Here is a 72,089-nt window from a genome sequence, read left to right on the forward strand (position 1 = left end):
GGCAGCACCCTCAAATCTTCAGAAGTATGAGATGAACCCCAAAAACTTGGAAAGGTGGATCTCTCTCACACGTACCAACACAGACTATCCCCCAATTTAACTGATCCCCAAAGGTTTTTGATTAAATAGCGGAATAGAAAATATGATCCAAAAAAAGTGTATGTATATCACACGTACACAACCACACTAGGCCCCAATTACTATTGTTTGTACCCCTAAAAGGCTAGATGAGGAGTAGGGGGGGTATGGAACAGGCAGCACCCTCAAACCTTCAGAAGTATGAGATGAACCCCAACAACTTGGAAAGGTGGATCTCTCTCACACGTACCAACACAGACTATCCCCCAATTTAACTGATCCCCAAAGGTTTTTGATTAAATAGCGGAATAGAAAATATGATCCAAAAAAAGTGTATGTATATCACACGTACACAACCACACTAGGCCCCAATTACTATTGTTTGTACCCCTAAAAGGCTAGATGAGGAGTAGGGGGGGTATGGAACAGGCAGCACCCTCAAACCTTCAGAAGTATGAGATGAACCCCAACAACTTGGAAAGGTGGATCTCTCTCACACGTACCAACACAGACTATCCCCCAATTTAACTGATCCCCAAAGGTTTTTGATTAAATAGCGGAATAGAAAATATGATCCAAAAAAAGTGTATGTATATCACACGTACACAACCACACTAGGCCCCAATTACTATTGTTTGTACCCCTAAAAGGCTAGATGAGGAGTAGGGGGGGTATGGAACAGGCAGCACCCTCAAACCTTCAGAAGTATGAGATGAACCCCAACAACTTGGAAAGGTGGATCTCTCTCACACGTACCAACACAGACTATCCCCCAATTTAACTGATCCCCAAAGGTTTTTGATTAAATAGCGGAATAGAAAATATGATCCAAAAAAAGTGTATGTATATCACACGTACACAACCACACTAGGCCCCAATTACTATTGTTTGTACCCCTAAAAGGCTAGATGAGGAGTAGGGGGGGTATGGAACAGGCAGCACCCTCAAACCTTCAGAAGTATGAGATGAACCCCAACAACTTGGAAAGGTGGATCTCTCTCACACGTACCAACACAGACTATCCCCCAATTTAACTGATCCCCAAAGGTTTTTGATTAAATAGCGGAATAGAAAATATGATCCAAAAAAAGTGTATGTATATCACACGTACACAACCACACTAGGCCCCAATTACTATTGTTTGTACCCCTAAAAGGCTAGGAGTAGGGGGAGTATGGAACAGGCAGCACCCTCAAACCTTCAGAAGTATGAGATGAACCCCAACAACTTGGAAAGGTGGATCTCTCTCACACGTACCAACACAGACTATCCCCCAATTTAACTGATCCCCAAAGGTTTTTGATTAAATAGCGGAATAGAAAATATGATCCAAAAAAAGTGTATGTATATCACACGTACACAACCACACTAGGCCCCAATTACTATTGTTTTACCCCTAAAAGGCTAGATGAGGAGTAGGGGGAGTATGGAACAGGCAGCACCCTCAAACCTTCAGAAGTATGAGATGAACCCCAACAACTTGGAAAGGTGGATCTCTCTCACACGTACCAACACAGACTATCCCCCAATTTAACTGATCCCCAAAGGTTTTTGATTAAATAGCGGAATAGAAAATATGATCCAAAAAAAGTGTATGTATATCACACGTACACAACCACACTAGGCCCCAATTACTATTGTTTGTACCCCTAAAAGGCTAGATGAGGAGTAGGGGGGGTATGGAACAGGCAGCACCCTCAAACCTTCAGAAGTATGAGATGAACCCCAACAACTTGGAAAGGTGGATCTCTCTCACACGTACCAACACAGACTATCCCCCAATTTAACTGATCCCCAAAGGTTTTTGATTAAATAGCGGAATAGAAAATATGATCCAAAAAAAGTGTATGTATATCACACGTACACAACCACACTAGGCCCCAATTACTATTGTTTGTACCCCTAAAAGGCTAGATGAGGAGTAGGGGGGGTATGGAACAGGCAGCACCCTCAAACCTTCAGAAGTATGAGATGAACCCCAACAACTTGGAAAGGTGGATCTCTCTCACACGTACCAACACAGACTATCCCCCAATTTAACTGATCCCCAAAGGTTTTTGATTAAATAGCGGAATAGAAAATATGATCCAAAAAAAGTGTATGTATATCACACGTACACAACCACACTAGGCCCCAATTACTATTGTTTGTACCCCTAAAAGGCTAGATGAGGAGTAGGGGGAGTATGGAACAGGCAGCACCCTCAAATCTTCAGAAGTATGAGATTGTGTTCACTGTACCCCACAAAGATTGAGTTCACTGCACCCCACAATGATTGTGTTCACTGCACCCCACAAAGATTGTGTTCACTGCACCTCACAAAGATTGTGTTCACTGTACCCCCCAAAGATTGTGTTCACTGCACCCCACAAAGATTCTGTTCACTGTACCCCACAAAGATTGTGTTCACTGCACCCTAAAAGGATGTTGTTCACTGCACCCCACAAAGATTGTGTTCACTGCACCCTAAAAGGATGTTGTTCACTGCACCCCAAAAAGATTGTGTTCACTGTACCCCCCCAAAGATTGTGTTCACTGCACCCCACAAAGATTGTGTTCACTGCACCCCAAAAAGATTGTGTTCACTGTACCCCCCAAAGATTGTGTTCACTGCACCCCAAAAAGATTGTGTTCACTGTACCCCCCAAAGATTGTGTTCACTGCACCCCACAAAGATTCTGTTCACTGTACCCCACAAAGATTGTGTTCACTGCACCCCAAAAAGATTGTGTTCACTGTACCCCCCCAAAGATTGTGTTCACTGCACCCCACAAAGATTCTGTTCACTGCACCCCACAAAGGATTTTGTTCACTGCACCCCAAAAAGATTGTGTTCACTGCACCCCAAAAAGGATTTTGATCACTGCACCCCAAAAAGGATGTTGTTCACTGCACCCCAAAAATGATTTTGTTCACTCCACCCCAAAAAGATTGTGTTCACTGCACCCCACAAAGATTGTGTTCACTGCACCCCAAAAAGATTGTGTTCACTGTACCCCCCAAAGATTGTGTTCACTGCACCCCACAAAGATTCTGTTCACTGTACCCCACAAAGATTGTGTTCACTGCACCCCAAAAAGATTGTGTTCACTGCACCCCAAAAAGGATGTTGTTCACTGCACCCCAAAAAGGATGTTGTTCACTCCACCCCAAAAAGATTGTGTTCACTGCACCCCACAAAGATTGTGTTCACTGCACCCCAAAAAGATTGTGTTCACTGCACCCCAAAAATGATTTTGTTCACTGCACCCCAAAAAGGATTTTGTTCACTGCACCCCAAAAAGGATGTTGTTCACTCCACCCCAAAAAGATTGTGTTCACTGCACCCCAAAAAGATTGTGTTCACTGCACCCCACAAAGGATTTTGTTCACTGCACCCCAAAAAGATTGTGTTCACTGCACCCCAAAAAGGATGTTGTTCACTGCACCCCAAAAAGGATTTTGTTCACTGCACCCCAAAAAGATTGTGTTCACTGCACCCCACAAAGGATTTTGTTCACTGCACCCCACAAAGATTGTGTTCACTGCACACCAAAAAGGATTGTGTTCACTGCACCCCAAAAAGATTTTGTTCACTGCACCCCAAAAAGATTGTGTTCACTGCAGCCCAAAAAGATTGTGTTCACTGCAGCCCAAAAAGATTGTGTTCACTGCAGCCCAAAAAGATTGTGTTCACTGCAGCCCAAAAAGATTGTGTTCACTGCAGCTCACACACAGAAAAATGGATGTGGATCACTGACACCTGCCTATCTCCAATCCCACACCACACAGCAATATCGATTGTAGTTTGTAGAACACAGTTTCCCTAAAATTCAGCAGACTCTGTCCCTAACAGGATTGAGAAGAGATCGTAGATCAGGATTGAGTGCAGATTCACCCCACCCCCCACACAGCAATATCGATTGTAGTTTGTAGAAGACACTGACCCTATAATTCAGCAGACTCTATCCCTAAAATGCCTACAACTCGCCCTGCCTAAACACTCCGACCTGTCCCTCAATTCTATCCGGACACAAATGGTTTTTTCCTGCCTATCTTTCCCTAATCAGCAGCCAGCACATTGATGTGTGCTCTGTCCCTTAGCTAAGCAGCAGAATGACGCTGCTGCGGCGGCTGCCTCGAACTTATAAAGACTTGGTCACATGCTTCAGACGGCCAATCACAGCTACTAAGACATTTGCAGGCATGGCTGGGATGGCTTAAGGCACACCAGTTAAACGATTGTTGATTGGCTATTGAAAGCCCGCCATGAAAAGAGCGCCAAAGCATGCAAAACCCGGAAATAAAACGACCGAACACGGATTTTTACCCGAACATACAGTAAAGTGTCCGTGTTCGGGTAAAAAAAATCCAATTATTCGGTACGAACACGAATAATACAGTCCGTGTTCGCTCAACACTATTCATTGACTAAGCCAAGGATTTTAAAGTGATACGTTTAAACGTTAACGTTTAAGTGATATGTTGCTATGGGTAACCCAGGGGAATCCAATCTCAGCAGCTCCCTAGGGGGAAGTGCTACATATATAAACAGTATCTCACAAAAGTGAATACACCCCTTACATTTTTGTAAATATTTTATTGTATCTTTTCATGTGACAACACTGAAGAAATGACACTTAGCTACAATGTAAAGTAGTGAGTGTACAGCTTGTATAACAGTGTAAATTTACTGTCCCCTCAAAATAACTCAGCACACAGCCATTAATGTCTAAACCGCTTGCAACAAAAGTGAGTACAGCCCTAAGTGAAAATGTCCAAATTGGGCTCAATTAGCCATTTTTCCTTCCCGGTGTCATGTGGCTTGTTAGTGTTACAAGGTCTCAGGTGTGAATGGGGAGCAGCTGTGGTAAATTTGGTGTTATAATTCTCACTCTCTCATACTGGTCAATGGAAGTTCAACATGGCACCTCGTGGCAAAGAACTCTCTGAGGATCTGAAAAAAAAGAATTGTTGCTCTACATAAAGATTGCCTAGGCTATAGGAAGATTGCCAAGACCCTGAAACTGAGCTTCAGCACGGTGGCCAAGACCATACAATGGTAGATCAAGGAAGTTGAGTGCACGTGCTCAGCGTCATATCCAGAGGTTGTCTTTGGGAAATAGATGTATGAGTGCTGCCAGCATTTCTGCAGAGGTTGAAGGGGTCAGCCTATCAGTGCTCAGACCGTAAGCCGCATACTGCATCAATTTGGTCTGCATGGCTGTCATCCCAGAAGGAAGCCTCTTCTAAAGATGACGCACAAGAAAGCCCACAAACAGTTTGCTGAAGACAAGAAGACAAAAGACATGGATTTCTGGAACCATGTCTTGTGGTCTGATAAGACCAAGATAAACTTATTTGGTTCAGATGGTGTCAAGCGTGTGTGGCTGCAACCAAGTGAGGAGTACAAAGACAAGTGTGTCTTGCCTACAGTCAGGCATGGTGGTGGGAGTGTCATGGTCTGGGGCTGCATGAGTGCTGCCGGCACTTGGGAGCTGCAGTTCATTGGGGGGAAACAAGAATGCCAACATGTACAGTGACATATTGAAGAAGAGCATGATCCCCTCCCTTCAGAGACTGGGCCTCAGGGCAGTATTCCAACACGATAACGACCCCAAACAAACCTCCAAGATGATCACTACCTTGCTAAAGAAGCTGAGGGTAAAGGTGATGGACTGACCAAGGATGTCTCCAGACCTAAACCCTATTGAGCATTTGTGGGGCATCCTCAAACGGAAGGTGGAGGAGCGCAAGGTCTCTAACATCCACCAGCTCCATGGTGTCATCATGGAGGAGTGGAAGAGGGCTCCAGTGACAACCTGTGAAGCTCTGGTAAACTCCATGCCCAAGAGGGTTAAGGCAGTGCTGGAAAATAATGGTGGCCACACAAAATATTGACACTTTGGGCCCAATTTGGACATTTTGACTTAGGGGTGTACTTACTTTTGTTGCCAGCGGTTTAGACATTAATGGCTGTGTGTTGAGTTATTTTGAGGGGACAGAAAATTTACACTGTTACACAAGCTGTACACTCACTACTTTACATTTTAGAAAAGTGTCATTTCTTCAATGTTGTCACATGAAAATATATAATAAAATATTTACAAAAATGTGAGGGGTGTACTCACTTTTGTGAGATACTATCTATCTATCTATCTATCTATCTATCTATCTATCTATCTATCTATCTATCTATCTATCTATCTATCTATCTATCTATCTATCTATCTATCTATCTATCTATCTATCTATCTATCTATCTATCTATCTATCTATCTATCTATCTATCTATCTATCTATCTATCTATCTATCTATCTATCTATCTATCTATCTATCTATCTATCTATCTATCTATCTATCTATCTATCGATATGGATTTATATATAGATCTATATATATATTTAATGGTGTCTTGCTTTACATTTTTTCCTTCCAGGTACTTAACATTGACCCTTGTAATTTACTATATCAGCCAAATGGAGGAATTTCATTGAATAGTGGAGTCTCTGAAAGTATATCTAGAGCCAAAACTTTTTTTCTTTGTTTTTCCTATGCTTTTGGTAGTGTAAGTAAGGCTTATACACCTGTCAGGGCAGAAGCATAAGATACACATATAATAGATAGTGATGCGCAAACCGGTCCTGGTTCAATTTGCTGAAGGTGCAGCGAACCCTGTTTGAAATTTGGTGAACCAGAACCAGAACAAATTCTATTGAAATCTATTTGGGAGGGGGGTTAATCCATTCTGACCATTTTATGATCTTATGGGCACTGCCAGCTTGGAGGGTGACCAAATACTTAAATTGATATCCTTAAAGCACAGTTAGATTTCCACAGACAGCATCGGGAAAATAATTCTCTGGCAGTACAAATCTGGTTGTGGAAGATATTTGTTTTCTTTTGCAGTGAATTTGGCTTACATTACACAACAGCACTCCAATCTGCTTTTTTAGCATTTTTTATAACGCCCAGTGTGCACGAGGCCTAAATATAAAAACAAATTGGAGTGAGTTTTGCATTAGATATTTATCAGGCATGAATCTGCTCAGTCGTGGTTGTGTCTTGAACCTGTCAGATAGGTTAATGCACTTCTAGCTCTGGGCCAAAGAACTTAAGTTATAGAGTGCTGGAAAAAACCTCCTAATGAACTACAGTAAAGTGTCAAATTTCCAAGTGAACAGAAGCACAGAAATCCTACTTATTTCTTGGGTTGAAAGATCTGATTAACAGAGTTGAATAAACATTTTAAAGTCAAACAAATTGAGCATGGAAAGCCCCTATACAACAAAAGTCATATTAATTGAGCATGGATCAAAAAATAAGGGTATACTGCCCTTAGGTGAACATCTGAACATTTTTACTGTGTAACTCTTGTGTTTTATTTATACTTATAGCCAGATGCTTGGCTAAGATTAAGAGTGAGAGAAATACTATGATGCAGCTGCTCTTTATACTCTTAATAAACTGTTCATGCTTGACCTAGAAGCATTGCCTGCCTCCAGCCAGTAGGGGGAGCAGACATGCCTAAAGAATTTAAGAGACCTCCATGCAGCCCGCGATGGAATGTGGGCATTGAAGTTCAAGAAGGGAGCCAACCTTTGGACTCTTATGGACCATTGGACTACAGTTCCCAGAGGGAGACCGTGATAGGTGGAAAAAAGAGCTGTATTTCTGAGGCTGCAGATTAAATAGCTTCCCTTTGCCTTGAGGTAGACCGGAAAGTACACATCCCTGTCCAATGTTTACTGCCAACAGTTGCATGTCGGCAGCCTGAGTGAGATCTGCAGTGATGAGTTTGGGTTGCTGACAGCCAATGTCACCTAGGTGCAGAGCAGAGAGTGGACTAATTACTGTGTGTGACTGAATGGTGAGCTGCAATATCGCTGGGTTAAAAATTTCTGGGACTCGCCCTTGGCCACAATTGAAGCGAGACTGTAGGACACTAAAAAAATTCCTGAATACTGGACCACACAAAATCTAAAAAGATAATAATAATGCACTGTCTCAAAAAAAAAAAACAATTGTGAATATAAAAATGGCATAATATTAGTTGTTACCCTCCAGTATCGAATGTCCACTGCTGTGTACAATTACAAACTATATAGCGCAAATCATGTGCAAAGATTACATAATAAACATTTCATATACAGTGCACAAAAATTTCACAAATTCATAAATGTAATGAATGATCCAATAGTTTATCCATAAAAAATAAAAGTCCAAATACAGTCCATCCAAGTGCAGAAAAAGTGCTCTGTGCTGAAAAATTGTTTAAATAAAGTGATTTTGAGTAACCACTGTGCTCCTTAGGGCAAACAAGCTGCTTACCAGACCACAAGATCTCACAAAGGGGGTCGTGAGTGCTTAGAAATATTCCACTCTGGAGAACCGCAACTTGCTCTTGCACAGTCACTAGATAACTCGGTATGTTCCACCAGCAGACTCCTGCATATCCATACATTAAATACAAGAAAGCGAGCTTATAGTACTGCTTTTAGGAGTTTATTCAATAAAAAGTATTGCACTCACAGAGTAAATCATGTAAACAGACAAAAATTTTCCAATGAGCATGGCCGCGATGGCTTTTAATCCCAGATTTTGTCTTCTAAGGGGAAATGTGTCAGTTAAAGCTAACGGTGTGACATCAGCATGCACGGACCTTCTCACAGCTATCGAGGCTGTGCTCATTGAAATCTCTTTGCCTGTGTACACGATTGATGCCTGTAGGCTTGACTTGGACTATTCTCATATGCACCAAAGGTACAACTGGGCCCCAACGCTAGCCAGCTGAAAAGTTACGACCAAAGACTGTACCTTTAAAGCTGCTACACAGAGACCTTTACCTATCGCTTATGCTAAGAGGTACCTCTCATGATACATTGTACCATATCCTAGCCATTCTCCTAGAATGCACTCTAGTCTAGTTATAGTATTATTATTCATATTGCAGTTAATTCTTATATGCATTGTTTATTGCTGACTTTGCTTATATATGTGTTGATTACAGTCTAGTAGTATAGAACTATATGCTAAGTTACTTTGGCATAGTAAATATACTGTCTAGCAGACTATGACTGAACCTGCCTACTGTAGGTTCAGACACCTCCTTCTTGTGCTCAAACCACCATTCATTCTAACTCATACTAATACTACATTGAGTTATTTTACCACTAAACGGTCTTGTGTCTATTTCCTTGTACTAATTCACAGCCAAGTTAAAGGTATCTATACTAATGTTCTTATAAGTGCTTGCAGTGACTTTAATTCCATCAGGTGTGTCAGAGGGGCTGAGGATGTTCTTGGAGTTGAGGTGCAGAACAGAGAACCCAAATTACCAAGCGGATCCTTCATGGTTAGTGCTACATGCTGTACCTCTGAATTCTATCTTATTAAGGGTATTTTAAATCTCTAAAGAGAGCTACAAACTGGCTAGATTTAGTGCCTAAAATAGAGGATACTCGTGCATTTAGAGTAGAAATCTTTATTGTTGAAATACCTTGATGCAAGATATGGCATAAATGAATGCTGAGTAAGCTGAATACTGACCCAGTTTCATAGTTTAGATGATCATTTAGCTTTTGCAGCTAAAGGATATGTGTACTTTCTTACTAAATATACACTTAACCACTCTACCTTCCTAACCTAAACTGATACCAGCTGCTTATTTACCTAATAGGACAGTCTCAGCCTACTTTGATGTTCACATCTTTATGGCTGAAATCATCTTCACTACTAGCCATGTCTGTGCATTGAGCCCTTATTGGCTTGTATAGGGGCCATGTCTCAGTGTCTCTAGTTAAAATAGATGTTTCGGGACATATCAGTGGCTCTGGCTCTTATTGCTAGAACTAATTATGAGGGTCTACAAAAGTGCCTATTGGTAAGAGCAGGAAAAAAGAAACAGTTTCAGGTAGAAAAAAATGATTCCTGAGATTAAATATTGAGTAAGTAGAAATAATGGCATTCACCCCTATGAGACATGTGTGCAAAGTGATAGATTCTTCACATAATGCATACGGTAAACCAAAATAAAAAAAACAGTAAGTGGAAAAGGAAGTGACTACATTTTGTTGACACTTATGGAGTTTAATCTGCAAATTATTTGCCTTCACTGGTTCCCCCTTTCCTCCCTCAACAAGGTAAAAACTTTTAAATAAAACCCTTCTGTTTTCAGTGCATATCCTGTTTTGGATCCAGTGGTGTGCTTCTTTATGCAACGTGGGCAGATCATATCTGCTGGGAGAGATGGGCAGGGAGCTGTACGTAGGTTCCTAAACCCATCACAACATTTTTCTTCAGAGTCCGAGTGGGGCTGGCACTTGAGAGGAGTTACAAAGACATCAAAAGACTTAGTGGGTGAATGTCAGTCTGGAGAAGTGGACATTTATGGGCACTGAAATTAAAGGAATAAAAGGTGTTAGCTGGGGGCAGTAAGGCTGAGGAGGAAAGCACTAGATGATGCTTGACATCCCAAAAAAGAAGTGGGCCCTATCTAATTCTATCTAATCCTATCTAATACGCTATAGACTTTCATGTTCACTGGCAGAAGCTCACAGTGTGCAGTGAAATCAAAGTAAGTTATTTTAGGAGCCTGTACAACTGTGCAAAACTAAAAGTAGGGCTAATTTTAGTCTGTTTCTCCAAACATAGCACAGTAAAACCTTTATAGAACAAAAGGTATTCATGTGTTTCATTCCATCACATATCACCATTAGGGATGATCGAACTTTTGAAAAGTTCGACCAGAACACCCGAACTTCACGAAAGTTCGGCCCGGATTTCAGAACCCCATTGAAATCAATGGGACCCGAACTTCTGTAATCAAAAAACACCATTTTTAAGCCCTAAAACCCAATAAATGCCCCTAAAAAGTGCCTAGGGTTCTGGGTCATGCCCCATTAACTATTAATCACACAAAAAAAGTTCTTAAAAATTGTCATTTTTGATAAAAAAGCCAATTATTGAAAAATTAAAAAAAAAAAAAAAAAGAGATTTTTTTGATTTTTACTTTGGATTTAGTATCTGGGGGGTCTAAAAGGTGTGCATGTGAAGTTTCAGCTCTGTAGCATGTCCAGAACCATGAAAAAAAAAAAGATAATTTTTCAGTAGAACAGGGATGTGGTTCGGGAGCCTCCTTTAACTTTAACACCTATATGATCTTTTTTTCTGGTTCTGGACATGCTACAGAGCTGAAACTTCACAGGTACACCTTTTAGACCCCCCAGACACAAAATCACACAAAGTTCTTAAAAATTGTCATTTTTGATAAAAAAGCCAATTATTGAAAAATTAAAAAAAAAAAAAGAGATTTTTTGATTTTTACTTTGGATTTAGTATCTGGGGGGTCTAAAAAGTGTACATGTGAAGTTTCAGGTCTGTAGCATGTCCAGAACCAGAAAAAAAAAAGATCGTTTGTATTAGAAAACTTTAAGCACAGGAATATGGCTTCTCTGCTGTAACACCTTGCCGGTTTAATAGCAGGCATTTTTTTGGGTTCTTTTGAGGCAGGCAAAACATCTGAACATGTGTATAGGGGGGATATATAGACATATATGTCTGAATATATACCCCTAGACATATATAGGTGTGATAGTAGCAGAAATAAATGCTTGCGCTAATGAAATCATTTACAGTAATATATTTCTGCTACTATCACACCTATATATGTCTAGGGGTATATATTCAGACATATATGCCTATATATACACCCTATACACATGTTCAGATGTTTTGCCTGCCTCAAAAGAACCCCAAAAAATGCCAAAAAAACGCTAGCGTCAAAAAAAAAAATGCCCAGGTGTGTTTTTGCTGGCATTTTTTGGGGATTTTGGAGGCAGGCAAAACATCAGAACTTGTGCACAGTACCACTATACACAAGTTCAGATGTTTTTCCTGACTGCAAAGAACCCAAAAAAATGCCTGCTATTAAACCGGCAAGGTGTTACAGCAGAGAAGCCATATTCCTGTGCTTAAAGTTTTCTAATACAAACGATCTTTTTTTTTTTATGGTTCTGGACATGCTACAGAGCTGAAACTTCACATGTACACTTTTTAGACCCCCCAGATACTAAATCCAAAGTAAAAATCAAAAAATCTCTTTTTTTTTTTTTTTTTTTAATTTTCCAATAATTGGCTTTTTTATCAAAAATGACAATTTTTAAGAACTTTTGTGTGATTTTGTGTCTGGGGGGTCTAAAAGGTGTACCTGTGAAGTTTCAGCTCTGTAGCATGTCCAGAACCCCAAAAAAAGATCATATAAGTGTAAAAGAGGGGTCCCACCATCCCTGCTCTACTGAAAAATTATCTTTTTTTCTGGTTCTGGACATGCTACAGAGCTGAAACTTCACAGGTACACTTTTTAGACCCCCCAGACACTAAATCCAAAAAAAGTCATGCCTGCCTCCAAAAATGCCCGATAAATGCAAGAAAAAGCGCCGTAGAGAAGCCGTATTCCTGTTCTAATAAAAATTATAAGAAAATGCTAATTTTTGGGGGGTTCTGGACATGCTACAGAGCTGAAACTTCACATGTACACTTTTTAGACCCCCCCAGATACTAAATCCAAAGTAAAAATCAAAAAATCTCTTTTTTTTTTTTTTTAAATTTTTCAATAATTGGCTTTTCCTGACAGACTCCATGGCAGCATACGTATCGGGTTTGGCCCCGCCTCCAAACCTACCCATAGGACCTCACTCCCATAAATCTTTGCTCCTGTTCAGCACACGTGTTCTTTTTTTGTCCTCCAAAGGATTACCTGATATCCTACCTGAAGATGGATTCCGGGTGATGGATGGCTCTACCAGTCGGGTATGGAGCTCTCCAATAAGCCCCAGCTGCTGCGGGGTATGGAGTAGGGGCGAAGATGTAGCAGCCTTGGCCAAAAAGCCCAGCTGCTGCGGGTGGCCGGTACCCTTGAAGAGATAAGTCCGGTGTGCATCCATCCCTGGTGGTCTGCGGTTCGTGAGTACACTCCATGGCAGCTATTTTATATGTTTATATTGCCTTGCTTATATATGTGTCTCTTACCTGGTCTTTCCTGCCTTCCCTGGTGGCTAGTGGTCCGGGGCCGGTCAGCGGTTCACTTCCTGACCGGCCGCCGGTGCGGTACGCTACTGCGCATGTGCGGCGCCTCGAGAACGAGGCTTGGCTCTCGCGCGTGCGCAGTAGGAGCTCGGCGCATGCGCAGTGAGTTGGCGTCGGTGGCGATCGCTGATGACGTCACCAGGCGCCATATTTAAACCCCAGAACTGTCAGCAGTGTTGTGTTTATACACACTGCTGATACTGGGTGTTCTATACTCCGCATCTGATCGGTTTTTGGACGCCTGCTGTTCGCTGCCGCTCTGCCTGCTAACCTCTGGTTCTTGGTGAGTACTGGCCCCAGTTTGGGAGCGCCCCCCCCCCTCCTCTTTTGCTGGTTTTCTGACATTGCTGTCCGGCTCATTCTTGTAGGTCAGCATCAGAATGGAAGCTACTTTGCCCTCCGGTGGTCAGCCCGCCCCTAACAGGTATTTGGGGCTTCTTGGTGGGGCTGTGGGTTATAGGGGGTGGGGGTAGGAACTCAAGTGTTCCTAGCTTCCTGTCTGTTTTTTCTGTTTTTTTCTCTTGTTCACAGCCCTCCTCGTTCAGAGACTAGGCACTCTTCTCAAAGAAGTGAAAGGCGCTCGAGCTCTCGCCACCGGCACTCTACAGGAAAGTCCCGTTCGGGCTCACATCATCAAAAATCATCTACTTCAGCCAGCCACGCACGGAGACCTGACAAAGCAGGTTGCAGAGGCTGTGGCGCTAGTGTCCCGGAGAGGAAGCTTTTCTGTGATAGATGTTTCTCCCAGGCTGCGGGAGAAAGGGATACTTCCGATCAGCGCATTGAGGCTTTGGTCAAGAGAGTGGTTAAGGACTCTTTGGCAGAGTTGGGTGTCAGTCGTTCTCAAGACACTGCAACGGCTTCCCCAAGCCCCTCCCCTGTAGCACTACAGGTACAGGAAGATTTCGAGTCGGCCCACACAAGCCATCAGTCGATGCTCTTGTCAGGTAGCGACTCTGAAGATGAGGATCCCTGCTTGGGTTTTGAATATACCTTGGTGCCTTCCCTGGTTAAAGCGGTCAGAGAGACCTTAAATTGGGAAGAGTCAGCTGTTCCCCCTCCCAAGCAGAAGAAGTACTTTAAACAGCTCAATAAGGAGCGTGTTAATTTTCCCTTCCTGGGAGAGTTGGGTGAAATCATCTTGGAGGAGTGGAAAAAGGTGGAACGAAAGAATTCCTTAGTATCCAAGATGGCTAAACTTTACCCCTTCAAAGAGGATGATGTGAAACATCTTGAGTCTCCTCCCCTAGTTGACGCAGCAGTCATGAGACTGGTCAAGCACGTGACCCTTCCCTTAGAGGATACGGTCTCATTTAAAGACCCGTTGGACCGAAGGATGGACTCTGATTTGAAGAGAATCTACCTTACAGCAGGTATGGCCTGTAAGCCAGTCCTGGCTTTAGCTGCTCTATCCAAAGCCATGGAGTCTTGGGCTGATGTGGTAGACGAATCGGTCAGATCGGTTTCGGAGGAGGTGGCCAGAAGCGCTCCAATCCAGGAGCTTAGGCTGGGCGCGTCGTTCCTTGGGGAGGCTTCCATAGACTTGATCCGTCTATTGGCAAGAGTTATGCTGTCCTCGGTCACAGCTAAGAGAGCTCTTTGGCTCCGCCCTTGGGTGGCGGATCCGGCATCAAAGCAAGTTTGGTGCCGTATTCCCTTTGAGGGGTCCTCCCTTTTCGGGAATAAACTTGACGAGGCCATAACCCGGGCTACAGGCGGTAAGTCTGGGTTTCTTCCCCAGGATCGGCGCCAGTTCAACGTCAAGAAAGGACAGCCTACCAGAAAATTTGTGCCTGACCGGGCCAGGGAAGCTCGTTCTTATAGACCTGGTCGGGAGTTCAACCGGAACTGGAGATCCAGACAGTCTTCCAGGAAGACGACAAAGAACGTCTCCTCGGGGGACCGTGAGCCCACTAAGTCCTTTTGAAGGTGGGCCCGCTCAGACATGTCGGGTGGGTGCGCGTCTACGCTCCTTCCGACATGTCTGGGCGGCTTCGATTCAGGACCCCTGGGCCGTCAGGACGGTGTCTTCAGGCCACAAGTGGGTCTTCAAGGAGAGGCCAGGCTCAAGGTTCCTGCCTACTGCCATACCATGCCTAGAAGAAAGGCGTCAGATTTTGTTTTCTTACGTCGAAGCTCTCATTGCTCAAGGGGCTGTCATCTCCGTTCCAGAGTCCGAGCGAGGCCAAGGAATATATTCTCCGCTCTTTCTGGTCCAAAAGAAGAACGGATCATGGAGACCAGTAATAGATTTGACCTTCTTGAACAAATTCATAAAAAAAGAAAGGTTCAAAATGGAGACCCTGTTGTCCATACAGCAGTCAGTCCAGCCGGCAGATTGGATGGTGTCCATCGACTTGAAAGACGCCTACTTTCATGTCCCTGTGGACGAAGATTTTCAAAGGTTTCTCCGGTTCGAAGTGGGAGGATTACATCTTCAGTTTATCTGTCTCCCATTTGGGCTCTCAACATCTCCACGGACCTTTTCAAAAATCTTATTGGCCGTGGTAGCCCTACTGAGATTGAAAGGTATCCGTCTTCACCACTATTTGGACGATCTACTCCTGTTGTCCCAAGACAGAGACCAACTATTAGTTCATCTGGAGCAGGTCGTGTCCACTCTCCAGAAGTTTGGTTGGTTACTCAACAAGGAGAAGAGTCACCTGATTCCAACTCAGTCCCTGATCTACTTGGGCGCTCTGTTCGACACAGAGAAGGCGACTATCTCTCTTCCAGAGGAAAAGATAGGGACTCTTCGAGACAGGATTCGCTTTGCCCTCTCATCCTCTCATCTTCAGGCACGTCAATGCCTGAAGGTGATCGGGACTATGGTCGCAGTAGTCCCCATGGTGAAGTGGGCCCTGTGGAGGATGAGACCCTTTCAGAAGGGATTCCTTCAGCAATGGGATACGTGGCATCTGGATCAACGCATCTTCTTAACCCCTTCAATGAGAGCGAGTCTCCCCTGGTGGTTATGCAGAGACCACCTGCTGAACTGCCACTCTCTGAAGCCAGCTCCGTGGGTAGTGGTTACCTCGGACGCCAGCAACATAGGCTGGGGTGCCCACTGTCTGTCGGAGGTGGCACAGGGCAGGTGGGAGTTTTCCACTCGAGGAATAGTATCCAACATACTAGAACTCCGAGCAGCATTCCAAGCTCTTCGAGCATTTGCTCACCTGACAAAAGACCAACCTGTCATGCTGCGCCTGGACAACACCTCAGCAGTGGCATACATCAGGAAACAAGGGGGAACACGCAGCTGGTCCCTATTGAGGGAAGTGGAGCCGATTATGTCCTGGGCACAGAAAAATCTCTCGAATCTTTCAGCGGTTTATGTTCCAGGAGTCCAGAATGTCAAAGCAGACTTCTTGTCCAGAGTGGATCTGGACAACAACGAGTGGTCCCTTCACAAGGAAACGTTCAACTGGATCCTAACATTGGGGCTTTCTCCAGAGGTAGACCTCTTCGCCTCCCCCTGCAATCACAAACTGCCGAAGTACTACTCAAGATTCAGAGATCCACAAGCATCAGGGATAGATGCACTCTCGGATCAGTGGAGATTCCACAGGGCATACGCCTTCCCACCAATTCCGATTGTGTTGCAGTTTCTTCGGAGACTCAGGTCGGAGCCAGTGGAGGTAGTGGCGGTGATTCCCTTCTGGCCGAACAGGCCATGGTTTCCCCTTCTGACGCTACTCAGTGTCCGAGACCCAATCCCGCTACCCTTCAGACCGGATCTGTTGTCCCAGGGGTCTGTACTCCATCCGTGCCCAGACCGTTTACATCTCAGGGTCTGGATGTTGAGAGGAGGAGGTTACAGGCTTTAGGCTGTCCAGAAACGGCAATCTCGACATTACTTAGTGCTAGAAGAAGCTCAACGAACAGGGTGTATCAGAGAATCTGGGAAAAATTTTCTGCACAACTGAATACAAGGCCTGATCCTCAATCTTCAATTAAGATCCAGGATGTATTGAGCTTTCTCCAATCAGGACTGGATTTGCCTCTATCAGTGAGTTCGCTCAGAGTCCAGGTCTCGGCTATTTCCGCTTTTACAGGGATCTCCTGGGCCACTCATGCCCTAATTCGTCAGTTCTTCCAAGGGGCAGTGAGAATCAGACCTCAGAGAAAACCCAGGTTTCCCAAGTGGGATCTGCCACTAGTTCTGGATTTCCTGGCGAGTCAGATTCAAGACATGTCTGATTCTTTGACCATAAGAGAGCTTACACTGATAACAGTGTTTCTGGTAGCTATAACCTCAGCAAAAAGAGTGTCGGAAATTGGGTCCTTTGGGACACAAGAGCCTTTCTTAACCTTTTTTCCTGACAGAGTGGTGCTCATCCCCATGCTGGATGCGAGACCAAAAAGGACCTCTGTCTTCCATGAAAACATAGAAACAGTATTACCAACCTTTAGACAGGAAGAGGAAGAATCTTCGGTTCATCCGCTGGATGTTGGAGAGTGTATTAAGAAATATTTAGATGCCACTTCCTCTTTCAGAAAATCAGAACATCTTTTTGTTACCTTCTATGGAAAAAACAAAGGTTCAAGAGCCTCGACGAGATCCATTTCCTCTTGGATCATCCAGACCATCCAGTGGGCTTATAGGGCTAAGGGCTTGACCCCTCCAGCAGTAGTTACAGCTCATTCGACGCGGAGCATCTCTACCTCCTGGGCAGTATCCAGACATGTGGCTCCTGAAGTCATTTGCAGAGCAGCGTCGTGGTCCTCTATTAACACTTTCTTATCCCATTACTGTGTTGAGCCAGCGGCTCTTTCTTCTGTGAATTTTGGTTTGCAAGTCCTGTCTGTTTGACAAAATGCATTAAAACTTTTCTGTTCAGCACCTGCCCACCCTGTGTGTACGGCGAGTTATTTCCCGATACGTATGCTGCCATGGAGTCTGTCAGGAAAACGGAAAATTTATATCAAATACTTACCGTAATTTTCCTTTCCTGATGGACTCCATAGCAGCAGGAGTTCCCTCCCGGATTTCTGTGGAGGATAGTTACAGAACACGTGTGCTGAACAGGAGCAAAGATTTATGGGAGTGAGGTCCTATGGGTAGGTTTGGAGGCGGGGCCAAACCCGATACGTATGCTGCCATGGAGTCCATCAGGAAAGGAAAATTACGGTAAGTATTTGATATAAATTTTCCGTTTTTTATCAAAAATGACAATTTTTAAGAACTTTTTTTTGTGTGATTTTGTGTCTGGGGGGTCTAAAAGGTGTACCTGTGAAGTTTCAGCTCTGTAGCATGTCCAGAACCATAAAAAAAAAGATCGTTTGTATTAGAAAACTTTAAGCACAGGAATATGGCTTCTCTGCTGTAACACCTTGCCGGTTTAATAGCAGGCATTTTTTTGGGTTCTTTGCAGTCAGGAAAAACATCTGAACTTGTGTATAGTGGTACTGTGCACAAGTTCTGATGTTTTGCCTGCCTCCAAAACCCCCCAAAAAATGCCAGCAAAAACACACCTGGGCATTTTTTTTTTGACGCTAGCGTTTTTTTTGGCATTTTTTGGGGTTCTTTTGAGGCAGGCAAAACATCTGAACTTGTGTATAGTGGTACTGTGCACAAGTTCTGATGTTTTGCCTGCCTCCAAAACCCCCCAAAAAATGCCAGCAAAAACACACCTGGGCATTTTTTTTTTTTTGACACTAGCGTTTTTTTGGCATTTTTTGGGGTTCTTTTGAGGCAGGCAAAACATCTGAACATGTGTATAGGGGGTATATATAGGCATATATGTCTGAATATATACCCCTAGACATATATAGGTGTGATAGTAGCAGAAATATATTACTGTAAATGATTTCATTAGCGCAAGCATTTATTTCTGCTACTATCACACCTATATATGTCTAGGGGTATATATTCAGACATATATGTCTATATATACCCCCTATACACATATTCAGATGTCATGTCTGACATCAAACATGTCCTCAAAAAAGCACTGGCAGTGGCAGCCCCTGCAGCATTAAAAAATGCTTGCTGGTGAGAAGCCACATACCTGTCCCGAAGCAGAGAAATGATCATTTCTCTATAGCGGTCACCCTGCTATGGAAGGGTTTTGTCACCCTGCCATAGCAGTCACTGTCAGTTAACCCTACACTACACTACGGTCCCCTGACACTTAACACTTTCCCTACAGAAACTAAATTTTTGAAGCTAACTTAAGTGTAAAGGAGCACTCTAACTACACTAGATATCCCTTTCCTCACACTAAAAATAGCTAAATGACACTTTTAAAGTAAAATTAACAGAACTGCTTCCACTCTCTTCCATGTCCAGTATAACAATGCTGGGAATATGGCGGGGGCGATCTTATATACTGGGGGGCGTATTCACTAATGATTGGTCTAGGGACCCCCTAGTCACTCCAATCACATTCCTAGCATTCTCCTGCCCCCTCAATTGGCTTTTGCTAATGGTTCTGGTCCAATCACGGGCTTTTAAAGCCCATTTCCTGAAGCATTGCATTTTGGGCGGTTCTGGTTGCCGAATTCCGAACTTTTTGGGCAAAAAGTTCTAAATTCGGCCGAACCTCGAACACCCAATGTTCGGGCCGAACCGATGGTGGACCCGAACCGTTCGATCATCCCTAATCACCATCACAATAAGAGTATTATTCCTCAATTCAAAACAGTAGGTGGAGCTTTGGAAATCATACCTTTATGCCTCAACTGCCAGAAGAACACCCAGAACTGGTGGTGTATATTGCCTAGTATAAAAGGGCCATCTACTCTAAAATGCATTCAGCTTTTCAGACGTTTTAGGCCCCATCAGTGCAGTATATGAAAACTATGATTTCTGTGGTGAAGGGGTTTGGATCCATTAAGACAGCATAACCATACAGGTTACACTGAGAAGGGACGAAACAAATAAAAAAAGCCTTCCAAGTGAATGGGTATGTAGCACAGTAAACCCTTCTTTAGAACAGAAGGTATTCATGTGTCTCACATTCGAAATTGCTTTCTTCCCTAATTCTTCCCCATTGCAAAGAATTGCTTTCTTCCCCAAATGCTAGATGCATATAAGGAAGGGGATGTGTCAAGGTAGTCAATCCTTTGGTTTGTAGTCTGGTGCCTACTTTAATTTGTTCTGTTATTAAGTTTATTCCTGTGTGTTCTGTAATGTTGTTTTCTGGCTGGCACTGCAAGGCACTGTAAGGGGTTATTTCTTCCCCTGAGTCTGTCTGTATGTCTTCTTTTTTGGGAAGGGTTGCAAGAGGATCTGTTTACATGATGTAAACAACTGCTCAGAGAGCTACCCTTCAGCTCTCTGGGGTTCCACCAGCATTCACTTACTCTTAAGGACTTTGCATAAAACAGGTATGGAAAGCACCAGGACAGGGGACAAAGAAAGAGTACAGCCAATTCTTATTTAGATAAATCTCATGCACAGCCAGAAGAGGCTATGTATTTTGAAAATGTCCTGTATGCAATGCAGGTGCCTCGATATGTCACACAAGGAAATGATTTAGTAAACTTTGTTTTGTTACAATAACAGTTATATATAAAATGGTGTTGCACTATAACTAAAAGAAAAATATAAGTTCAGTCACCAAAAGGACATCTTCCAAGGGATAGACTTCCTAGCCCTTGGAAGACATCATTTGGTGACGAAACACGCCAGGTGGATCCTTGTGCTGACGTTGCCACGTACCCGGAACTGGAGATCCCTGGCGGCATGGTGATTTGTTTGTATATGTGCTTCTGATTTTAACTATTATAGAGTGTGCACACTTTTTAATAAATATGTTTTTGTTATTTAGTGCACTATGGAGAGGCACTTTTGTGTTATCTTTACATGATTACCTCTTTGTGGAGTTGTGGCTGGTTGAATTCAGCAGTTGAACTGGAGATAAAAGAACGTTGGGAGCTTGACGGCCTTGGATTGTCTCCATATGCATTACATGACTTCTCTTGAGAAAGAGAGTGATGTAGTTCTGGTAAGCAGTTACCTTATCATGGTTTAGGTAACGGTAGCTGCTGGTGACACAGTTTTGGTGTTGAATTTTATTCAAAGGAGCACCATATCACAGATACACAGATTTAAATGGGACCTTTGTGTGGACTTTATGATGTATACAATTTTTTTCATATTTAAATTATTTATTGTGGTACAATTCACTGTATATTTTTTTTCTTAGTTATAGCGCCCCAGTATTTTATATATACGTTTGATGGGAGTTATACTTTCTCAAATGTTTTTGCAGCTTTAGTATTTCACTTTGTTATATTTTGCAAAAGTGCACGGTTATTTTTTTTTATTACAAGAAGAGTTGCCCGATCTGAATCAAATATATTGCTAAGTGGTGTATTCATTGTGTATCTAGAAGAACAGGTAGAGAGAGCAAACCATGTTTAACCCTCCAGATTAAAGAGAATATTATCTAAGAAGTAACAAATATATTCAAGTTAACCCTTGTGTCTAAAAATGAACATTTTGATCAACGTTTATCTTAAAGGTGTAACAGGAAGGAATAGCAGCCAGCTGGCAGTGGAAGAGGTGACAGTGGCAGGTGATATGGGACTTGATAGTGAGTAATCTTTAATGTCATGGTGTGCAAGGCTTTTCAGACAGAAGTATAGAGGCTTTCCTGTGTGCGCAAAGGCATATCATGTCAAAACAAGTGTTCAGTGACGATATGAGACAGGCTGGTGGAATTTAAGGACATACTCGGTATTACTTATTCAAAATGCTACGGAGTCTACTGTTGGGGCAGGTAGGAACAGACCTAGCCACCAACTAGAGAAGGGACGCAGTCCTTCTGTCAGTATGTGGGGCTATGGATGTAAAGGGGCCTCCAGCTTGAAAGTGTTAATGTCTACACAAAGTAGGCAACATAGTTGTACAATCTTTAATGGTTTGCAGTGTCCTCAGGTTCCCCTAGGAAGCGACATTCTAACAAGCTAATGAAGTGAAAAATGACATGTTTATGTGGTTTCCAAACTATACTACTTTGTGCACTGGTCCAAATTATTTGGGGGAAGGTGAATTATGGTGTGGGGTTGTTTTTCAGGGGTTGGGCTTGGCCCCTTAGTTCCAGTGAAGGTAACTCTTAAGGCATCAGCATACCAAGACATTTTGGACAATTTCATGCTCTCAACTTTGTGGGAACAGTTTGGGTTTGGCGCCTTCCTGTTCCAAAATTACTGCGCACCTGTGCACAAAGCAAGGTACATAATTACATGGATGAGCACGTTTGGGGTGGAGGAACTTGACTGTCCTGCACTGGCCTGCATAGAGTCCGGACTTCAACATGATAAGAACATCTTTGGGACGAAATAGAGCGCAGAATGCGAGCCAGGCCTTCTCAGTGCCTGACCTCACAAATGTCCCATAGACACACTCCTAAACCTTTTGGACAGCCTTCCTAGAAGAGTTGAAGCTGTTATAGCTGCAAAGGGTGGGCCAACTCAATATTGAACCCTATGGACTAAGACTGGGATGCCATTAAAGTTCCTGCACTGCGTGTAAAGGCAGGCATCCCAATACTTTTGGTAATATAGTATATATAGATAACTGTTACCTCATTACAGCATGTTTGCAATTTTTTTTAATACACTGGTTGATTGTTCTTAAGAAAAAAAATTGTAGCTGTGGGCTTCTGAATTACAGAATGTGATCCAGCGGGCTGAAAAATGTATTTGTTTAATGCCACGGATTTGAATCGCTAATGAATTTTAGAAATCCGTGGCCTAAACTCCACTTTAGTAGCACTCATTGAGCTTTGAAGCCCAGGAGCTGAGTGGCCTTGTGTGGGGTCCATGTGGCAGAACATTTCTTTGTGACCCCTTGAATGATAATTATATTTATAGTGCTGGAAGGTGACCATACATGCTTGACCTTCTTCTCTTAATTTATCTGTTATTAACCAATTTGTAGTGCCATTGAAAATGTTGCCCCTGTTCTTTTTATATTATTGAAACATGTAGCATAATAATAATGTTCCATTTGTGAGGGAGCTCAATGTAGACCAGTGCCAGGAGAACTACATATGATGCTGTCACCTATTATAGACTTTTTGCACACTTTAAAATGCATGCTTCAAGGAGGTATAAATCATCAGCAAACTTTGCCATTAGTATACTTCGTATTACTAGCATAGTTAAATGGTAACACATTAGAGTCAAGTGGCTCCTTCAAGTGGTTCTGAAGCCTAAAGTTTTTTACCTTAAAGTGGAACTGCAGAGATCCACCGGACGTTCTCAACACCCCCCACCTGCAACCTTCTGGGACATGTCACAGGTCCCAGAAGGTTACCTTGGACAGGTAAGTGTCCTTTTAGTATTTAAAGCTGCTGACTTTTTTTTTTCAAAAAGGTTGAAGAACCGCTTTAATGCATTCTCTGCATTAAGGTAAAAAAAACCTTTCAGGTGCAGCTCCTCCTGCAGCCCCCCTAAATACTTACCTGAGCCCGATCTCAGTCTAGCACTGTGCATGAGATCTGTCTCTCCCTCCTCACTGGACTCTGTGAGAGCAGCATGATCAATCGACTCCTGCTGCTGTCAATGCAAAACCATTGTACAGTGCAGATAAGTTTTTTTTTTTATATGTTATTTATATGTTATTATATGTTATTATAAGTTTTATATGTTTGGTATTAAAAAGAAAAAAATTAACCTTTAATATCACTTTACCTTTATGTTGCTGAGTACAGTTTGGGGCAAACTGCTATTGGTCAGCTTTAAAGTGATTGTAAATTCTTGTTTTAAAAAAAAAAAAAATACCAAACATATACTTACCTGCCCTGTGCAGATGGTTTTGCACAGGACAGCCTGGATCCCCCTCTTTTCGGGCCCCTCTTCGCTGTTCCAGGCCCCTCTGTCCTGTCCAGTGCCCCCACAGCAAGCAGCTTGCTATTGGGGCACCCGAGCCGAGTCACAGCTCCTTGTGTCCATTCAGACACGGGGCTGCTATTCGCCCCCCCCCCTCTCTCCTGATTGGCTAACTGACTTTGATTGACAGCTGTGGGAGCCAATGACGCCACTGCTGTGTCTCCGCTAATCAGGAGGAAGAGTACCGGACGGCAGAGTCCTCGTGGACTTCGCTGGACAGAGATGGGACTCAAGTAAGTGTTAGGGGTTGCTGGGGAGGCGGCTGCACACAGAAGACTTTTTATCTTAAAAACTTCTGCCTTTACAACCCCTTTTATGTTTTTTAGTAGATATTTGGACATAGAAAGGAAAACTAATTTTCTTTCATGAATAGTTACCCAAGAGATCATTTTCTCACCCAACTTACACATGTTGTTTGGTTGAGTGAAAAGCCCTCAGCTGCCTTTGTTAATTTAAAGCTGAAATCCAACTTTCTTTTCACTAGAAGTGAATGGAATGATCAGTCCCAGCATAGATGATACCTCTGTACCATGTTTCTCTGATGTCTGCATATCCTCTGATATTTTGCATTTAGTTAAGGCTTTGTGTCATGTGACAGTTTGTATAGTCTGGATGTAGACTGAGTGCCTTCCAGCCACTTCCTGCAGCATCTCTAGCCTAGAACACACCCCTCTGTAGTCTTTCAGATTCTACAAATGATGTAACTTCCTTCACAGCTCTGATGGTGGGTGAAATTGAATGCATCCAAATTAGCATTCAATCCCACTCAGTCACACCTACAGGAAGAGTCCAAACCTCCCAAGTCTCTCCTCACAGATCACACCCTCTCAGAGCCTGAACCCTCCCTGAAACTACAGAGGCTCAAAGCATGATGGGACATGTGGTATCAGGACTGGTAAAGGAAGGAAACAGGAAGTTAGACAACAATGAAATTCAGCCAGGAGAAGAAGTGACATCACAGACACAGAAACTTGCCTTTTACAGCTAACGTAGGTAAGATACAGATAAAATGACAGTGGGGTTGTGATTCATTTACATGCACAATGCATCTGTTGTTTTGGGGAGGAAAAGCTGGAGTTCTACTTTAACTGTGCTGTGTTCCCAACATGGCTCTCAAATGTCCCTGTTTTATACATTTACTGAAGAATGTTCATATTGCAAAGTAAACTTTCTTTACACCTTTAGTAAATCCACCCCACTGTCTGCATCAACTTTTATATTATTCCCAGGTTTTATGGGTTTGCTCCAGGTTCTTTAATTATCTGTATCAAAAGTATACTTACAGGTTAATGGACTTCTACCCAAAACAACCCAGTGGTGGGTGCATGTGTTTGTGCTAAGTACATTAGATTGTAAGTGGTTAAGTGTTTTCTCCAAAATGTCATGTAGAAAAAGTGCTGGCACAATATAAACGAGTAAAATAAATAAATACATCTAAAATTGCCTCAAAGATTTTTAATGAAATCTTCAGTAAACCTGGACCTACTGAAAGCCTTCAGTGTAGCATGTGTAATTCCACTGATAAAAAAAGAAATATTTGTGGATAATGCAATTCCCTGATGTGCTTTTGACTCTTAAACCTGATACACTATTATCAGCTTTCTTGTTTCAGCTGTACCACTTACGTGAAAAAAAGCAATAAGTTCACCTGAGAGACTGTAGCTGTCTTGATACGCTTAAATATTTTATCATGGCTACAATTACAGATAATAAAACCTGAAGGGAAAAGCACAATGTCAACGTGAATAACTAAGAACGATTAAACGTATACAATCTAAAAGAGTGGATAATCGTATAAAATATTTACAGCCAAACAATTAAACATAATAATATGCAAAAATGATTCTCACTGTCAAAAAATTTGAGTATATAGTAACAAAACATACAATACATATACTAAGCGGCGACATAAAATAAGGAAACATTAAAAAAATATGTTTAGGTACATGAATTTAAAATGTAACAGCTAGAAGAAATTAGAAAAAAATATTATAACATGTAATGCCAGCCCAAGAGTATGCCAAGCCCAAATTAAAAATGAATGGCATAAATAGTGTATGAGAGGATAAAAGAGCATAAACATTCACGAGTGCTTTGCAGATGGTAATAGATCAACCCGTATAACTCTCAGGTTGCAGTCGAAAAACAGGAACAGTCACCTTGGGACATTACGATTACGATATTCGTTTGTGTATCTCTTTAGGTAAATATGGTTGTTCAGACTTTCTTAAGCCTCTTATTCAACTAAGCATCTCTATGATTATGACTTTTCTTTTTAAATACTGCCATTAAAAATATTCATTACAATAATCAAACTGACACTTGTTAGATTGGTTTTGGCAAAATCTCATGACTATCCAGCCATACTATAGTACAAAATTACTGTTTTTCTTCCAGCTTTGGGTCTGCATTTGGATTGAGTCAAACATTTCAGACAACTTCCTCATGTTCTGTGTTGAAGGAATAAAGGTACAACCAAAATAATTTCCAGTGTTTGGGGTCATCCAGCATCGTGTGAAGTGTGTATAGCAAATTGTTAAAAAGAGACCTTCATGTATGAAATTGTTGGGCTCTCCAATCCAAGGTTTCACTATACTGGGCTCCTACGAGCAAGACCTAGAGCAGGGATCCTCAAACTACGACCCTCCAGCTGTTGTGGAACTACACATCCCATGAGGCACTGGAAAGCTCTGAGATTCATAGACATGACTAGGCATGATGGGAATTGTAGTTCCTGAACAACTGGAGGGCCATAGTTTCAAGACCCCTGACCTAGAGCATAAGGCCTCATGCACACAAGACATTTAAAAAATGCCAGCGTTGCTGCCAGCAAAAAGCAGCTGTAAAAATGTGTGTATATTAAATTTAAAACCCGCGCTTATGGTGTAAAAATAAAAAATTATGTGCTTAAAATTATAAATAACAATATAGGAATCCAAATAAAATGTGTGCTGCTGCTGTATCTCTAAGTTAATCTTAGATAAAGATGAAACAAACAAATTTAAAACAGCGCTAGCAAACCCATGTGACAAATAATAAATGGTGATGTATGAGCAAATAATTTTTAACAAATATTATTGACGCAATAAATAAGTCCTTAAAGCGGAGTTCCACCCTGGAATACTTTTTTTTAATAAAAATACCCCCGGTACAGTCAGGGCTAGTACATTCCACAATGGCTAGCCTCTGATCTGTCCCGGGTTGCACTTACCTTTTAGGACAAATACTTACCTTGAAAAAGTATTGTCCAGCGCTGCCATCTCAGGTGTGGGCAGCTTGAAGCCAGCGCGATCCTCTTCTGCGTCCTCTTCCGTCTTCTTCGGTCCCACGATGCACTGCACCGGCCCCGACGTCACTTCCGGTGCGCGCGCATCATCCCTCCACAGCTTCTGGGCATGCCCAGAAGCTGTTTAGAAGGGAATGACGCGCGCGCCCCGGAACTGAAGTCGGGGCCGGCGCAGGCGCAATGATTCCTGGGAGCGATGACGTTCAGCTCCCAGGAATCATTGCAAAGCCAGGAAGTGACGACGGGCCGTGGCCGCCGGGGGGAGGAAGAAGGAAGTAAGGTAAGTATATTTTCTTCTCTACGAGGTAAGTATATAAAAAAAATGCGATTATCCATTTGTTTTTCAGGTGACCCGGAGCGAGAAGATGGAGGTAAGTATCATTTTAGGGTGGAACTCCACTTTAAAAGTGGTAAAATCCAATAAAGTGCTCAGGTGCAAAATGGTTTATCCAAACGGTGCTCAGGTGACTAGCAAACCCTCTTGGTTCCCTACTCACCACAGAAATGAGTCTCAAACGCTTGTAAGACTCAGGCTCTTGCTGGGGGTGATCCAAGATCGGGATGTCTCATATGGAATCGCTCCAAAAAACACCTCCATATGCTCCAAAATAGGAAACAAAAGGACCACAAATGGTGTAGTATGTTTATGGAATTTTATTTGCCCCAAAGCAGTAAAAACATACTTACAAACAGAAGTTTAAAAAGGCGCAGAGTATTGGAACAGGCAATGGTGGACACCGCTGTTAGCGTGCGCTCCACTGACAATCCAGGAAGTAAACCGGATGTGATGATGCGTTCCAGCCGTACCGGAAGTGCGTCAACGCGTTTCGCCCTCCAACTTCTGTTTGTAAGTATGTTTTTACTGCTTTGGGGCAAATAAAATTGCATAAACATACTACACCATTTGCAGTCCTTTTGTTTCCTATTTTGGGGCATACGTAGTTGTTTTTTGGAGCGATTCCATATGAGACATCCCGATCATCACCCCCAGCAAGAGCCTGAGTGCAGCAGTCCAATGGATTTTACAAGTGTTTGAGACTCATTTCTGTGGTGAGTAGGGAACCAAGAGGGTTTGCCAGTCACCTGAGCACCGTTTGGATAAACCATTTTGCACCTGAGCACTTTATTGGATTTTACCACTTTTAAGGACTTATTTATTGCATCAATAATATTTGTTAAAAATAATTTGCTCATACATCACCATTTATTATTTGTCACAAGGGTTTGCTAGCGCTGTTTTAAATTTGTTTCAGCTGTAAAAATGTGCTTTTAGCCCCATTCTTGACTAGCGTTTATAGACATTTATGCATGTTTTTTGGCATGAGCAATTTTAGGCGTTTTTACAGTAAAAACATTCTAATGTAAAAGCGTCTAAAAACACCAAAAGCTGCTAAACACAGCTAAAAACTTGTTACAGTGTTTAGTCGCTTTTTTGTTATTTTTTTGGGTGTTTTGCATTTTTACAGCTCAACGTCCTCTGCTCCTGGATGTACAGGCTGTAGTTTTTTCCTTCTTTCTAAAGGCCTCCAAACGCCTCTGAAAGTTTATGTGTGCATTGATACATAGGCTAACATAAAGGGGCGTTAAGAGGCAGTAAAAAATACATCAAATGCCCCTAACAGCAGCTGTAAAATGTCCTGTGCATGAGCCCTTAAGCTTTCTATAACACTTCTATTACCTGTGAGCGCTCTACAGTGGCTGCTACTAAGGCTATGGAAATTGAACTGCACGTATTTAGAAATCTGTAACTTCACATGACATTTCATTTGCAAACTTTATTATACAGTCTTCCATGTTGGGGGCAGAAGGACACCCTGCCACGACAGTCATGCAATAGCTCTTAAAAAAGTAACAGTTTCACATAAAGAGGGCTTATCATTCATCTAGGAATGTTCTGAAGCTCTCGTTTGGTGGCTCTGTAATATTTTTTCACTTATTGGGAATTATAAACATAAGAAGGGCACATTTTACAAGATCTCATAAGAGACAAAGAACATCTACGACAGTAAACGACCTGTTCTTGTAACAACCTCTTAGCACCTGTATCTGGCTCAAGTGTTACTTCTCCCGAGAGTGATTTACTTTTGGAATGTTTTTTTCTGTGCATGGCTCATGCAAAAATGTTTGCATTGATCCATTCAACAAAGTAGTGCTCAGGAGAACTTAGGGATTTGAACTAGCATTGATGTACCTATTAACTACAAGAGTTAGCAGTTCTAAGATCTTTTGGCGTAACTGATGAAGGATCTGATTATTTATGGCTGCCTTTTAATATACATGCACATAATAAAGTCTAGATAAAGTCTAAAAGTCTAGTGATAAAGTCTATTGAGGGACACTCTCCCCAGCAAGGACACATAGTAATAAAGCCTGACAGATGTTCATCCATTCTTCTTTAACTGGAAGAAAAACTTTGCCTAGAATTTTATGTTAATGTTGTTGGAATTCAAGTTTACCCTAGAAAGAAAAAAATGTTATCCTCATGTTTACCATGTTCTTGCAGCACATCTAAGTCCCGGTTCACACTTGTGCGATGTGGGAAGGCTGAGAATTCTCAGCCTGTTCCCGCATCGCAAACGCACATCTGGCAGTTCACACTGCCATATGCGATACGCAGGGGGGGTCAATGAAATGTTAACGACGCCCCCAGTTTAATCGCATATCGCAGTGCGATCTGACAGTTCGCACAGGATCGGATCGCACAAGTGTGAACCACTGTGCGATCCGATTCTGATGCGGCTGGAAAAAAGGGTCCTGTGCGTCTTTTGTGCGGGTGCAGTGCGAATTCAGCCATACAAAGTGTATGGCTGAACTCGCATCCGCACATCCGATCGCATGTAATGAAGGAGCAGTGCGCTCCGAATTACATGCGATCGCCGCACTCGCAATAATGTGAACCGGCCCTTAATGTCAGTATGCCTATTTTCCACTTCTGATGGTAGTTCTGGACTTTTGTACATCCTACCTGAATGTACAACCTCAATATATGCAATGTCATTACACCAAATACCTATTTATTTATTGATTAACCACTTTATTACTGCAGTTTAACTGCCCGTTTGACTCTCATATTGTCAACAAGTCACCAGAGTGTGAAGACAACGGCTGTGTGTAATTTATGTGTATGGCCTGTCAGTTTTCATATTTTAATTATGCTGCATTCTGAAAACTTGACTTTATTTGTCCTCTGAGAATGCATAAAACCCAGCTAGCTTGCATTTTGAAAAAAGCTCACTTTCAAATGAAGGGCAAACATCCAAGTTTTGCACAGGCAATTCCCCTTCCACTCATTTATGAAGCAGGTTATGTTTGGGGTTATGGCCTTCGCCATGCTAAGCAGCCAGCCTGGTTATACCTTGTTCCTTACTTGATCCACACAATAATCAACTGAATTATGGGCATGAACTATAGCTACAACAATGTGAAGCGTCACCTTAGTGGAATTACATAGTTAGTCTGCCTGAAAAAAGACACAAGTCCATCTAGTTCAACCAACAATAGGGGGGAAAAATTATACAATCCTATATACACAATCCTATACAGTACCCACAGTTGATCCAGAGGATGGAACCCCCCCTCCAAAAAAACAAAAACCAAAAAAAAGCATAATCCAGTTTGCTCCAGCAGGGGAAAAAATATTCTTGATCCCCCAAGGGGCAATCGGATATTCCCTGGATTAACTTCACCCATAAATATTAGTATCCAGTTATATTGTGTACATATAGGAAAAAATCCAGGCCTTTTTTAAAGAAATCTACTGAGCTGGACAGAACCAGCTCTTGAGGGATTCTATTCCGCATTTTCACAGCTCTTACTGTGAAGAAACCTTTCCGTATATGGAGATTAAATCTCTTTTCCGCCAGGTGTAAAGAGTGCTCCCTTGTCCCCTGTGATGACTTGGGAAAAACTTAATGAATCTGTATGGGAGTGGTTTTATAACTATCAGTCAGCTGCTGCACCTGCAGGGCTCTAATGATGAAATTGCCAAGTCTGCATCCCTTTAGATGTGACTTTGCTTTGGGAGTATCTCACCAAAAATGACATTTTTGTTGCAAGGGATGCTCAAAATTAGATTTTTATCATAGTGCAGACTGGAAAAATCAGTAAGCCAATCACACAAACATGGAATTGCATATCTGGGGGGCGTTCTGTACCCCATCAGTGTACGGAACACCTCCAGGTGCCCATACGGCATTGCTTTTTACAGAAAATTACAGAGCTGCAGATTAAAAGGGAAAGGAGTTGCCCTTCAAGTTTACTATGCATATGCAAATAGAAAAAAAATATATATAAAAGGGCACTTGAAGCTAGTAAAATGCTAAGAAAACACCCTGTGGTAAAGGCATTCATATAACAAATTATGCTATCAACAGAAATACTATCCAACAATGATTATAACCACAGAAAAACAAGTTTATGAAATGATAATGATAAAGGTCAAGTGTAGTCTGTTTATATATGCCTTACCTGGTTCTTCCCTGTCCCCCTCATCATCATGCTAATGACATTCTTAAATAAAACCTTTCAGTTTTCATACAGACCTTATTTTAAACTTAGTGATGTCATTGTTGGGTTCCTGTGCTTCTCTAGGCAATACAGGCAGATTGTGGTTGGTAGTAGGGGCTTGTAATGGGGTGGTGCCTGGGGCATTTCCACTTGGCCCTCACAGAGAGCCAGGCGCCATATATACATATATATATATATATATAGATAAATATATAAATATACATACATATATATATATATATATATATATATGTATACAGTAAAAGTACAGTAAAACTGCAGGAAAGGGCACTGGGGGGCAAACTAATGTCAATTTATTTTATTTTGTAATGTAATCCAATAGGATTACAATATATCAGTGTGTTTTACTTTTCAAATTTGCCGCTGGTTCCACCCTCCTGCGAGCGTCACGTCGCAGGAGACGGAAGCTGGGGCTCACAGCATCGGGTGGAAGATCCGGCCGCCGTATGCTGAAGGGACACATCGCGGGATCCCGGGGACAAGGTAAATAACCCTCTACCAGGATCCAGCGATGCTCCCTGGCGGTACCCCGAGTGTGGCTCGGGGTTACCGCAAATGGCACAAAAATTTCAGCCCGAGTCACACTCTGGAATACCGCTAAGGAGGTTAATGAGACAGGGAGATTGCCCTCTAGAGGGCAGATTAGAAACCACAAGCCATTAAAGTAATTTTCCATTAACCACTAAACAAAGTTGATCCAGGGATCATCTGATTGCCTCTAGGGGGATCACAAATGATTTTTTCCCTGCTGGAGCAAATTGGATCATGCTTTGCTGAGTTTTTTGCCTTCCTTTGGAACAACAGTGGGCATGGATTTGTGTATATAGGATTGTAAAATATTGGTTTTGTTTTGTTTTCTTTTTCCCTTTTTATTGAACTAGATAATTCTTTTTCAACCAGACTAACTATGTAACTATATGCCAAGACATAATGACCCCTCACTCTGAATTCAATAATGTAACAAGAAGGAAATGCAGAACATGTCCCATTCTTTTCCATTCTCTTGTGTCCTCCCTAGACACACATATCTTGAACATTAGTATTACTCTATAAAAAATTCACTTAACCTTAAAGGCACACACCACAGGAAGCTGCTGCACTTCTACTGATGCAAGGCCTTGTTCTCATGACTCCTAGGCTAGGTCTATAGGCCAACCCTGAGCCACAGCAGGCTCCAAGATGGATACTGAGCCATGAGCTGAGGGATATGAAGCATACCTGTCCTCTCACCCACAAGGCTGACATCAACCGCCAGTTTCACCTGCTTCCTCCTCAGACTGCTTCCTCCTCAGACTTACATAAAAGAGCGTCCCTACCCAGGAGGTTCAATGTGTAATTTACCATATGTACTTTATCACAAGGGTTACCTTGGTACAAATGTTCTACAACAGCACAAAACTGTTTAACCCGGAAGGTTTCATGGCTTTACTCCTAAAGGTAATGTTCTTTTGTGACACCAGATTTACACTTGTTCATTACTTTGATCCAGTAAGTGACACAGACAGCTTCATTTGAATAAAGTCCTTTTCCTGTTAGGCTTGCAGGCAAAATGTATAGTATACAAAATTTTTCACATACACATAAAGGGAAGTGACATACCTGAAAGGGAAATGTGCAACACGCAATCTGACCACTGCAGCAATCAGCCGCAATATTGGATGCTTAAGCCCACAGCTCCGACACACAGAGGTCCATCTTGCACCTTCTGAGGGAGACAGCTACTATGTGGAAACTATTGGCAACTCGCACTTGCTCACCTTGGAATATTCCCGAGTTATTCCGGACTCAACCACGGGACATGGTGGCCTCAGCCCCAACCCACAGCAGCTCACCACATTTTTTAGAACAGAAGCCTGACTCCTGCTCACCTTCGAATATTCCCGAGTTATTCCGGACTCAATCACGGGACATGGTGGCCTCAGCCCCGACCCACAGCAGCTCACCCCATTTTTTAGAACAGAAGCCTGACTCCTGCTCACCTTTGAATATTCCCAAGTTATTCCGGACTCAATCACGGGACATGGTGGCCTCAGCCCCGACCCACAGCAGCTCACCCCATTTTTTAGAACAGAAGCCTGACTCCTGCTCACCTTGGAATATTCCCGAGTTATTCTGGACTCATTTTTTTGAAGAACAGAAGCCAGACTTGTGCCTACAAAGCAGCGCCATCTGCTGCCACCCCACCAGCACCTAAACCTCCCAGCCTGAAGTACTTGCATGCAGTGGCTGCCGATATCATAGAGAAACTATCGGCAGTAATCTCTGCCCTGTGTCTTGATATCCAGGCAGTGGCCACGAGTCTGGAGGGTGAAGAAACTATGACAAACCACTGATTTCCATACCTATTATCTACAAGATAATCATCAACATCTTGAAGATCTCAGTAATAGGGGTCGTCGCCACAACCTGAGGATCAGAGGCCTCCCTGAATTAGTTGAGCCCGGCCACCTTCCTCAGGCTCTACTGTACTGTATTTAATGACCTCCTAGGCAGATGCCTGAAACGCCAATTATTATGGAGCTTCTCCATCAAGCTCTGTGGCCCAGGGGCACAGATGTGATCTGCTGCATCTAAATTTCAAATTCAATCAAGAAATGATGTAAAGAGCAAGACTCAGAGGCCATCGTCTCTATCATGCAATGGAGATTAAGCTATATCAGGACCTGTCTCGGATCACCCTACAGCAGCGTAAAGATTTCTAGGCCCTTACTTGACATCCTTAGGGAATGAGAAATACCATACCGATGGAAATTTCCCTTTTGCCTGTCTGCAGGCTCTGTGGGCCGCACAGCACAATTGAAAGTCCCAGAAGACTTAATGGCATTCTGTGACAGCTTAGGCATCCCCTATGTAGAGCTACCAGGCTGGTACAGCGACCTCCATCTTCCTGCACAGTTCCTGGCTGAACCGATGGAGACGCAGCGCCAAAGAAGACCTCCAAACTACAGAAGATGGCGCTCTTTACCACACACCTCACCTACACTAGCTTACAGCCAATCCCCTGGAGGGGGCAGTGTGGGGGCAGTGAGCCAGCATCCCTGGCTTATCGCAAACCCAAGCGTGAATGACCACAGACACATTCCTTTAAAGAAATTACAATTGTGAAGTCAATTTTGCTCGACTTATAAATTTGAGTATTTTGTTCTTTACCAGTTCTGCTTCTTATAGATCTGAAACTTGTTGTTTTTGGTTACACGACTGACTATGTTATTCTGTTTACTGATCCTGGGTTTTTTTTTTTTTGGTTCCTAGACCTCTCCCTTCCAAACTCCAGGATTCTAATCCACTCAAAATGTAAGCTTTACACTGGCTTCACTTGGAACACTCTTAGAGAAGTCAGAGTCTGAAATGTTCTACCCTATCAAAACAGAGTTAATAACCCATGCGTTAATTGAGAGGCATATAGGATTTACCCATAGAATTTTTGAGATACACCCCTCGAACATATATATGTCCACATTTCTATATATACTTTGGATATTATATTCTGGACAGTTTTTGTTGGGTGTTTTTTTATGGGGGTTTTTTTACAATATGATTATTTGCAGATTTTTCTTCTTGTAGTTATTTTTGTCATATATCTCGATTATTTTTGTCATATAATTTGCTTATATACAATTTCCTTTGGCTCATGTTCTCCCTAGCCCAAATATATATGTATATTGTTCCTGTCGGCAATATGTATAAGGAATACCATTAGAGGATGTCAATGGTCATCTTTCATTTAAATTAAGCACCTTTACCTTTATAGTATTATCTTTAATATTTACTCAAGCTCATCTTCTGATGGGAAAATGAATATATTACGGGTGTTGGATACATACGATGGAGATACCTAATATGCATATGTGTTGGATAGGGTGTTCTATAAACACTGCGATATATGAATATGGGTGTGTGTCTTCATGTTTGCTCGTTCCCTAGTAGCATTTTCACATGCTCTCTTTGATCGGTCATTTTGTGTCTCAATGGGTTTTCTCTGTTTTCTTCTAGTCTCTTGTCCTCTATTTCCCTTCCTAGTTCCTGTCTTTTTCTATTCTGTTCATTTTTGTTTTCCCTCCTGTATTTTTTCTTTTCTGGTCGGGATGTTTATATTTAATGATTGTATATATAATGGGTTTTGCAATTAATTGCAACATATATGGACATCTTGCAATATTTCTGATGTCTATTACGGTATACAGATTACTGTATTTAGGATTTCTACTAGTTTGGATATTCTACAAATCATAACCCATGTTTGATACATTTAAGTATGCATATATTTATGTTTATTATCCTATTTGAACTTTATCTGGATCCATCCTTGTATAATGTGGGACCATACATTCTATCTTTTTATAATAACTATTTACATTGGATTATCTATTTATATATGTATATATTTGTATATTGTATACTATATGTATATTTGTGCAAGTGTGTTATCTATATGTACATATGTTTGGTTCACCGGGAGGATGTATGTTTATCCTTTGATGGTTTTGACCAACGATATATGGTGTTTCATGGATCGTTATTTACTTGAGCATACGATTGTTAGGACATCTTCAATTGATGGTGCCATACTCTTTTGAGTTTCTTATTATGTATCCTTTTGGTATATATTTCATTTAAACATCCCCTTTTCTTCTTTTTTTCTTTCCACTTTTCTCCTCCTTTCTATTATCCTTCCTTTTCTTTCTTTCTTTCTTCTTTTCTCTTTTCTCTCTTCTCTTTGCTTTTCTCGCTCCCCCTTTTTTTCTTTTTTTTCTTTTCTGTTTTTCTCTTTTCCTCCTTTCATCATGTATTTATTTTCTCTTCCTTCTTTTTTCACTTTTCGTTTTTACTTTTCTTCTGGGCTTCACCCATTTATCAGTTTTTTTACATCCACTATAACCTTGTTGGTGTATTTTGTTATATATTTTTGGTTTGGGGTGAAGCTTATATATACAAACAATTCCTGCTGTGCTGTCTTTATGCCTCCAATTGAAGATGAATACCTGCAGCTGTGTGCTCAATTAATTACGATCTAGGAGGAGCATAGGAAATGTTTACCTCCATTTAAAGCAGTGTTTTGTAATGTTTGTGCATGGTTACGACTAAGCGAACGTTTCCGTGAAACGCGTTAACCGCTGTGCATTTTTTTCCCATGTCTCTGACTGTTGTGGTCATGTTTTGCATGTTTTTATCCTTTGGACATCAATAAATCTGGATTTTAATACTTCACATCTTCAACCAGAAGTGCGGCTCTTTGTTTTCTCACACTGCCATTGCCTGGATTGCGGATCCTTGCTTGCACCTGTGTTGGATGTTTTGTGGGATTGCCTTTTCACCGGAGCGGTTCTTTCTCTCCTGACTGTTTGCTGTTTTTACCCATAGAAGCCAAACCAGGACATCCAACACATCCTTCTTTTTTTTTTTTTTAACCACATCCTTCAATTGGTTCATGATGTCTCTAAGCACTGGATAGCATATGACGGGTCCTGAGAATGAAAAGGGACTTTAGCTTCCTGCAGTTATAGAAGCTAACCAGCAACTTTATGTTTCACTCTATGTTTTGTTATGACTTCTTGGTTTTGTATAATCTAGACCCTGTATTAAACATTTCAATGGGCTGCAATGTGATAGATTGACATTCTGGCACATAAGCTCTCACCTGCAGCATTGCTGTTGGTGACATCGCCCCAAACAATCAATAGAAGCTCTTTTCACCGCATTATTTTTAGCCAAAGTGAATCATTCTCCTCTTCAGGCGCCGCTACTTGGGGTTGTTTGGAGGTAGGGCACTAGAAACTATTCTAACTGTTGGCATGGTTAGATGTAGGCAATGCTTCCTCTCATTACTGAGAAGAGTGCTTTTTTTCCTCATATCCATACCTAGGCACTGCCAGCGTTCCATCCTAGCCGTCCCTTGCCCCCCTGCCCTTGCACTTCCTCTATCCTCCCAGCCCTCCTCACTTTTGCTTTCCCTTCACCTCTCCTCTCCCTATCCTCTCCCATTTCCTTCTTTCCTTTCTCCATATTTCCCCCTTGCCTTCCTCCTTTTTCCCTTACCCACCTTACCTTACCTTTCTAAAGAATTGAACAAACTGCACTAACGATAAAACATACATAGTATGTATTGGACAGAGATCGTTGGTCCACGATTACTAGGATCAATATTTCTATATCCCCTCTACATCTTTCTTTTATCCAACAGCCTCTGTTCTATTCCAATATGCAATTTTCTAACCCCCTCCCTCCGTCTCTTTGTGGAAAGAACAATGAATGCTATTCCTATTTCTTGCATTTTATATTTGCTATACAACCTAGAGTGTTAATCATATACCGATTCAATATCTGTTGCAATACCTTTCAGGTTTTTTTTATTTATATATATATATTGTCTGAGGCGCTTGTTACTTGATTTGGGGCTGGCCAAGTATACCCGCAGCAGTGTTAGCTCACCATCCCCAATAAAAATGAGCTGCCACCCCCTGGCAATACCACAGTGGAGTATATCTCCTCCTACCTCAATTTAATACCATCACCCACCAATGGTGCAGACTTACTGAGACAGAAGTTTATGTCTCTATATACATTATACTCCTTGAACAAATAACCTCCTTTTGTTCCATTGATTCTTAGTTACTGAGGATCCTTTACATTGTTGTATTGTTTACTGTAATGATGTGTGCCATTCCTGGGATAAATGTGCCTAATGCAACTTATGCCAGATTGTATTTGTGAACTACATTTGCAAAAAACTCTTTAACAGGGAATACATTATTCCTTTTGCGCTGCTTGATGACTACTACTCTGCTTACTGTATACCCCCTACACAGCATAATTCCTGGAGAATACAAGATTTACTTCATCCCCCTAATATTATTTTCATAATATCCTAGACCAAATCAGCCATTTATGTGCTGAAAACACTAAACAATTAGAGCTATAACCTCCAAGCAAGTGAGATGCGGGGAAACAAAAAATACAAAAACATATTTTTTTTATATATTCTGAAATGTGTTACTAAACCCAGGACCGTGCATTCAGTAAATCTGGTCTCCCACTGGACATGGCAATGCAATCATTTTAGTAGATATAAACTGCTAAATACCTTTTCTCATCAGCAGTATATAGAAGTTCTGTTGGTGCCTGGTTAAAGCTTTGGTCGACCATGGCGAGGCCTATTCTGCGTGGAACCTGTCCTGTTAAACTGCAGTATGGTCTTGGCCACCCTGCTGCAGCTCAGGATCAGGGTCTTTCCAATCTTCTTATAGCCTAGGCCATCTTTATGTAGAGCAACAATTCTTTTTGTCAGATCCTTAGTTCTTTGCCATGAGGTGCCATGTTGAACTTCCAGGGACTTGCTCCCCATTTATACCTGAGACCTTGTAACACTAAGGAGTCACATGACACGAGGAAGGAAATAGCTAATTGGGCCCAATTTGGACATTTTCACTTAGAGATGTATTCATTTTTGTTGCCAGCGGTTTAGGCATTAATGGCTGTGTGTTGTGTTATTTTGAGGGGACTGCAAATTTACACTGTTATACAAGCTATACTCACTACTTTACATTGTGGCAAAGTGTAATTTTTTCAGTGTTGTCACATAAAAAGATATAATAAAATATTTACAAAAGTGTGAGGGGTGTACTCACTGTATCTTCCGGTACCTCATCTATGCCAAATCGTGCTCTCCGGCAGATCAAACCCCAGTTACAAGAACAGTAAAAAAGTGTCTAGAAAGCGCTAGTACCAACACAAGTCAAGCTGCCAGCATAACATAATTGATAAACAAATTATAAAATAACAAGTGGAAGAAAAAAGTGCAGCGCTAATGAGTGTACATAATATACAAGAGTACAATTGAACATATATATATAAAATATATAGGATATTGTGAAATAAAGTCCAATACTGAAATAGGGCTTAAATAAAAGTCCCAAAGAAGTGATCCATCTTGTTGGTATACATATATAAATCCAAACGTGATGAAAAGAATCCCAACACCAAGTGAACAGTAAAAATGGGCTCTCACCAGATCAAATGGGTCTGAATTGCCATATAGCAAACAGACCTGTTCAGGCTTTACAAGGTGATCCTGATTCCTCCTACGATCATTACCATGGAAGTAGTTTTCAGCTCATAAGGTGGTAGGTAGAGGGATGGAAGTCTCTCAAGACCAGATGACATGAAAACCAGAAAAAGGAGTGCACATAGCGTAATATTGCTAAAAACTTTTAATGAAATAAAAGGAATTACAAGAATCGCATGGTAACAGGCAATGTATTAAAATGAAATTCTACTGCAAGCTCCTGACGCGTATCGTTCGCACAGACATCATCAGAGGATATTACTCAGGTCTGTTTGCTATATGGCAATTCAGACCCCATTGATCTGGTGAGAGCCCACTTTTACTGTTCACTTGGTGTTGGGATTCTTTTCATTACGTTTGGATTTATATATGTATACCAACAAGATGGATTACTTCTTTGGGACTTTTATTTAAGCCCTATTTCAGTATTGGACTTTATTTCACAATATCCTATATATTTTATATATATATGTTCAATTGTACTCTTGTATATTATGTACACTCATTAGCGCTGCACTTTTTTCTTCCTCCAGTTACAAGAGTTACTGCTTGCCTGGTGTTCTCTCCATCCTTGACATAAAGATTACACTTTCTTCTCTCCACACAACCAATATTCGAGAATCGATTATCTTGGGCTCACACAAAAAGACCTCCCGTACCAAGTAGCTGCCACAACTGAGCCGATGTTCATATTGGATCACCACCCAATTACCATTACCCTGAATCTCCTAGAAAAATCTCCTATACCAAAACATAGAGACTTGACACTACTTTACTAACTGACCCTATGAACGCAAACGCTATTTGCACACATAAAGGGGATTTCTTTGAGAGAAATGATACACCTGACCCTAGAACTCTAGTCCAATGGGAGGCCCATAAATGCGTACTACGGGGATCTCTTCTAGCTATGGCAGTGGTATGTAAATGAGCTACGCAAGCATTTATCAATGCCCTCTTAAACCAAATACAAAAATTAGAAAGAGCCCCATGGGCACAACAAACCCTTGCAGGCTTTGATGGCCTCCAGGATGTCGGATGGGGATGGATCCTTGGATTCCCCAGAGCCGTGCGCTGTCTGAGTGCCCTCGGACATTGTGGAGATAGTAGGCCTCGCGGGCAAAATGGCCGCAGCTGGACTTGGAGAAGGGCCGGGACACCGGACTTCTTGGCGGAGCGCAGCTTCCCTGGAGACAGCGGAGGAGCCCGCGGGGTGGTGCCCTGTCTTCTGGAACCCAGGATTGAGGTAAGGGATCGCCGAGGTGGAGAAAAAGAGCTGGAAGAAAGGATGAAATCAGCGTGGGATCGGAGCTCGAGCGCAGTGCGACCTCTCAGCTTCACATCTCGGCCACGCCGCGGGCACAACAAACCCTAATGTTCCTGACCCACACTCACTCCCTTATGGCTGAGGAACTTGGGCACAAAGTTTGACGTAAATACATGTTATCTCAGAAGCTATTCTGGTGAGAGCCCACTTTTACTGTTCACTTGGTGTTGGGATTCTTTTCATTACGTTTGGATTTATATATGTATACCAACAAGATGGATTACTTCTTTGGGACTTTTATTTAAGCCCTATTTCAGTATTGGACTTTATTTCACAATATCCTATATATTTTATATATATATGTTCAATTGTACTCTTGTATATTATGTACACTCATTAGCGCTGCACTTTTTTCTTCCTCCAGTTACAAGAGTTACTGCTTGCCTGGTGTTCTCTCCATCCTTGACATAAAGATTACACTTTCTTCTCTCCACACAACCAATATTCGAGAATCGATTATCTTGGGCTCACACAAAAAGACCTCCCGTACCAAGTAGCTGCCACAACTGAGCCGATGTTCATATTGGATCACCACCCAATTACCATTACCCTGAATCTCCTAGAAAAATCTCCTATACCAAAACATAGAGACTTGACACTACTTTACTAACTGACCCTATGAACGCAAACGCTATTTGCACACATAAAGGGGATTTCTTTGAGAGAAATGATACACCTGACCCTAGAACTCTAGTCCAATGGGAGGCCCATAAATGCGTACTACGGGGATCTCTTCTAGCTATGGCAGTGGTATGTAAATGAGCTACGCAAGCATTTATCAATGCCCTCTTAAACCAAATACAAAAATTAGAAAGAGCCCCATGGGCACAACAAACCCTTGCAGGCTTTGATGGCCTCCAGGATGTCGGATGGGGATGGATCCTTGGATTCCCCAGAGCCGTGCGCTGTCTGAGTGCCCTCGGACATTGTGGAGATAGTAGGCCTCGCGGGCAAAATGGCCGCAGCTGGACTTGGAGAAGGGCCGGGACACCGGACTTCTTGGCGGAGCGCAGCTTCCCTGGAGACAGCGGAGGAGCCCGCGGGGTGGTGCCCTGTCTTCTGGAACCCAGGATTGAGGTAAGGGATCGCCGAGGTGGAGAAAAAGAGCTGGAAGAAAGGATGAAATCAGCGTGGGATCGGAGCTCGAGCGCAGTGCGACCTCTCAGCTTCACATCTCGGCCACGCCGCGGGCACAACAAACCCTAATGTTCCTGACCCACACTCACTCCCTTATGGCTGAGGAACTTGGGCACAAAGTTTGACGTAAATACATGTTATCTCAGAAGCTATTTTACGAGCTGAGCAACAAAAAGGGACATTTTTAGCAAGAGCATTACAAACTAGAAAAGCAAACACCTTAATTTGAAATAAACTCATGCCAAACGGCCAAATGCTAATAACCAGTGAAGATATTGTGAACCATTTTGCACAATTCTTCTTTAAGTTATATAACCTCCCCCCTGAAAAACAGCCACCAGAAGACAACAGGCCCTGCACACTAATCCTTGATGAATTCCTTCCAAAACAGTCCAAAACCAATCTTCCGCCAACTAGCTCGCAAGATGGATGGTGCAAAACCTTTTGGGACTTAATGGCCCATTTTTGCATGCCTTCAACCTTCTGTCAAGGCTGACGCTCCCAGAAAACAAGTTGCTTGAGGCACATATTTCGGTCATTCCCAAATCCAGTAAGGATCCAACTGTAGCATCCAACTATAGACCAATATCACTGTTGAACATTATTATTAAAATATTTGCCAAGATTTTGGCAAACCAAATACTCCCCATATTCACGAACCTCATAGCGAAAGACCAAGGAGCATTTGTACCTGGCAGAGAGGCCAGAGACAACACCCTAAAAGCCCTAAACATTCACCACTGGCTCCCCAAATTTAACCATTGTGTTTCTGTTCTGTCTCTGGATGCTGAAAATGCATTCAACAGGCTGGGTTGGCACTACCTAGAAGTTGTTTTGCACTCATTGGGCCAAGGCAACCGTCTAACTCGCTTCATCATGTCCCTTTATGCTGATCCCACTGCAAAAGCCTGGGTTAATGGTCTCCTGTTGAACACCTTTTCTATCTGAGACGGTACATGCCAAGGCTGCCCCTTGTCTCCTATATTGTCCTTGGAACACTTCTTCTGTCATGTATGTGCGAATGTCAACATTCAGGGTTTAGTACTAGCTGGTCACAAATACAAACTCGCAGCCTTTGCATACGATATTCTGCTCTTCTTTTCAGAACCGCCAAAACTTCCCATTCAACATGGGTGGACAAAGGCATCACTAAAGCTATAGTATGAAATCATGTGACTAATGTATGAATGATCAGACACACAGTGCAAGGTTCCCAAAAGTTTTTTCCTTCTGTGTGCAGGATCATCCATATTTATTCCACAGCTTGTGTTATTGAAACCTTGCCCAGTACCAGTGCTCTCCCCCAGAGAACAACAGAGGTAGAGAAGGTATACTTTTTGTATATCCACTTGTGACTGCTGTGAGGCCCAGAAGCAAAGAGTTCTTTAAACAAAATCTGGCTACACAGTGGGATTTGTAGGTAACAAACATCTATATAATTGTTTTGAAAGCAAATAATATTCTGAATCACAATAAGTACTACTTTAACAAGAAGATTAGAGAGACACAAAAGGGGCCCTTAATGGGTAGGTATGGCCCAATGTCCAACGAGGTGAGACCGACCATTTTAGATAAGGACCGACCTTTCGGGAATGAAAGGTTGTTTTAGATTAAACCTTGTTGAATTAAGCAGAGTAATGCTGGCAACAAAATGGAAATTACATTTTATATGTTGGTCAGTGGATGTACAAGGGTAATGGCAATCCACCAAAGGTCTGGTCAATACCAGGGAGCATTCAACAATAATCATATGTGGACTTTACATTAAAACCAAATAGAGATATGATTATACCGGTTACCACAAAGGGGGCTAAAAAGCAGAAAAAAAAAAAATATATTCCTATTAATTCATTTATTTCTGCACACATACACATTATATAGTTAACTTAAATACACAGACTTTCCTACTGTAAAAATGATTTGCAGAATAACTTTTTTGCAGTGATAGCTTTGCAGCAGTGAGTTTTACAACCTGTAAATGTAATTCATGAAAAGTTTTTACCGTTCTCCTCCCCCTCCTTTACCATTACTATCTGTCTGATAGAAATGAGGTGGAAAAAGTAGAGGAAAAACTACAACCTTTAATTAATGTCTGTTGCTGATAAAAGGTTTGGTCAACAAAATTACTAGCTTGGTTTTACACGGCACAATTACAGTGTAATCATTAGTCAGTGAGATAAACTTTATTGCAATACCTTTTCAAGAATGTAACAGAATACATTACGTAAATAAAGCTAAACAACGGGGATCATTTTCTGAAAGCAAGTCTATAGGTACCCTACAGCCATTAGAGAGCGTTTGCTTGATCAAGCTGTATACAGCTATTTTTCAGAGCTGTACTCTTTTATGTGATGTATTTATTTTAGTTAAAAATAATGCTAGACTGTACTGTTGGAGAAGACATGCAATCTGTTTTAGTTGAGGCTTGGTGCTGCCCCCTCTAACTTACTGCCATACTGTAGGCATTATTATGGTAAATAGAGCCCTTTCAGATTGTGGAATGTTTAATTGGTTATGGGCCAGCCTTTCTCAACCCTTTTACCCAGAGGAATCCTTGAAATAAATGTTCAGGTCTAAGGGAATCCCTGCTGAAAACAATTAATTGGTGGCCAGGACTAAGAATGTTCGTCTTACAGTGGTGGTCAGAATGCAACCCTTAGAAACAGCTAAAAAAGATAGTTTGTGTGTCGCTTGTTCTTTCAAATGGCATTGGCCCCAGAACTATCCAGTCACCATCAAATGTGAAGCCTGTAAGCCCCAGCTTAAGGAACCTCTAACAACCTCTGGAGAAACCCAAAGGTTCCACTGAACCCTGCTTAAAAATGGCTACTGTGGGTGCTAAAGGGTCTACCTGTCCAGTGCTTTCATTCATAAGTGCTCCTATATTTATGAATACTTTAAAGGTGTCCAAACTTTATTCCGTTTATGATAGAGTTAGCCTCATTTGTTCATAATGGTCTATATTTATAGAATGTAAAAATGTATAAATGGGCATGTTAAAAAATCAGTTAATTTGACCACATTTTCCAGAATATGTTGAAGTTCACAAAACCCAATCATTCAAATCCTAAAACAATTATTTGATACACACCCATGCAGAGCAAAATGACAGTGTCTTTTTAAGGCTGCTCCCCTGCTAAGTTATGCTCACATTTGCTTCATCACTCCTGCTCCCGCTGCAGTCGCCACATGAGTCCAAGGTGTCTGCTGATGTAAGACTCCAGGGAGAATGGTGTCATTACCAGAGTTAAGCACTATAACATGGGAGGAGGCCACATGATCCATACGTCAAAGCACCTGGTTTTGACACCAGTCATGATGAAGGCAGAAACAGGGAAGAATTTCTGGTAGCTTGAGTATTTACAAAGATGTCCGTGTTTCTTTAAAGATCAATTCCTGTCCATAAATTAAACCAGTAAGTGAGCTATTAATGATGACCAGCGTACTCCACAAAGACTCTACTGTGCTTTGTTACTTATTTTATCTCTAACTTAAGTATTACCAGTCCCATTCAAACTTACAATAGATTGTTTAGGGTCCCTTCAAACGGTAGTTCTGCTCAGGTCCACCTGTCGGTTTTTCAGGCAGACCTGATCCAATGGTCCATTCACCCCTCTAGACAGGAGATAGTCACGTGACCAGTGACGCAACACGTCGGACAAAGAAAGTTTTCACAGAGAAGGATTACTGACTATTCCCTTTTAATTTTGTACATGCTCAGTCCAAGATTTTTCACATGTGAGTGCGCTATATATATATATATATATATATATATATAATATATATATATATATATTTTAAATTGGTTTATTCTAAACATATTGCACTATGAATGGATTTGGCTAATGTGTATTTGAGCCCAACTCGTGGTTTAAAGGAGACAAACGCGTTATAGAGATGACATTATGAACAGCATGGTGGATTACCAATTCCAGCGTTTTTTATCTGTACATATTAACCTTTATGGTCAATATTTAGGGTGAGTGAGCATTTCATAGGAGGTGATTAGCGATTGGAAGCACGATTTTGGATATTCACTCTTTTGCTATATATTTGAAATGTGGACCTTTACTGGAGCACAAATATCACATTATGGACATTTACTTTATATTTTGGAGCAAAATATTTATTGGATAAATTTATGCATTGCGAGATTTCTTTGTATTTATCACTGAGTTTATATTGATATATGTTATAAAAAAGGTGGATTTACTTAAATTGAATAAAGTACATGTTGGGAGGTGGTTTGCAGCTATCTAGCAGTGCATGCATTTATTTTTTAAAATTCTTTATTTAGATAAGTCAGAAATAGCATAAACAAGTTACATACATGGTAATAGTAGAAAAATATAGTACTACAACAAAAAACATAACACGTAGTAAAGCAGGAGGAAAAGCATTATCAAAACAGGTGATGCGTGCAGTCTTCAGTGCGATCGACCAAAATAAAAGCGGATAACATGTAACAACAACAGGCACGTGGAGTGCATGCATTTAGTATTGTAATTCTATTTTGGGTAAAATCAGCCTGCTGGAATCTCTTGCGATTATTGTGTGTGGCGTGTGGCTGCTATAGCTGCTAGCAATAATCTCTTACTTCTCCTGGCAGTGACGGATCCCCCCCCCCCCCCCACTGGGAGAAGATAATTTCTGACTCCTGTCAGCACTGTCAGTGTTCATGGGACAATTGTGCAAATTTCTTTCCTGCAACCTGTGGGTGCAGGAAATTAATTTGTGCCATGCATGGCCTGCCTAAAGCCTGGTACACGCTATTCATTTTGAATGAAATGAATGATTGAATGAAAAAACTATCCGCTCCAGTCAGAGCCGCTGTACTAATGATCCGACATTAGTACAGCAATCTCCCCCACTGTTGTGTTCTGACAGGGTGATGGCCTCCCCACCAGAACACTCCAATCAGCACTCTCTGCTATTGTCTAAGATCACTGATCAGGAGCCGGTTAGCTGCTGGTTTTCCAGCATGCTCAGCCGGCTTCTATTGGACTGGCTGGCATACACATGGGCTGAATGTCGGCAGTTTTTTTTTAACTGGCCGCTAACGGCCTGGCATTCGGCCAGTGTGTACGAGACTTTAGTGTTACTTAACAACAGCAGATACAAATCAGATCACCTGCCCTGCCAGACAGGGTTGTCCTTTGTGTCAGAGCAGTTTACAACTCAAAACTAGATGGATAAACAGACAGACAGACAACTCATTGGTATCACAGCTCTCCTATGTGTACCTCATCTGTGTATTTAGCTGTTTGCCTAATGGAAGTGCAGCTTTCATTGGATTGGATTGGACAGTGAACAGAGAAGCAGTAGACTGAAGAGCTCAATTTTCCTCTGCTCTCTTATCTTGCTCCTACAGCAATATTTATTGACTCCTTGTGCTGCTTTTCTTTTCTAGCCTATGCTCTTCTATACAGGGAAATGTAAGCTGTACGTACACTGTTTGCATTTTAAAAGATACATTTAACAATGTCTTAATGAATAGAAAGCTGCATTCTTTTGTAACCTTATATACCTGCCTGGATTTCAGTTTTAAGTAAATATTCAATCTACAAACTAATGCTGAACAGTAAATATTCTGATACTGCAATAAAAGAATCTAGCCTTATAAAGAATACCAACATTAACTTTTTTGCAATGTAATTTTAATTTATACTTATCTTTATTTTAATATAGGCATATAAAGAGTTTTTTTTTTATCAAACATATACATCTGGCCTGGTCAGTTGTCAAATGCTGGTTACAAGTTTATCGTCCAAGAAGACTGTCACTTTGTCCTGGCTCTTTGTCGTAGTGGTTAGAATACCTCTAATTTGGAGAGCCAAAGGTCATGAATCTTGTCGGATGAGCAGGGCTCAGGTGTTGTAGTTTAGCATAGACAGCAGGGGTGCTGCCAAAAGGATTATCCATAGGATTAAATTTGTGGATTAGTGTGAGAGGATTCCCTCCCACCTTCTGCCTTTTTTCCCTATGTTTAACAGATCCCCAAAAAACGAAATAGGACACCCAATTAATGACATGACCAATAGCTAAAATGTTTACCTAAACAAATATTTCAGAAATATTAGATAAATATGCACATAGTCATATATGAACTATCAGAAAGGCAAGTGTCCTCTCCTTGTCCAGTGTTTTCCAAAAGTTCAATCAAGTTCTAAGCATTAGTTTCCCCATGGTTTAATAGAAAGCCGAGTGAATACCAGTTGCTGCTGGTGTCATTGTGGTAAATCACAGGCTTTTTGTTCTCAGCTTGAAAGGGTGGGTATTTGAAAAGTCATTAAGTAATGATAATTGGCCTAATCAGTATGTCTTAAGCACTGGGCCAGGGCAGGCAGGGAGGGGAACCCCTCATTCTTGATTTGTGACCTTAGCAGGCCTGCAGTTAACATTTTCTTTATACAAACAATCTGACTGACAGCTTAGTGAAAGTCACCTTTCTTATGAAGAGTGTGGAAAAAAAAAAGACCGTTTCTCTCATGTGGTTCACTGTCATTGAGCAATAAAGCATGCCTATACTTAGGTCTAGTCCCTTTACAAATAATATATGGCCTGAGGACAGGACAAGTAGCGATAGGCCTGATAATTAAGGTATTTTATCTCAATTTGAGGTGTTAAGAAGTATCCTTTTTTGTGATTTATGGAATTAGGACCTGGCCAGAAGACTTAACCAGGGTCTAGTATAGCAGGCATGGAATGTTCCCAGTGAGACCACAGTAGGCCTATTACACAGAACATAATACTGGCTGCCTCAGTCTTTCAGCACTTAAAGGCTGTTTGTCTTTGATTGGCTAATGCGTATCAAATGCAATACAGTTTCCCACTGCCTTCCCTGTTGGCCTCCTAAAGCTCCTCTTTGACTGATAATACCCTGCTTCAATGAAATTTCTGATTTCAAGCTTATGTTAAAAAAAAATCTAGGTTTTTAAGAAAAATAAGGAAAATACACCCCTAATTCAGTAAAAACATGGAATTTACACACAATGCATCATTAAACAAACAGTGCAGCATGTAGTTTTTTCCATAAATAGTTATTTTGAATGATGAGTGAAGCTTAGCAACATTCAGATATAAAATGTAATTTAACAACAATGGAAAAAAGTAACGGCGCTTGTAAAAGGTTTTCCTGAAGTGAAACGTAAGACTTTATTTCATCACAGTTGTAAGATGTTCTTTTTTGCTGTAGAGATAAAAATGCCAGGCGTCTGTTTGCAACAGTTTCACAGGCTTTGCTCGCATAATGCATATGTTTAAGTGATAGCATCTTTTCAGATGGGAGAAGCTGGGTGGGCAAAGAAGGCTCAGCATGAACAGGCTTAACCACTAGGGCTCCCATTCACAAATCTGCTTTGACCTTTTGCATGCTTTTTTTTCACTATATTCATCCTTTTTTTTCTCACCCTCATTAGCCACTTTCAGAAGCCTAGACCTCTCAGCCAGGAGGTAAAATAACATGGAATTGAAGAGAAAAATACAACATTAATAAGCTGTTTTCCAAAAAACACTTTATTTCCGCAATCTAAATTAGCGACAGCAATGCCTGATTGTATGCACTCCATTGTGACCTACATTAAAACTTTGATAAAAAAAAAAAAAATATATATATATATATATATATATACATATATTATTATTATACAGGATTAATATAGCGCCAACAGTTTGTGTAGCGCTTTACAATGTGGGGGAAGACATTACAGTTACAGTACAATTCAATACAGGAGGAATCAGAGGGCCCTGCTCGTTAGAGCTTACAATCTAGAAGGGAGAATATATATATATATATATATATATATATATATATATATATATATATATATATATTATTATTATACAGGATTTATATAGCGCCAACAGTTTGCGCAGCACTTTAAAAGGTGGGGGAAGACATTACAGTTACAGTACAATTAAATACAGGAGGAATCAGAGGGCCCTGCTCGTTAGAGCTTACAATCTAGAAGGGAGAATATATATTTTTATATATATATATATATATATATATATATATATATATATATATATACACAGTATCTCACAAAAGTGAGTACACCCCTCAGATTTTTTTAAATATTTTATTATATCTTTTCAAGCGACATCACATATGGTAAAGGAACTGGTGACTTACTGCCTTCTACAGGATGGGCCTTAGTCAAGCCAGTGAACTGCACTAATGAGTATTACCAGTAACGACAGAACAGGCAGATATCCCACCTTGCACTGTTAAAGATAGGCCAGCTGTCTGTCTGTGATAAACCTTGTTAAAGGGACAAAAGAGTTTCTGTTACACATTTGTTGCTTTGGGAAGGATAACATGATCACTAAAATACGGTATACCCAGTCTTCCCAGAGCTGTTTTCTGTGTACTATTATTTGGATTTATAGTAAATATACTAATTCAATTACACATTAGTGCAAATAGAAGTTTAATTATCAGTTAAATTAAAAGACAATTTCAGACATTGTTATTTTGTTTTTTCATAGTTGCCAATGGTTAGAATCTCTGTCAATGTATGTTATTTATGTTTCTGCAGCCGCTGGGGAAATTTCCCTTGCTTCCAGAGTGGTCGCCATAACAGAAAGTGAGCAAAATCTCTTCTGTGGTGGAAAATTATTATTAATTATTAATTAAAATTATTAATAACATTTAATAACATTTTTTTTCAACTAATGTTGACTAGGGAAGTGTAAGACCCTCACAAGTTTTCACAGCGGACTGGGGGATCTCATCATTTCCTGTTTATTCATCAAGACAGGAAGCATGGTGAAATCTTCCCAACAAGGACACAGACAGCAGTAAAACCTGACAGGTTCTCATTCTTCATGATTCTAACCAAAACCAAAAATATGCTTTGGCTGGAACTGAATTTTAAAATCACAACAAAATCAACAATAATAATAATGACGACAATAATAATAATAGTAACTTAATCCAAGCCACATATGAGCTCAGTCGATGCTTTCCTCCTGTCAGCATCTGACCTACATTACAGAGTATACCTATGTGAAGCAATGTAACTTAATAAGGGTTTATGGAATTAGGACTTCATCCTGGGAAAAAGAGCATTATTATCTTTCCAAAATCTGATTTGGCCATAAAATTTTCTTGGATGAAGAATTTTCCAGTTTCATTCACTTATTCATTCCCATGTGTATATTTGCATTTGACAGAATGGTGCTTAAATAATGATTGATTAAGGAATAGCCAACAAACACAATGTACTTTTGTTTTTGTGAGTCAAATGTTTTTGGCCGGCATTACTTCATGTGTAATGTCTTAAATAATTATTGAACATAGAAGAATAAGATTTTTTCTGAATATGATTTTAGTTGAGGAAAAGTGTAATGGCTCTAGCATAGGAATAACATTGCATCATTCTTTTGTGATGATGGTAAAACATCAACATTATGAAAACATGCTGAGGTTCTTTTTGGTATCAAAGGACAGAGAGAAAATTAATGTTTTTTTCTTTGCATTATAGAAATGTAGAAATCAAGTATTTGTTTGCAACATTAAAAAAAAAAAAAAATATATATATATATATATATATATATATATATATATATATATATATATATATATATATACAGTATCTCAAAAAAGTGAGTACACCCTTCACATTTTTCATTTTTGTAAATATTTTATTATATCATTTCATGTGACAAAACTGAAGAAATTACACTTTGCTACAATATAAAGTAGTGAGTGTACAGCTTGTTTAACAGTGTGAATTTGATGTCCCCTCAAAATAACTCAACACACAGCCATTAATGTCTAAACGGCTGGCAACAAAAGTGAGTACACCCCTAAGTGAAAATTTACAAATTGGGCCCAAAGTGTCAATATTTTGTGTGGCCACCATTATTTTCCAGCACAACCTTAACCCTCTTTGGCATGGAGTTCACCAGAGCTTCATAGGTTGCCACTGGAGTCCTCTTACACTCCTCCATGATGACATCACAATGCTGGTGGATGTTAGAGACCTTGCACTCCTGCTCCTTTTATTTGAGGATGCCTAAAAGATGCTCAATAGGGTTTAGGTCTGGAGACATGTTTGACCAGTCCATCACCTTTACCCTCAGCTACTTTAGCAAGGCAGAAGTTGTCTTGGAGGTGTGTTTGGGGTCGTTATCATGTTGGAATACTGCCCTGCGGCCCAGTCTCCGAAGGGAGGGGAACATGGTTCCCTCAATGAACTGTAGCTCCCCAGTGCCAGCAGCACTCATGCAGCCCCAGACCATGACACTCCCACCGCCATGCTTGACTGTAGACAAGACACATTTGTCTTTGTACTTCTCACCTCGTTGCCGCCAAACACCCTTGACACCATCGGAACCAAATAAGTTTATCTTGGTCTGATCAGACCACAGGACATGATTCCAGTAATCCATGTCCTTAGTCTGCTTGTCTTCAGCAATTTGTTTGCAGGCTTTCTTGTGCATCATCTTTAGAAGAGGCTTCCTTCTGGGATGACAACCATACAGACCAATATGGTCTGAGCACTGACAAGCTGACCCCTCACCCCTTCAACCTCTGTAGCAATGCTGGCAGCACTCATACCTCTATTTCCCAAAGACAACCTCTGGATATGACGCTGAGCACATGCACTCAACTCCTTTGGTCTACCATGGCAAGGCCTGTTCTAAGTGGAACCTGACCTGTTAAACCTATGTGTGGTCTTGGCCACTGTGCTGCAGCTCAGTTTCAGGGTTTTGGCAATCTTTTCATAGCCTAGGCCATCTTTATGTAGAGCAACAATTCTTTTTTTCAGATCCTCAGAGAGTTCTTTTCCATGAGGTGCCATGTTGAACTTCCAGTGACCAGTATAAGAGAGTGAGAGCAATAACGCCAAATTTAACACACCTGCTCCCCATTCACACCTGAGACGTGTAACACTAACGAGTCACATGACACTGGGGAGGAAAAATGGCTAATTGGGCCCAATTTGGACATTTTGACTTAGTGGTGTACTCACTTTTGTCGCCAGCGGCTTAGACATTAATGGCTGTGCGTTGAGTTATTTTGAAGGGACAGCAAATTTACACTGTTATACAAGCTGTACACTCACTACTTTACATTGTAGCAAAGTGTAATTTCTTCAGTGTTGTCACATAAAAAGGTATAATAAAATATTTACAAAAATGTAAGGGGTGCACTCACGTATATATATATATATATATATATATATATATATATATATATATATATATACAGTATGTACAATATATATATATTTCAAATGCAGTCTAATATTATTTTCCAACATACTGGAAAATCTCTAAATCCACCAAGGTCCACATTCTTTTTATTCCACAGAAAAAAGGAAAATCATTTTACCGTTTCTGTGCTGCGGTAAAGTGTGCGTTTAATTGGAAACAACATTTTCCCCGTTAATGATGACAGATTAGCTTGTGTAAGGCCTGCTTGTGCAGAGGGTTTTCAGTTAGTGGCATGGTTATCATGGACATTCTCAAGGGTAACATTATACTTATCAGCTTATCAATAAATTAGTTGATGCAACTCATCTGAAATACGACTTTTACTATGCAAAAGTATAAATCTTTGCACTTGTGCTCATTAGGGGATACTGTATTATGATTGAATAAATTTACTGTTTTGAGATTACCTGTGCAAGGATGCATGATATAGAAAGGCTGAGAAGCCGAAATATAAATGTACAAAGAACCTGACTGAGTAGGGTATTTGGTGACATTTTCCAGCATGGTGTGGGGTGTGTAGCTCTATACTTTTTACTGATGGTGAACATAGATGAGTAAACTGATTCAATGGAACTTTGATTTATCAAAATGTATTCTGATTTGCTTGATGCCAATATTCACAAACTTTTGGCAGTATAGTACAAAAGGTTTGTGTTTTTCTAGTTCATGGGGACCAGTGTTAGAATTTCCCATGATGTCTTGCACGAATCACCCATCCCCCCCTCTGCCAATAGGCAGAAAATATTTTCTCAAGAAAACCCCCTTAGGCTACATTCACACTAGCCTCCTGCGTTTGGTCTATTTTTATGCAGGGGAAATTGTCTGCATAGTATAAACAGTCTTTATGTTTCCCAGCTGAAGTACCTCTCTGTTTAAAGCAGAAATAAAGGCTAATATTAAAAAAGGTGTGATCAGCCAGGCTCTTTATTGCAGAGGAAACTTGCAATGTCTCTTTGCAATAAAATAAACCTTCCTCCCTACTCACAGTCTTCTATAGAATGTACACTGGGCTGCACATGCGCAGCTTAGTTTACATTCCAGCAAAGTGCCTGTGTGCTAGGATGACTGCACTCTGGTACATGCGCGGGAGTGACATCATCCCTCACATGTCAACCAAGATGGCCAAAGATTAACACTCAGATTGTACAAAACAGCAAAAACAAAAAACAAGAATCAAACGTTCATTACACAATAGCTGCTGCTATATAATCAGTTAATCAAATCATATGCCTTAAAACATTAATAGCTGAAGTATTAGCAGCACTCCTCCTGTGTGGTCCTGTTAGGAAAGTTCATATGTGTTTTACCATTGTGAGTGAATACAGAGATAGAGACACCTAAGACAATATGGTCCCCGAAATCGTGCTGTAAATTCTTATGTCCATAAACACCATCACCACACCTCGTGGGTTCCATTCCCTACTGATATTGTACTCGCCAGATCTCCAATCTATTATGCCTTATGTCATTAGACTTTCAATCAACGATAAATCACACTCTAATCAGGATCCTTCTCTAAGCACCATTCTTCTCACACAAGAAAAGAAACAGACTCCATGGTGTAATCCTGTAATATATTTATTACTATAAACCTCCTCCCTTAAAATCACACTTACAGAAGTAATATAAACGCCAGCATTGATAAAATAGCAAGCACTAGTAAATCTGCACGCTGTCTCTCACCTCTCACTGGTATTCCCACGATCAGGGTGATTCTCAGATCAGGCAACGTGCTGACGTCACTCTGGATAACCGTATGGTCACGCCCTGATGCGTTTCGTCATTAGGACTTCATCTGAGGGAATGTAGGTCTATTGGGAATGTGCATTGGTGTGTTGGGGATGGGCATCGGGGTGGCACTGCGAAACACACCAAGTTCACTTATTACCAAGGGCTGCAGTAATTTAAAAAAAGAGGCTGCACATTGTACATTTGGGAACTGACTCCTTATACTGTAATTTACTACATTGCAGTGATCAGTCAGTTAGTAAGGATGTTGACTGAACTGTCTGACACACAGCTAGCCCCTGGAGGGTGCACCTATAAATCTATCTATAGGCAGAAATAAAATTATAAAGTAGCAAGGATGTCAAAAATGTAAATGTCATTTCGAAATATACTTTCAGATAAACGAAATTCTCACTTCAAATAACGCATGTTGGTTTCCTCTTAATTCCCATTAGCACAACCCCATCTAGTCAAAGAAGTCACTTTGTCACATATGCTATTTTGAAAGAAAGAAACACCAACAAGAATGTACAACAGATGTTATAAGCTCATCTACAATAAATAAATAGAAATGTGTGGGATGGTATAAACATAAGGCTATTTTATGCGTTTAAAATAAATACAAAGCAAATTCAAAAGAAAATGCTTTATTTATACATTTTATAAAGCAGTTTGAAAATGACATCAATTGACACAAGAAATTCTGTTTATGTTTGTAAAATTCATTAGTATACATACAAATAATAGCAGTATTCCACTAGGATTTTTAGTGGTAAACACTATTAGCTGACAGTCACTTGTTGCTGAGGAGCAATGACAAAGGAAAGAAATATGTGCGTGTGTGTATATATGATAAAAGCATGTTTGCATATGTGTGTAGATATTTATACATATAATCATCAATACACAAAAACACATAATGTCAAGATGTAGGTCTTCCATTCATTGGACTATAATGGTAAAAAAAATTGTGTGTGTGTATATATATATATATATATATATATATATATATATATATATATAAATATATATATATATATATATATATATATTACTGTGCGAAAGTTTTAGGCAGGTGTGAATAAGATGCTGAAAGAATGCTTTCAGAAATAGAAGCATTGCCAACAGTGAAACATGGTGGAGGTTCCTTGAAAGTTTCTGCAAATAGACTTGGAAATTTGATTGGGATCAATGGTGTCCTCAATGCTGAGAAATACAGGCAGATACTTATCAATCCGTCATGCCATACAATCAGGGAGGTGTGTGATTGGCCCCAAATTTATTCTGCAGCAGGACAATGACCCCAAACATACAACCAATGTCATTATTTTCAGTGCAAAAAAGAACAAGGAGTCCTGGAAGTGATGGTTTGGCCCCCACAGAGCTCTGATCTCAATGTCATCGAGTCTGTCTGGGAATACATGAAGAGACAGAAGGACTTGAGGTAGGCTACATCCACAGAACATCTGTGGTTAGTCCTCCAAGATGTTTGGAATAACCTACCTGCCAAGTTCCTTCAAAAACTGTGTGTACCTAGAAGAATGTGATGCTGATTTTAACCGGTTGCCGACCGCCGCACGACTATATACTGCGGCGGTCAGCCCCGGCCAGGCAGAGTGACGTATCGGTACGTCACTCGCCTGTCACTGACTTGCGAGCCTATCGCGGGCGGGCGCGCGCCCACCGAGGCGCGCGCCCGCCGCGGCTCGTTCACAGACAAGTCAGTGCGTGTGACCGGCGGACTCGATGTCCGCCAGTCACACTGCGATCGCTCCTGTGAAGGGAGAAAGACAGAGCAGCTTGTGTAAACAAGCTGCCTGTCAGTTCTCCCTGTGTAAAAGTGAAGATCTGTCCGTTCTACTATGTAGAACGGTTGATCTTTGCTTTTACACCAATAGGAATGTCCCTACACAGTTAGAATCACGCCCCTAGGACACACTTAACCCCTCCCTGTCCAATAAAGTTAACCCCTTCCCTGCCAGTGTCATTTTTGCAGTAACAGTGCATATGTATAGCACTGATTACTGCAGTAATGTCACTGGTACCCCCAAAAGTGTCAAAAATGTCAGTCAAGGGTCCGATCTGTCCGCCGCAATGTCGCAGTACCGAAAAAAAAATCGCAGATCGCCGCCATTACGCGTTAAAAAAAAAAACACCAAAAATGACAAAAATCTTTTCCTTTGTTAGTAAACGCGATAACTTTTGCGCAAACCAATCAAAATACGCTTTTTGCGATTTTTTTTACCAAACATAGGTAGCATAAAACAAATTGGCCGAAAAATGTTAAAAAATTTTGATTTTTACTTTTTTTTGGGGGAATTTCATATAAAAAAATGTGAAAAATATTGTTATTTTTGCAAAATTTACGCTCTTTTTTTGTTTATAGCGCGTGATCAAAAAATCGCATAGGTGATCAAATACCACCAAAAGAAAGCTCTGTTTGTGGGAAAAAAAGGACGTCAAATTCGTTTAGGTACAGCGTCGCACGACCGCGCAATTGTCCGTTAAAGTCACGCAGTAAAAAATCGCAAAAAAACCCCTGGTCCTTTAGCAGCCAAATCCTGCGGGGCTTAAGTGGTTAAGCCAAATGGTGATCACACTAAATATTGATTTGTTTAAGATTTTTCTTCTGTTCGCTCACTTTGCATTTTTTAAATTGATAAAAATAAAATAAATAAATAAAAGCATTTCTTCACATCTGCTTAAAATTTCTGGTCAGTAGTGTATATATATATATATATATATACATATATGCTCTCCAGTACTTGTGATGTGTTTCTGAGTCATTTGCTGAGCTAATTTAGTGTAAACATTTTATAGGATGGGGAACAGCTAATATGTTTAGCACTGGAAATGTTGGTGTCGCTCAGTCAGATGTTAAAATGCACATATTAGGCCCGAAGATTACTTAAACCAACCCAAACTTTATATATATATACTGAAAGCAGAGACCTGGTGTTGCTGAAATTTTTATGTCACATAATAATTGCGCTACTGCTTGTGAAAGTTATATTTTCAATAAAAAATACTCAAATTCATTTTAGTGCACAAATCATGACATAATCTGCCCTGAGAAGCATGCAAACCAAATCAATTTAGTTCCAGCAGCAGAAGAGAAGTTGTCTGTACATTTGCGGAACATAGCGGCACTTACTGTTCGTAGTTGATGCTACTACATTATAGTACAATGCACACAGCGACCACAATACTTACTAATGAAAATAGTTCATTTGGGCCTGCTTGCCCCCAAAAAAACTATTTAAAGTGATAGTAGACCTTGAATTCTACTTTTACTCTGTGGTATCCCTTGTAAATAAATGAGCATGCACAGATGCCCTCAGTTTCACCTTAAGCAAATTACCCCCCGATATGTTCAGCAAATAGGATTATAGTCCCGGTAAATAAGAAAAGGCTTTAAATAGCAGTGATCTCAGCAAGTAAACTTGAAATATTCCACTTACAAGAAAATCGCTTTTCCTTGGCAGCTGCACTTCTTTTAGAGTGTCTTCTATTCAGGTGCTTATGCTGCCACCCAAATCCTTCTTTTTATGATTCGACCTCCTGTGAAGCATTGTAAAAAAGACCTTTACAACCATAAGGACATTGTTTGCCACATTTCTTCTTAACACTTTCACAAAGAATAACATATTTTACCAGCATTTACTATATAATGTTACTTAAATCTTAACTCCATGCAAGTGGTGAAATACGCTATACAGTGAAATACACTGTCAAAATACATATTTGGGAGCTGTCTTACCTACCAAAGGGTTTGTATTTCTGTACATTCATTACTGAGATTTACACAACCATGCCAGACTGTACAGCATAGCCGGTGACTTGACTTTTCTCTGCTCTCTCCCAGTCTCATTGCTGTAGCACAGAGAATTAGAGGAGACTGATACCAAGGCAAATTTACCTGAATTCAGCATTTTTTTAACTGCACTCATTGGTGCTTTTTTAGGGATGTGCAAACTGAGAAAACTGTGCAAAGTTGTGTTCGCTGGTAGTTTGATGAACCAGGCCAGAAGTTTGTGAACCATGTGTGAACCCCAAACATAGCAATAAACCCTACTGAAGTCTATGGAAAGGTGAATCGTGTAATTATGTTATTACATTTTTCTGCAATGCAATGGATCAATGCAAAAAAAAAAAAAAGCGAGGGCATTGAAAGTATACATATCTTTAGTTTGGGGAAAACTCCTGGTGAAATTATGGAACAAGTGGGATTTAACGCCCTAACTGTGACATTCAAAAATAATAAAAAACAGCATGTGAATTGCCTTCAATTTGATACCAAACCTTGATTCAGGCTTGCAGCATTGGTGGGCAGGAAAGGGAGGGCAGTTAGAGCATGCCATTAGGGGTATACCTTGCAAGGGAGAATGGGGGGCAGTAAAGCCTCTCTCTTGAAAGGCATCTTGTCCTCATGTTGAGGGAACAAAGGCTTCATCCCCACATCCACCCTGCCAGCTCTCGGGAATGAGTACAGGGTACATTAGTACCGCTTATTACTTATTTCTCCAAAAATAGAAGTGTAAATTAACACGCACACTGTGACCAAGCCCTTTTTAAAAAGAAATGTAAACAATGCCACACAATGCCAATTTAGTGTCATTCATGCCATTGATGTGGATCCTTTGTCAATGGCAATGAGCCACCACCACCATGACAAGCTGCCACTTGACAATGTTGCCCTACTGTACTACCACCGCAAAATGACACATCTTCAGCCATCTGCTGTTTACCAGCAGGGATCCCAGATGATCTCACTGACCGTTTAAGGTACCTATATAGCCTACATATTAGTTTGATGGTAGGCATGCAAGGGGGACAGCACTCATCAGATACAGTAGCATGGGTCTACTTCAGGGAAAACAATAGTAGACCTTCAGGATAATTGGCTAGAAGTCTTTGTAGGCTTCTTTAAAAAAATATATACTTTAGTAATTTCCTCTGGACTTGCTCACCAGATTCAGTATGTAACATGGAGGCATTACTTAGAAATATACAGGTGCTTTGCTATACGAAAACATAATTTTTATGCTAGATAATAACAAAGAGATGAAACCACATACTACAAATGTACTTTAAAAAAATTTGCAATAGTATATGAAAAGAATTGAATAATCTTGTGATAAGGATTCAGATGACAATATGCAGCAATAAACACCATGGCAACTTTTATGTTACTTCTGAATACATGTTGTAATGATAACTTCCTGTACTTACATTGTCTTTTTTGTACTGTTAACATAGTGTATAGATTTTCTAAAGTTTTTCCTCATAATTCATATATGGGGAAAAATCATAGTGCTTTTTTTCTTTTTTTTTGGTATTTTTGGCTTTAGTACTCTTTGAGTCACTGACCTGGAGCAAGGGGGCATGCTAGAAAGTCAGAGTGGAGTCCTAACAACGAATCGCTATATGTAGTCGTTTATTAGAATGAGCACCAGCAACCTATATCTAAATAGAGTTAAGCAATGACAGTGTCCATATTTTTCATGTTTTCCTAAAGAACTGAACTCTGAAAGTTGTGCCCAAGAAAAGGCAGGCAGAGGGCAAAGAAGTATTTGCCAGTAGTCTTTTTTGCCCCTGATCTTTTTCTCATTACTGACTTGCAATGTCTTGTGTCTGCATTGTGTGTGGGTCTCTGTGTGATGGTGGCTGCCTCGGTAGAAGCAGGGTTTTGCTTCCTCATATCAGAAGCTCCAGCAAGTAGAGCACAGTAGTGACATCACTAAATCTCATTCGAAATCTCCTTAGACTAGCAGTCAGAGGCAATGGTGCTTTAGATAAGATACCGCAGATACACAACTATGAGGCTGTGGACACTTTAGTGCCTAGGCACCCTCATATACCAGAGCCCTGCTATATTGCAGGAGCAATTTAAACAAAATTACACAAATACCACTTCTAGATATTCCCTATAACATAGCAAATCTCCACTTTTTTTAAATTCAGTTCCACTTTAACCACTTGCCGATCGCCCCACACAAATTCACACAGCGGGAGGCAGACCGCAGGAGGAGCGGGCTTGAGCGCCGCCGGCCTCTCGCAATCTTTGACAAAACCGACAGGAGAGCCATCTGGTATGTAAACAATGTAAGACAGCTCTCCTGTCAGAGAGGCAGGGAAAGAGCGTGTGATTCAGCTAAGCTGAATCACCGATCTCTCTCTGCCTCTGTTCAATCCATCCTCAAAACAGTTAGTAAGCACATCTAGGGAACACATTTAACACCTTGATCACCCCCAGTGTTAACCCCTTTCCTGCCAGTGTCATTTATACAGTAACAGTGCATATTATTTAGCACTGATCACTGTATTAATGTCACTGGTCCCCAAAAAGTGTCACCCAATGTCAAATTTGTCTGCCGCAATGTCACAGTCCCGATAAAAATTGCTGATCGCCGCCATTACTAATAAAAAAAGTCCATAAATCTATCTCGTAGTTTGTAAGTGCTATAAATTTTTTGCAAAGCAATTATTATATGCTTTTTGGGATTTTTTTTACCAAATATATGTAGCAGAATACAAATTGGCCTAAACTGATAAAAAATAATAGATTTTTTAAATTTTTTTATTGGGAATGTTTTATAGCAGAAAATATTGGTGTTTTTTCATAATTGTCACTCTTTTTTTGTTTATAGCGCAAAAACAAAAAAACGCAGAGGTGATCAAATACCACCAAAAGAAAGCTCTATTTGTGGGAAAAAAAAGGACATCAATTGTATTTGGGAATGCCGTCGCACGACCACGCAATTGTCAGTTAAAGCAACGCAGTGCCGAATTGCAAAAAATGGCCTGGTCATTAAGGGGGTAAAACCTTCCGGGGCTGAAGTAGTTAAAGCCCAACTTCAACAAAAACTTTTTTTTTTTTTTAGCAATGGATAGAGTGAATAACAGATATAACCTATTTAATTTTTTGTGATATATGTCTGCACTGGGGAGAAAAGCTCAAATTTGATTGGTAACTGCGAGTCAACACAGAACAGCCAATAAAAAGATATGTGAATCTCATTGGCAGCTAAGAGGCAATATAGAACTGCTTATAATGTGTACTTTGTTGGCACTCCAGGTGGCTTTGTTAGTAGGATATATTTCTCCAGAATTACAAAAATGCTAATCACATCTGAGTAAATGTTATGTCCCCTGGATAACCCAGGTTTCTGCCCTGAAAGCTTGATCTCCACTCAAAGCTGATAAATTTACTGATTGCGCAGAGATGGTATACTGCCATGTCCCTTTGGAAAAAGTTGATTAGTGTTGAAAAATTGCCTGTGGCACCAGCCTAGCTAGAAGTTTAATCCATTCAAACACACATGGGAAGCATGAGTCTTGGTGTTTACATCATCAGGCCCACCAAAGATGTTAGGCAACACTGAACTACATCAAATACTGCAAGTCCTGTGGGTAATTCTGCGATATTTGTAAGATTTGTTTATTTTTCCATGTAGTCTTCTTTTATTGGCACACGACAAAAATGTAATGCATACCATTGGAGGTATCCACAGAGCACTAATGAATTGCACAAGTGTTCCACCTGCGAGCCCGCTCCAGTCCTTCTTATTTGGGAATAGGAAGTAGATCCAGATAATTGTCTGCATAACAGAAAAACTTGTGAGGTCTTAAGTAACACTTGTTTACTAATTAAACAATCATGTGCCTAAAAGCTGTGCTCTACGCAGACTCACTTAGCTACTCAAATAAATAGAAATTGTCTTTCATTTCCCCTTTTTCATCCTGATCTCATGTTTCAGCCTACAATCCTCCACCAGCTTTCAATTTTGAAGAAATATTGATGTGAAACATTTTGTTGATGGTCCTTCTAAAAATATACAACTTCTGGTCCAATTCATCAGTGATCAGTGAACCTCCGTAATTGCTATTACATTCTTTTCTCATGAGGTTTACACTACATGGCCAAGAATGTGTTCGACTCAAGTTAAACAAAGGCTACGGGCAAACCTTTCATGTACAACGACATCAAATAGTAAATTACTCTTACTTGGAATAATAGTTTAGTATCGCTCAGGTCATGACACCAAAACTTTATTCTTACGATTGTAGTTTTTTTTAATTTATCTTTTTTTTTTTTTAATGGCACACATTAAAAGGCATTATCAATCATTTTAACTGCTACAAAATATATAAGAGGATTTTGTATTGCTTTTTCATGCACTTCGTCTTTAGATTATTTATATATTCATGCTTATGGAATGCTAGATTTTTATATAGTGAAAAAATTTTAAAATATTTTGTGACACTACCACTGAAGTGAAATGTATGTCTGGGAAAAAAAAACAAATTTAGTACATTTCTTCAATACATGCACAATTTTCCATTTTGTATTCCTTTGCAAAAGCTGCAGACCCAAAATGTATAGACAGATCAGGAGTTCTGACTTTATTTGTGGCATAATCCTTCTAGGTCAGTGATTCAGAAAATATTAGGCCCCATGCACAGTGGGCATTTGGCTAGTTCTTCTAAATGCCTTTCTGCTGGCAGAAGAAAAAAAGCATCAAAAACACGCCTAATAGGGTTGAGCAAACCCGGACTGTATTGTTTGGGTTCGTACTGGACTTTTGGGTATTCGGTACCCGAACCCAAACATTTCACTGTATGTTCGGGTACTGTCCGTTGTTCGGTAATGTTATTTGATGTTTTGGCACGGTTTTAATGGCGTGGTTTCAACAGGTGCAAGGCAGCCAATGAGCAAGCGTTTAACTAGTGTGCCCTAGAAGCCATCACAGCCATGCCTACTAATGGCATGGCTGTGATTGGCCAGTGCAGCATGTGACCCAGAGTCTATATAAGCTGGAGTCACATAGCCCCGCGCGTCACTCTGCTCAAACTATACTAGGGAGAGGTTCCTGATACTTTTGCTGAGGGAAAGATAGGAGATTACTGTAGGGTCAGGCTGGAGATTGCTTTGAGGGAAAGCATAGGCAGAATCTTCTTTAATCAGACAGCGATCTACATTGATTTGATTGTGTGGGGGGTACAGTGCACAATCTTTTTGCCCAGAGGGAGAGATAGGAGATTATTGTAGGGTCAGGCTGGAGATTGCTTTGAGGGAAAGCATAGGAAGAATCTTCTTTAATCAGACAGCGATCTACATTGATTTGATTGTGTGAGGGTGCAGTGCACAATCTTTTTGCCCAGAGGGAGAGATAGGAGATTATTGCAGGGGCAGGCTGGAGATTGCTTTGAGGGAAATAATAGGAAGACTCTTCTTTAATCAGACAGCGATCTACATTAATTTGATTGTGTGGGGGGTGCAGTGCACGATCTTTTTGCCCGGAGGGAGAGATAGGAGATTATTGCAGGGGCAGGCTGGAGATTGCTTTGAGGGAAATAATAGGAAGAATCTTCTTTAATCAGACAGCGATCTACATTGATTGTATTGTGTGGGGGTGCAGTGCACGATCTTTATGCCCTGACTTGAGCCCAATGAGGAGGAGAAAGGAGAAAAAAAAACTTTTATCAGTCTGTTAGGTGGGAGGCGTGCGGTGCTGCACATTTAATGCAAGCTCAGTGCATATGTGTCTGCTTAATCTGCATTTAAAAAAGAAAAAAAAATTTTTCCTTCATATTTACCTTTGACATACAATGTTCAGACAGACACTGCTTTTCTAACCTGCTCTTCAAAAAGCACCAATGTAAGTGGAAAATAATTATTTTTCAGTATTTAGGGAAAAAATAATTATTTTCAGTATTTAGGGAAAAAAGTAATATTTTTCAGTTTTTCATTCAAATGGGTTTTTTTTTTTTTTATTCAATAGCGGAATAGAACAACAACAGTATCCAGTGGAAAATATGTGAATAAGCTGCGCTAACTTAAAACTAATCTGAAAAGTAAAACACAATATAAAGCTGCTAACACTCCAACCGACAGTGATGGTGATCAAAATATTAAGAAAAATAGTGCAGGGCTAAAAATGTGTCAGTAAATGTGCACGAAGTAAAACGTGAACAATCAAACCAAAATGCAAAAAAAATGCAAAAAATCTAAGTCCAGAATGTCTGTAAAGTGTAAACTGTGACTTGAAAAAGGTGTTCACTCCAGCATATGAAATAACTGCAACAAACGATAAATCCCACACCAATTCCTAAAGGAATCAAGATATGCTCAACAGATATAATGGACCCAAAGTACTGTACAGACTAATTCCTTTGAGGATGTTATTTTTAAGGAAACGCGTTAGGAGTATCAGGAGTGCCTATCTTTTCTGAATGCTTCTTACCACCTGTGAAATTGTAAGTGTATTCCTTTATCGTCCAATAAATTGCCCATACGGTATTATGCTATGGTGTCCTTTTGGTTTATCCCTCTCCACAATCCCATGAGTGGGGACTCCTAGGCATTCCCGTGCGGACCGGTTTGGAAGATATTCATCACCATCTGTGATCCAGAGATGCTGTTGAGGTTCCTGCCTATTCGGTACCGAGGACATCTACATATACAGCGTGTATGACCCATTTGCTGTACAGTACTTTGGCTCCATACCATCTGGTGAGCACATCTTGGTTCCTTTATTCCTTTGGTGTGGGATTTATCGTTTGTTGCAGTTTTTTCATATGCTGTAGTCAACACCTTTTTCAAGTCACAGTTTACACTTTATGGACATTCTGGACTTTAATGTTTTGCATTTTTTTGCATTTTGGTTTGATTGTTCATGATTTACTCACACATTTTTAGCGCTGCACTATTTTTCTTACAGTATCCAACCTGTTAGGCGTGCGGTGTGTAGTGGGCTAGTGGCCATTTCATGCAAGCTCAGTGCATATATGTCTGCCTAATCTGCATTTAAAAAAGAAAAAAACTTTTTTCCTTCATATTTTACTGTCACTTTCAGCGTTTAGACACTGCATTTCAAATCTGCTATTCAACATGCACCAATTAAGGGGACAATTATTTTTCCGATTTTTATTCATATGTTACAGTGCGATACACCCATTGCATACTGTTGTTGTATTCCGCTTTGCAATAAAAACCCATTTAGGGGATAAAAAGTAAATTGCGGCCCTGTCTGCATATGTTACAGTGAGATACACCCATTGCATACTGTTGTATTCTGCTTTGCAATGAAAACCCATTTAGGGGATAAAAAGTAAATTGCGGCCCTGTCTGCATATGGTACAGTGAGATACACCCATTGCATACTGTTCTATTCCACTTTGCAATAAAAAGCCATTTAGGGGATAAAAAGCAAATTGCGGCCCTGTCTGCATATGGTACAGTGAGATACACCCATTGCATACTGTTGTATTCCGCTTTGCAAAAAAACCCATTTAGGGGATAAAAAGTAAATTGCGGACCTGTCTGCATATGGTACAGTGAGATACACCCATTGCATACTGTTGTATTCCGCTTTGCAATAAAAACCCATTTAGGGGATAAAAAGTTAATTGCGGCCCTGTCTGCATATGTTACAGTGAGATACACCCATTGCATACTGTTGTATTCTGCTTTGCAATAAAAACCCATTTAGGGGATAAAAAGTAAATTGCGGCCCTGTCTGCATATGGTACAGTGAGATACACCCATTGCATACTGTTCTATTCCACTTTGCAATAAAAACCCATTTAGGGGATACAAGGTTAATTGTGGCCCTGTCTGCATATGTTACAGTGAGATACACCCATTGCATACTGTTGTATTCTGCTTTGCAATACAAACCCATTTAGGGGATAAAAAGCAAATTGCGGCCTGGTCTGTATCTGTACATGTGAGATACACCCGTTGTATACTGTTGTTCTATTCCGCTATTCAATAAACACCCATTTAGTGAAAAAATATTGAATTGCGGCCTAGTCTGCATATGTTACAGCGCAACAAGGCACACATGTCTCGCACAGAGGCCCAGTTACCGGTGGTGAAGTGGTGCTGTTCCGCAGAGCGATTCATGCTTGTGTGCTGCAGCTGAAACTCCACTATGGCCTGCTGCTGCTTGCACAGTCTAGCCAGCATGTGCAAGGTGGAGTTCCATATGAGGCGGTGAGCGGGAAGGCCGAAGTTACGCTACGAGATTTCGCCCATTATCGCACACCACCAGGCCAGGCTTGAGGCTCACTGGCACCAACCACTCATCGGTCTGCTGTTGAATGCCCCTCCACAACTCCTGTGTGTGGTTTTTCCCCCAAACAGGCAAGTTTTAAAACTGCCTGCTGTCGTTTACCCCTGGCTGTGCTAAAGTTGGTGGTGAAGGTGTTATGCTGACCGGAGGAGGCGGTAGAGGATGAGGATGTGGAGTAGGAGGAGTTAGGAACAGGAGGCAAACTGAAGCGCACTGCAATCCTCGGTGGTGGAAGGATATGCGCCAAACTGCTATCCGCCTCAGGCCCAGCCGCCACTGCATTTACCCAGTGTGCTGTTAGGGAGATATAACGTCCCTGACCTTGCATACTGGTCCACGTATCCGTAGTTAGGTAGACCTTGCCACAGATGGCGTTGCGCAGTGCACACCTGATTTTGTTACCCACTTGCTTGTGCAGGGAAGGGATGGCTTGCCTGAAAAAGTAGTGGCGGCTGGGCACGATGTACTGTGGGATAGCCACCGCCATAAGGCTTTTAAAACTCTGCGTCTCCACCAGACAGAATGACAGCATTTCAAAGGCCAGGAACTTTGAAATGCTGGCATTCAGGGCCAGGGATCGCGGTTGGGTAGGGGGGGGTACTTCCTCTTCCGCTCCAGTGTTTGGGAGATAGAAAGCTGAATGCTTCCAGGGGACATTGTGGAGATGCTTGTTGGTGACCCAGGTGGTGATGTTGCTGGCAGATCCTCTGTTTACGGGGTGGCAGGTGCCGGTCTCACTACAGAGGTAGATAAAGAGGCGCAAGACTGCAACAGAAGAGGGCGCAGGAGGAGCCAGAGACCTTTCTTGGTTTTTGAGATGTCTATTCCACTGCAGCTCATGCTTTGCACTTAGATGTCTGGTCTTGCAGGTTGTGCTCAGGTTTATGCCTCGCTTCAGGCTCTGATTGCACAGTGTGCAAACCACTCGTGTCCTGTCATCACCACGCTAGGTAAATCCTTTGAGCTGACTTTGGTGTGCTCGGTCCCTTGCTGCATTGGGCAGTAACAGGCGTAGTGTCTATGGCACGGCCGCTCCGCTTTTGCACCCTGCTCCCTCTTCTGCTGTGCTGGGGGCTCTGTGCGACCACCGCCTCTTCCTCCAAACTACTCCGGTCACCTGCTTGATGTTCATTCCATGTGGGGTCGAAGACCTCATCGTCCTCCACATCATCTTCCACCCAGTCTTCACCCCTGCAACCCTTGTCGGTCTCCATAATCCGGAATTCCGCGGCAGTTGGCACCTGTGTTTCATCATCATCTGAGACGTGCTGCGATGGTCCTACCATGTACTCATCTTGAGACATAAGTGGTTGGGCATCAGTGCACTCAATCTCTTCCACTTCTGGGGCAGGGCTAGGTGGATGGCCCTGGGAAACCATGGTAACAGAGTCATCAAAAAGAAGAAGAGACTGCTGCATGACTTGGGTCTCAGACTGCTTGGCTGATTTGCAAGGGGTTGAGGTGAAAGATTGATGGACATGGGCTGCAGATGCCAACTCTGACCTTTCAGCAGAAGTCAGGGTGGGAGACAATGTAAAGGAACTGGAGGCACTGTCAGCAACCCAATCTACTATCGCCTGTACTTGTTCTGGCCTCAACATTTGTAGAGGTGCATTAGGCCCTGCCAAATACTGCTGTAAGGTTCTGTCGCCTACTCGCAGCTTAGAAAGGTGTTTCACTTGTGCGTGTAGCTGGCACAGATCGACCACGTCCTCTCCTTGCAACAGGAGCTCCACCAGCAGCACCACAACCCAGCACTAACATGGTGGAGCAGTATGTGTGCACACGCCTAGACATACTGAATGATGGGTCTGCCCCCTTCAACTTCTGGGTCACATGGCCTGAGCTTGCCCTTTACACCTTGGAGGTGCTGGCCTGCCCTGCAGCCAGTGTATTATCTGAACAGGTATTTAGCACGGCTGGGGGCGTTATCACAGATAACAGATTGGCTCTGGACAGATTGGCTCTGGACAAGCACAACCGCCTGTCCAGAGCCAATGTGGACAAGCTCACGTTCATTAAAATGAACCAGGCATGGATCCCACAGGACTTGTCCGTACATTGTGCAGAATAGACATGCATACCGGCCTTACCCAGCCATTGCTGTATTTGATCTTTCTAACTCTTTTGGGGTGTACTCTAATTTAAAAAGAAATAAAATTAAAAACAAACACCAGTGTTGGCTACCTCGTCCTCCTCCACCGCCGCTTCCACCTACACTGCCACATCCACCGCCACCTCAACCTCCTACTCCATATGGGCCTTGTCCTCCTCCTACATCATTCAAGATGATTATTTTTATTTTTCTGTTTTTTATGTTATTTTAAGTTATTTTCCTATCCACATTTGTTTGCAGAGCACTTGCCATGCTCTTAAGATGAGTTTGCTGCCATTTGCAGCCCTCTAGCCCTTTCCATGTTTGTTTTAGAGCCATTTTAGTGCAAAAAAGTTCGGGTCTCCATTGACTTCAATGGGGTTCGGGATCGGGGTAAAGTTCGGGTTAAGTCCGGTTCACAAACCCAGACTTTTTTTTCAAGTTCGGCCGGACCCGCCAAACCCGGACATCCAGGTGTTCGCTCAACTCTAACGCCTAAAGCTGCAATTTTTCAAGCACATTTACGCACATTTAGGTGTGTTTAGGCGCCTTAAGCACTTAAGCGTTCATTCATTTCATTGGCCAGAATAGTAACTAATTTATTTATTTATTCTGATCTTTACCAATAATGAACGCTCAAGCACTTGCCTAACGTTAACACACATTTAGACGCAAAACACTCTTCACCTGAACACACTGGCACTGGGGTTTTTTCTGCCTTTAACTGCCTATGTGTGCAGGGAGACAACATGGAGGGGTGTTTAGAAAAAAAAAACATCAAACGCCCTTAAAAGTGACATTTTTGACACCCAGTGTGCATAGGGTCTAAAAGCCATTGGATTACCATATTATTAAAGAAAATATACTTACCTTCCTTTCTCTTCCTCCCTCTGTGGCCACGCGCCGTCTCTTCCTGCTTGCATTGACTCCTGAGAGCCGAACGTCATCGCTCCCAGGAGTCAATGCGCCTGCACCGGCCCTGCTCGTCACTTCCGGTGTAGGCGCGTTATTCCCTGCTGAACAGCTTCTGGGCACACCTGCACCAGAAGTGACAAGCAGGGCTGGTGTAGGGCATTCTGGGTCTCCGACATCACCGAAGAGGACACCGAAGAGGATGCTCTGCCTTCAGCTGCCCACACCTGAGATGGCAGCGCTGGACAAGACATTTTCAAGGTAAGTATTTATTTTAAAAGGTTAGTGAAACCGGGGACAGTTCAGAGGCTATCGTTGCTGAAATGCACTAGCCCTGACTGTCCCGGGGGTATTTTTATCTAAAAAAAATTTTTGAGGCCGGAACTCCGCTTTAATATACAGATAAAGGTGGATTAAGTAAAGGCCAAATCCATCCAAAAATTAACAACTACACAAAACTAAATATACTTTATGGTCAAATGTTAATGCGTAGATCATCATTACATCTAAATGAGCATCTTGGTCATCCCATTTCAAAATCATGGGCATCAATACAGAGATGACCCTCCCAGCCACCATTTGAATCTATAACAGCCTCATCTTTTCTGGTTTTCTGGGAAAGCTTTCCACAAAACATCGGAATGGATCTGTAGGGATTTTTTTCCCATTCAACCAGAAGAGCATTTGTGAGGTCAGGTACTGGTGTTGGATGAGTAGATATGGTTTATAATTAGCATTCCAGTTCATTCCAAAAGTGTCTAGTAGGGTTGAGGTCAGGGCTCTGTGCAAGCAACTTGATTTTCTTTTACAAACTCATCAAACCATGTCCTTATGAACCTGAACAGGAATATAGCTGTGTTGGAACAAAAAATAATCTTCCCAAAACTGTTTCCACATGTTTTGGAAGCAGACAATTGTGTAAAATTTGTGTTTTACTGGAAACTCAAGAAACTAATCATTTGGAGGGTTGTCCCCAACTTTTTGCCCAAATAGTGTAGGCATGATGGTCAGGTGTCCTCAAACTTTTGGTGACATAGTGTATCTGCCTTTGCCTATAATGACATTAACAGTTGAGTTATTCTTTTGGCCTTCAAACCAATCCCTACACCCTAGGGGCCCCCTTGAATTCTACAGCCTGGCTTTAAGGAGGCATTGATTTTTCTCCAAGATAATATTAAGCCCTGTTAAGCCAGTTTGGGTTCACTTTAAAACCCAATGGTCACATACTACTCTTTTTTTTTATAACAATATGACAGAATCAAGGATAGCTTGCAGTAATCAGATGGCATATAGGCACATAAATGGTTAAAAATAGAGCAATTGTATTACAAAATCACTGTTCAGTAGAAAAAGGAAAATTAATTTTTACTGGAAAAGCATCAAAATATTGTTTTAGTCTTGTCACTAGAGTGCTTGGCCAGCATTGTGTGCTGGCACTGCTTCTATCTTTCATCTTAGTTGAGGTTGCTCAGCTTACACATTTAGAACTGGAGATATAATGAGTTTTTGCATTGTTGATCAAGTAAAACCATTTCTGTTACTTCCATTTCACTTAATCAAGGCCCCCACTAGAAAGTGCACAGAAGCACACAGACAAACCACTTTTTAATTAAAAGGTCTTTAACTTATTCAACTTGATGACAGCACATATGTGTTTTAATGTGTTAGATATATTTTTTTATATTGCATGCATGCAGGCTCACGTGTAAGGGTAATGCTT

This window comes from Pelophylax lessonae (assembly GCF_965119305.1).
Source record: "Pelophylax lessonae genome assembly, chromosome: 1".
In the NCBI taxonomy this organism is placed as follows: Eukaryota; Metazoa; Chordata; class Amphibia; order Anura; family Ranidae; genus Pelophylax; species Pelophylax lessonae.